General features: G+C 42.2%; 4 protein-coding genes across 4 annotated transcripts in view; 1 reads left to right on the plus strand and 3 right to left on the minus strand.

Annotated features, from left to right (window-relative positions):
* Positions 1-16,968, minus strand: part of anapc1 (anaphase promoting complex subunit 1) — a 39,947-nt gene extending 22,979 nt beyond the window's left edge. The window contains 17 exon segments of the mRNA XM_064930913.1: positions 1-132; positions 216-338; positions 446-506; positions 2,667-2,739; positions 7,026-7,113; positions 12,158-12,218; positions 12,818-12,901; positions 13,069-13,114; positions 13,966-14,169; positions 14,404-14,478; positions 14,915-14,985; positions 16,336-16,370; positions 16,373-16,456; positions 16,685-16,704; positions 16,706-16,750; positions 16,873-16,910; positions 16,912-16,968. The exon segment at positions 1-132 is cut by the window's left edge and continues 91 nt beyond it. Coding sequence (XP_064786985.1) covers positions 1-132; positions 216-338; positions 446-506; positions 2,667-2,739; positions 7,026-7,113; positions 12,158-12,218; positions 12,818-12,901; positions 13,069-13,114; positions 13,966-14,169; positions 14,404-14,478; positions 14,915-14,985; positions 16,336-16,370; positions 16,373-16,456; positions 16,685-16,704; positions 16,706-16,750; positions 16,873-16,910; positions 16,912-16,968 — 1,297 coding nt within the window.
* Positions 16,969-28,874: 11,906 nt separating this feature from the next.
* On the plus strand, positions 28,875-32,168 carry vip (vasoactive intestinal peptide). Its single transcript, XM_064930844.1, has 6 exons — positions 28,875-29,027; positions 29,603-29,707; positions 30,263-30,367; positions 30,831-30,962; positions 31,225-31,327; positions 31,709-32,168. Coding segments are annotated over exons 1-6 (456 nt in total). The 5' UTR covers positions 28,875-29,025; the 3' UTR covers positions 31,718-32,168.
* An 11,803-nt stretch (positions 32,169-43,971) lies between these two features.
* fbxo5 (F-box protein 5) lies at positions 43,972-47,424 on the minus strand. Its single transcript, XM_064930845.1, has 5 exons — positions 47,300-47,424; positions 45,892-46,570; positions 45,236-45,326; positions 44,786-44,983; positions 43,972-44,599 (listed from the first exon to the last, which is right to left on the minus strand). Exons 2-5 carry the CDS (start codon positions 46,533-46,535, stop codon positions 44,342-44,344), a joined length of 1,191 nt encoding a protein of 396 aa, XP_064786917.1. The 5' UTR covers positions 46,536-46,570; positions 47,300-47,424; the 3' UTR covers positions 43,972-44,341.
* A 579-nt stretch (positions 47,425-48,003) lies between these two features.
* mtrf1l (mitochondrial translational release factor 1-like) lies at positions 48,004-54,813 on the minus strand. The gene is made up of 7 exons (XM_064932695.1): positions 54,062-54,813; positions 52,408-52,487; positions 52,060-52,243; positions 50,744-50,907; positions 50,500-50,617; positions 50,244-50,380; positions 48,004-48,253 (listed from the first exon to the last, which is right to left on the minus strand). The coding sequence occupies exons 1-7, from the start codon at positions 54,504-54,506 to the stop codon at positions 48,044-48,046; spliced, it is 1,338 nt and encodes a 445-aa protein (XP_064788767.1). The 5' UTR covers positions 54,507-54,813; the 3' UTR covers positions 48,004-48,043.
* Positions 54,814-58,568: the final 3,755 nt, after the last annotated feature.

Consider the following 58,568-nt stretch of genomic DNA (forward strand, 5'->3'; position numbering starts at 1 on the left):
CCTGGACATGCAGCTCCTGGCCCCAGATGAGACCAATCACATCCTGGTTCAGATCACTCATACCAACCTCCTTAACGTCTGCCTCTACGGTGGCTGGAGCCTCCAGCATCAGCCCCGGACCGCACACACACAAAACAGACAAACATTAACTACAAGTCCACAAGGTTGTAAAGATGAAGCCCAAACTATCCAATAACCCCCCAAACTCCCACGTACAGCTTTGCCTCTGGCCACGGTAACTTTGAGTGCTTTCTTGGTGAGGTCCTTTCACCCAATCAACAGGCAGATGGGCAGAGCCACACCAAAGAGCATGGATTCAAGGTCTTTCAATGTGAAACCTAAACACATAACATAAATGTAACAGAGTCTCACACTAGCAACGTGTCTTTAACATAGCAACATTAGACAGGCTGTGGGAGAGTCTTGGCCTAATGTAGAGTCTTACCTGCTGATGTTAGCCAAACAACAATCTTTTCAGCCAAACTTTCATTTGGAGCATCAGGCTGCTACTACTATGTCTGGAAAAGAAACAGGGATTGCAAATGTGTATAGTTGACAGTGAAAATGAAGTCTTAATTTGGATAAGCATGGTTAAAACCTTGGGACAAGAGTGTATTTCGTAGTTGTTACTATTACTAGTGGGACATAAAGCGAGTGAACCCTTCTTGTGCATTTATGGGGAATCAAGAGTCTAAGAAGGAACTGATTCAGGCTAAATGTGTTGCAGGTAAGTTTTTACCTCAAAGCTGCTGCAATTAGTTTTCTTCTGGCCTGTGAGAGCGAGATGAGAGATGCCACGTGAGGGCTGTGGGTCAGTTGTCACAGAACAGGAAGTGTGAAATGGGTCATCAGAGAAAACAGGGGAACGTCAAAAGAAGCCAAGAGGCCTTTCAGCCTCACAATCATCACCAGAATGCATACTTCTTTCCAAAATGCCAAATAATATTTATTTGGAGACTTAAAGGAAAGTTCCACCCAAAAATTATCTTTTGGTATTTGTTTCATTCGTCCATTGTTGATATTGTCCAAAAATGTTTTGCATGTCAGCAATCAAGTTTAAGATACATAACTTTCAAAATACAGAAATCATCATCGTATGATGCATTTTGTGTCACATGATGCTAAATACATCATAACAACGGCCAAATGAACTCGAGGAAGGAGACAACATGGTACAAACGCCTTTCAACCTCTTCAGTGACATGCATGTCGGAGGCATGTGGGCAATGTGTAAGGCATGTCACAGGGATGGTTGTTCGTCATCTTGGGGGCACACTGTTCATTAATCAGACACACAGAGAAACACACCTGGAAAGCTTGGCTAGATACTTCAAAACATCAACTGAAGTGCCATTGCCATTTTCATTCATGTACAGGGCGTAGCTCTGAGAGGGAGGGAGAGAAAGAGGCAGACAGAGAAACAAACGTCAGCGTCTGGTCTGTTGAGAGACACAGTCCGAGAGATGGGGAGTGAGAGGGAGAGAAAGTGAGAGACAGTGATGGGGTAAATAGATTCTGTAATTGCATGACAGGCTGTCAGTCTCTCAGCAGTGACATGAGTCACCTCACTTAGCCTGATGGGAGGAGACACACAAGGCCTGGTCATCAGCACAGTCTCCTCCACCCCACCCACCTGATTCAGCCCTCCATCCGACCAGGGCTTAATTATAGTGGAGTACACAGACACACACACACACACACACACACAAATACAAGCGTGCGCTTTCACACGTGCACACAGTCTTACTCACACATACATCCCTCTGTCTTTACACACAAGACAAATGTTTCCCTCTCTCCCTAGCATGAAGCGTTATATCATAGCCATTTGACATTTAAACAGAGCATGCGTGTCATTGCTTGATGACCCCTTTTAACAGGGAGATCCTATTAGAGCCTGACCTACCATTGGCTCCACTGGGACTAGGGACTGCCAACCAAGCCAGGGAGGATGATTTGATGTTGGTCACTCAAAATATCCAGAAACTTCTTATTGTCAAAACAGTATTTATGTACCATGTCAGTCAGATTGTGAGGTCCTCTTGCTGTGCTGTCGCTAACCAAGCCGAAGGTGATGTCTACTTTCCTCACACCAAGGAGGAAATCAGGATTCTCCAACTAGCAGCAATAAGAATGTATATATATTATTTTTTTGAACAACAGCAAATCAGCTCCAAGGGATTTTAATTTTGAAAATCTGTTAAAATGTTTTCCCACGCATAATACAGAGATATGTGATTGTATACAAATGTAAGCCAGGTCAATTTGCATTCTACAAATGATTAGTATTTATGTTTTGGCCCCCTGACCATCCGCTCAAGATAAACATAAAATAAATTGTCCCATGGCTGAACATAGTTGATGATCCCTGATGTAAAAGTTTATTCCCTTGCAGGGTTTTCAGTTGTCAGTGGCACCCCCTACTGGAGATGATGATATTGCAAGACAACTCTAAACTCACACATACATAATGTCTTGGGGGGGGGAAGTATATTCTACACATTTCCAGAGCGATATATATGGCTCCGTATATTTCCTTCCCTTGTCATCATGAGGCAAAGATGGACACAGTGTATGAGAATAAACAATGATGATGATGAAAGCATACCAGCACCAGTAGTTTGGCCCTCTCACAGATGCCGGGCAGGTAGGTGCTACCTCCTCACCATCCAGATAGCTGCTGAGCCAGCTGAACACACGGAGGTGCCGCCCTCAGGAAGCATGGGCGCAGCATCTGGGCTGCAGTAGAGGGAGGAACCACAGAGACAGTCATTCAAATGGTCACAACAGTCTCTGCGACTACAGACTGTGACCATGACAACAGACATCTGTCCTTATCACTCGGAGTCAGACCATCCTTTCAAAACCAATTTTTTTCAGTGTCCATCAGGGAGAGCAAAAGTACAGATTGATACTTCTTCAGCTGCAGATCCCCATTAATAAACAATAATTAGCAACACTTTTTATACCCAAGCAGCTCAATCCTCATCATGAACCACCTACACAGCCAGCTCAACAACATAGCAAGCCAGTATTTGACCGTTAATTAACATAAACATGTTTAGCATCTCCTGGCTTCCACACAGCCTACAAGCCACTGATGCAGACCTTTGGAACATCTACATTTTTAAAAGTCCAATATATCTATTTAATGTGGCATACACAATCACAATAAATCCTTTATTTTAGACGGGTCTAAAGAAACATGATAAAGAAAATGTAGTCTATTTCAGAAGAACAGAATAGCAATCTCTGAGTTGTCCTTATGTTAGGCCCTGATCTGGCGATGCCAAATGGCTGTGGGCTACACTAGTTCATTTAGCAGACAAGATTTGCTTATTATTCCATGGTGTTTTTACATTAGTTTATAGTATGAAGAATACAATTGAACATAGCTGAATAAAATAGAAAGGATATTTGCTCCAAACGATTTCCAAGTACGCACGCACAAGCACCTATTCTGTGCTAAGCGGTTAATAGAGAAACAGGTCCTCCTATATGCTTCATTTAGAGTTATTAATGCAACTTTAGTTGTTCTATGTTTTGATTTTGAATACATTCTAAGGCCCCATGATGCAACTCTAATCAGGATTTGAAAAAAGTTGTTTCTTGCCTTACTGCACATGTTGGGCATCATTTACAAGTGATAGTATTGTCACCCATCAGACTATTCTTAATTTAATGTTGTCTTTACATATACTAAATCAATTAGTTTTGATTAAGAATGGACATTTATCATGCACCTGTCTCAGAACAGGGGCACGGGGAAGAAACGTCATCTACTCACTTAAATAGCGAATGGAGAAGCGACTCCGGTGGTTTATTTTCATGCCAGCCAGGTAGGCTCCTGTTGTAAAGAGAAGCAATGTGCTTCAAATGAGGAAAAGTTGAGAAATAAACATAGTAGGCCGAGCCTATAGAAAGCTGATGGGATCCTTTTTAGAGAAGCCATTAAATCTTTCTCATGCAATTGCATAGCCTATAGAAATATCAATAAACATGGGTTCATGGGCTCTCATGAAGTGTTTGATTTGATTTTTCTAAAACATTTGCATTGATGTCAGAGTGATTAGAGGGACAATAGAGTGCTGAGTACCAGGCAGTTATCAAGTTTGGAAGGCTGGGTTAGCTGTTGTGACGTCATTGCCATACAGGCCTAGCCAGGTTTCCAGATTGGTTTGTGCTTTAGTTTAGCTACTGTAAGTCTTTATACAGTATGTATAGCAATGACAATGAAAAAAAATAAGGAATAGAGCCCCACAGTGGAGGGGTCATAAGAACCGGGGCGGCAGGGTAGCCTAGTGGTTAGAGTGGTGGTTCTAGTGGTTCAAACCCTAGTGGTGGTCCTAGTGGTTCAAACCCCCGAGCTGACAAGGTACAAATCTGTCGTTCTGCCCCTGAACAGGCAGTTAACCCACTGTTCCTAGGCCGTCATTGAAAATAAGAATTTATTCTTAACTGACTTGCCTAGTAAAATAAAGGTAAAATAATAATAAAAAAAGCCATAAAACTTAAGAGGTCAAACAGGGAAATGGTTCCAATCTTTTTTCCACCATTCTTTTTTCCTATAGGGGATTTTGGAAACACTTAAAATAAGGGCTGTGTTTTGTGTAGGTTTACCCTGGTGTGACGTTTTGATAACCATGTAAATCCCTCTACAAATCCCTGAAGGTCATCTCAAGTTGACACCTTTACCAACAGGTTGTGTCAATGTAAAACTTGCACAAGACAGTTCACAGAATTGTCCATTTAAAATAAATTTAGCAAATGTATCGATTACTACATTTTGCTAACATGAGTTAATCCTGAGATTCCAACCTTTGCATAAATTACGCACTCGTCCATAATCATCGTGGTATTTGTAGTTCTTTATGATAGCCACATTAGCAGCTAATTAGCATTTCGTTTTGGGGGGTATAATAAAATAAAAGTCACCTTGTCCTAGAGGGATTTACATGGTTATCAAAACGTCACACCAGGGTAAGCCTACACGAAACACAGCCCTTATTTTAAGTGTTTCTAAAATCCTCTATAGGAAAAATGAATGGTGGAAAAAGGTTTGGAACCATTTCCCTGTTATGGGTATAATGACTCATACTGTGGTACTATATCGACTGAAGCACTAACTGTTGTGTCGACCAGCCTGGTAACACTAGATGACCAGGACACTAAACAAGGCCCAAATAACGGCTAAGCAATTCAAGTGCCGGTTGATTCTACCACTTCAGCCCTTCTTTTAATATCAGTGGGACTGCTGACGAGGCCACTTGACATACTTGAAACCTTTTAATGCCATTTTTTAATCCTGTTAATACAAACGTTTTACGAGACCATATTCATTTTGTTTCATTGAGCAGTGATTCATCAGGCATACTTTTTTCATTTAAATGTTTAACACCTTTATGAAATTGTTGTGCTTGTTCTGAATTTAAAAGCTTTATTAAAACAGATGTACCTGTGACCTGCTTTAGATTGCGTCAGCCATTCAAAAGGTCATTTGAGAGTTTATCACTCGTGGACAGACACATGTAACAATGGGATGGTAATATGGTGTGTAAATATTTGTATGAACATAAGATTTAACAACTGAACAAGTTCCACAGAGATGTGACTAACATAAATTGAATAATGTGTCCCTGAACAAAGGGGGGGCCAAAATCAAAGGTAACAGTCAGTATCTGGTGTGGCCACCAGCTGTATTAAGTACTGCAGTACATCTCCTCCTCATGGACTGCACCAGGTTTACCAGTTCTTGCTGTGAGATGTTACCCCACTCTTCCACCAAGGCACCTGCAAGTTCCCGGACATTTCTGGGGGGAATGGCCCTAGCCCTCACCCTCCGATCCAACAGGTCCCAGATGTGCTCAATGAGATTGAGATCTGGGCTCTTCGCTGGCCATGGCAGAACACTGACATTCCTGTCTTACAGGAAATCACGCACAGAACGAGCAGTATGGCTGGTGGCATTGGCATTCTGGAGGGTCATGTCAGGATGAGCCTGCAGGAAGGGTACCACATGAGGGAGGAGGATGTCTTCCCTGTAACGCACAGAGTTGAGATTGCCTGCAATGACAACAAGCTCAGTCCGATGATGCTATGACCCTCCACCTCCAAATCGATCCCGCTCCAGAGTACAGGCCTCGGTGTAACGCTCATTCCTTCAACGATAAACGCGAATCCGACCATCACCCCTGGCGAGACAAAACCGCGACTCGTCAGTGAAAAGCATTTTTTGCCAGTCCTGTCTGGTCCAGCAACGGTGGGTTTGTACCCATAGGCGACGTTGTTGCCGGTGATGTCTGGTGAGGACCTGCCTTACAACAGGCTTACAAGCCCTCAGTCCAGCCTCTCTCAGCCAATTGCGGACAGTCTGAGCATTGATGGGGGGATTGTGCGTTCCTGGTGTAACTCGGGCAGTTGTTGTTGCTATCCTGTACAAGTCCAGCAAGTGTGATGTTCGGATGTACCGATCCTGTGCAGGTGTTTTTACACGTGGTCTGCCACTGCGAGGACAATCAGCTGTCTGTCCTGTCTCCCTGTAGCTCTGTCTTAGGCGTCTCACAGTACGGACATTGCAATTTATTGCCCTGGCCACATCTGCAGTCCTCATGCCTCCTTGCAGCATGCCTGAGGCACGTTTGCCCAGATGAGCAGGGACCCTGGGCATCTTTCTTTTGGTGTTTTTCAGAGTCAGTAGAAAGGCCTCTAGTGTCCTAAGTTGTCATAACTGGGACCTTAATTGCCTACCGTCTGTAATCTGTTAGTGTCTTAATGACCGTTCCACAGGTGCATGTTCATTAATTGTTTATGGTTCAATTAACAAGCATGGGGAAACAGTGTTTAAACGCTTTACAATGAAGATCTGTGAAGTTATTTGGATTTTTACGAATTATCTTTGGATCCTGAAAAAGGGGCGTTCCTTATTTTGCTGAGTTTACATCTCCACCCAGAACCTAATCGAACATCTGATGCAATTAAACAAGATTTCTGGGTTTCTGATTGTGAAGACACAGAACATCCAGTACCTGGCCAGCTGTTGCAGGAGGCCCAGCAGTGATCGTCGTTGTCTCCCCCCCCCCCCGCGCTCCTCGTCCATCTTCAGCACATACAGGGCTGGGATGTGGGGGGAAGAGCGGGGCAAAGGGGTCCAGCTGCAGGGCAGGGGTAGAAGAGGAAGACTGTTCACAACCAGAGGTTTCGGTAGACTTTAGACTCACAGCACCACACACACATTGCCGAACACCATCTGTCTTTGGTAGTCTGAGCACTGTCATCCCAGTCCTGGTGTATTATATTACACACACACACAAAAACGCACAAAAGGTGAAGGACCAATATTTCGGCCTGGTCTGAATCAACCATTTCCTGATGACCTCCACTTGCACTTCCTTTCTTATTAAGTAACAGCTCTCAGCCAGAGAGTGAACTCTACACAACTCCTCCCGATCTCAACTGCCCACTCCCGACCCTGGGCCATGACCCCTGCCAGGATTCCATGCTACAGTACAGCGTTACTTCACTTCAGCCCATGGCTTTCTTAACGCCACTCACATTCCACATGAATGGATAATGCACAGGACAAACAGATTTAAAAAAAAGAAGCACTATAGGTTATTTATCAACCTTAGTCATCTTCACTACGTCATTAGCTTTTTTTCTTTTTTTCTTCTTTATGTATACATCAATAAATAATTATCTGGCACTTGGAACATAATTTCAAATAAAAACATTAAGCAAAGTAGTGAACTACTGTTAACTGCCAAAATAAAGGAAACACCAACATAAAGTGTCTTATAGGGCATTGGGCCACCAGGAGGCCCCAGAACAGCTTCAATGTGCCTTGGCATAGATTCTACATGTGTCTGGAACTATTGGACGGATGCAACATCATACTTCCACAAGAAAATTACTAATTTTGTGTTTTGTTGATGGTGGTGGAAAACGCTATCTCAGGCACCACTCCAGGATCTCCCATAGGTGTTCAGTTGAGTTGAGATATGGTGACTGACAGACACACACACTTTAAATAAAGGTTAAATAAAATAAACAAAAAAATGAAACCCCTGTGCTCCTTTGAGATCCCTCTTTCAAAGTCACAGGTCTCATCTAGCCATGGTAGCTAAAATAATGGGCAACTGGGCATTTTATACATGACCCTAAGCATGATGGGATTTTTTAATTGCTTAATTACTTCGGGAACCACACCTGTGTGGAAGCACCTGCTTTCAATATACTTTGTAGCCCTCACTTACTCAAGTGTTTCCTTTATTTTGTAAGTTACCTGTGTTTACGAACTCAACATATTTCTGTAATCCTGTTTCGCATTACAGAAAGAGAAAAAATAATTCGCCCAGAAGTTGACCTCACCGCTACCTTCTTTTAGTCTGTCTGGATTCAGAGCTTGAAAGTCACAGGAACTGGTGGCATTAACGACTTCCACGTACAGCATGGCCTACGGGGTGTTTTCCTTTACATTTTTCACAAATTGACCTACAACTCCAGCACCTGCAAATAATAAATCTATATTTATTGTGTGTAATTGAAGTTCCATTGACATCAAATTACCCAAAGTCTGCACAGTTAAGCATGATAATCTCAAATTAGGATTCAGGCATTATTGAATATGTGTTGTAAGAAGTGTTGCCAACTTCTTACAGAATTCACACACATACTGTTGGAATCGAGGGCTCCAGACCCCACAGTGAATTCTCACACACAGGAATCGAGGGCTCCAGACCCCACAGTGAATTCACACACATACTGTTGGATGAGGGCTACAGACCCCACAGTGAATTCACACATAGGAATCGAAGGCTCCAGACCCCACAGTGATTAGTGTCCGTGCCATCTCCCAGGTCCACCCAATCAGACAGGTAATTAACTCCACCGTAATCTTTAATTGGACATCAAACTCCAAAAGGTCATGGCAGAGAAGGAGAAATGCCATTTCATTACACTGAGAAGTCCCGGCATTGGGATCAATTAGGCACTAATGAACAACACTATGCGGTAATTGGTAATGGCTTCACAACACAAAAGATGAGAGGACCAAAGACTAGGAGGTTCACGTCTAAACGAAGCCAAATACCTTTAAAAAACCACACAAAAAGCCAATTAGGGTTGAAAGGCAAATACCACTACACCCCGGGTGCTCCATTTCCTCAATTACAGTGTAAAATGATAGGCCATTAAGCTTGAATACAGCTGGGTAGAAAGATGACCCATAGCATGTTTTACAGTACATGCATGTTCTGGTGGATAACGCTGCATCAGCAGAGGCTCAGAAGTCACCACTGGAAAAGTGTGTGAATCAGTCACTGTTTCAGTATAGGTTGTCATAGACACAAAGTAAATTACCAAACAAAAATGACCCATCCTTAGACACCCTTTTTGTCACCCTTTTTGTCACCCTTTTAGTGCATTTAACCCCATTACTAGATGGAGTAAAGACGTCAACCAGGAAGGAACCAAGGTTAATATAAACCACCGACTGACAAATGGTCTTACGTTATAGCAATAACATACCTGAACACTGACTTCCATTATATACCAGCACTACAGTCATTATGCCACTGAAAACAAGGATAGAAACAGAGCAGAATCATCTCTCCATCATCTATACCCCAATACCTCCTTTCCAACCTCATCAACATCATGTTCCAGGGCATCCCTTGTCCCCCCAACTGAGCTGGATAATCCACGCTCCAGTGACTAATCACAAGTTTTAGGCTAAATTAAGGCATGGAAATGCCGCAATAACAAACAGCACCCAGAACTGCTTGGCGTGGAGAAGCTGCTGTGGTGATGTCCTCGTAATGCCTTATCCAGAGAGTGGAATGTGTGTGCATGCATGCTTTGTGCGTGCGTGATTTGTGTGCATGCTTTGTGTGTGTTCGTATGTATGCTTTGTGAATGCGCGTGCGCATGAGGATATGTGTGCGGATGCATTGTGTGAGCGCGCGCATGTTTTGTGTGTGCGCATGCTTGTGTGTGTATATGCTTTGTGTGTGTGTGTGTATGCTTTGTATGCTTTGTGTGTGTATGCTTGTGTGCTTTGTTTTTGTGTGTGTATGCTTGTGTGTGTATGCTTGTGTGCTTTGTTTTTGTGTGTGTGTGTGCGTGCACATGAGTGTATGCGTGCGGGTGTGTGTATGCATTGTGTGAGCGCACGCACATGCTTTGTGTGTGTGCACGTGAGTGTATGCTCTGTGTGTGTGTATGCTTGTGTGCGTATGCTTGTGTGTGCATGCGTGTGTGGGTGTGCATTCCTTTGTGTGTGTGTGTGTGTGTGTATGCTTGTATGTGTGTATGCTTTGTATGCTTTGTTTTTGTGTATGCTTTGTATGCTCTGTTTTTGTGTATGCTTTGTTTCTGTGTGCGTGTGTATGCTTTGTTTTTGTGTGTGTGCGTGTGTGTGTGTGTGTATGCTTGTGTGTGTGTGAGTGTATGCTTGTATTTTTTATTTTTTATTTTACTAGGCAAGTCAGTTAAGAACAAATTCTTATTTTCAATGACGGCCTAGGAACAGTGGGTTAACTGCCTGTTCAGGGGCAGAACGACAGATTTGTACCTTGTCAGCTTGGGGATTTGAACTTGCAACCTTTCGCTTACTAGTCCAACGCTCTAACCACTAGGCTACCCTGCTAACCACTAGGCTACCCTGTGTATGCGTGTGTGTGTATGCTTGTATGCGTGTGTGTGTATGCTTGTATGTGTATGCGTGTATGCATGCTTGTATGCGTGTGTATGTATCCTTGTGTGCGTATATGCTGTGTGTGTGTGTTTGTATGTGTGTGCATGCTTGTGTGTGTGTGTGTGCATGCTTGTGTGTGTGGATGCTTGTGAGTGTGTGTGTATGCTTTGTTTGTGTGTGTGTGTGTGTGTGTGAGTGTGTATGCTTGGTGTGTGTGTGTGTATGCTTTGCGTGTGTGTATATGCTTTGTGTGTGTGTATGCTTTGTGTGTATGCTTTGTTTTTGTGTGTGTGTGAGTGTGCTTGGTGTGTCAGTATGCTTGGTGTGTGTGTATGCTTTGTGTGTGTGTGTGTATGTATGCTTTGTGTGTGTGAGTGTGCTTGGTGTGTGAGTATGCTTGGTGTGTGAGTATGCGTATGCTTGGTGTGTGCGTATGCTTGGTGTGTGCGTATGCTTGGTGTGTGAGTATGCTTGGTGTGTGAGTATGCTTGGTGTGTGAGTGTATGCTTGGTGTGTATATGTTTGGTTTGTGTGTGTGTGTGTGTGTGTGTGTGTGTGTGTGTGTGTGTGTGTGTGTGTGTGTGTGTGTGTGTGTATGCTTTGTGTGTGTGTGTTTGGTGTGTGAGTATGCTTGGTGTGTGAGTATGCTTGGTGTGTGTGTGTGTATGCGTATGCTTGGTGTGTGCGTATGCTTGGTGTGTGCGTATGCTTGGTGTGTGTGTGTGTGTTTTGCGTGTGTTTTGTGTGTGTGCGTGCATGCGTGTGTTTGGTGTGTGTGCGTGCATGCGTGTGCTTGGTGTGCAAGTATGCTTGGTGTGTGAGTATGCTTGGTGTGTGTGTGTGTTTGTATATGTTTGTATGTTTGGTGTGTGTGTGTTTGTATGCTTGTGTGTGTGTGTGTGTATGCTTGTGTGTGTGTGTGTGTGTGTGTGTGTATGCTTGTGTGTGTGTGTGTGTGTGTGTGTGTGTATGCTTGTGTGTGTGTGTGTATGCTTGTGTGTGTGTGTGTGTGTGTGTATGCTTGTGTGTGTGTGTGTGTGTGTGTGTGTGTGTGTGTGTGTGTGTGTGTGTGTGTGTGTGTGTGTGTATGCTTGTGTGTGTGTGTGTGCTTGTGTGTGTGTGTGTGTGTATGCTTGTGTGTGTGTGTGTGTGCCATGTGGCGAGCCAGGAGATATGACACTGTGTGGGGTAGGGATGCCAATAGACATTTGGGTAGAGGGGGCTAAATAACAAATTAGAATATAAAAATGAGGGGTTCTGAGTTTAAGAGAAAGTGAGTGTGTAGGTACGAGCGAGGAATGGTGGGATCCCCTTAGGTTTACGTCAATGTGACAGCAGGAGGTTGGGAGCACTTAAACCCAATTTTCAGGCCATCAACGCTGGATGACTCAGCTGTGTGACATCGAAGCCAATGCCCAATCTCGCCACACACATTGGTTTTGCACATTGTCGTGTTAACCTTACCCAGCCCCGAGGTAGCAATTTCAGGGCTAGTTGTCCTCAGCATTGTGCCATTGCTTAGCTCCTACAAAAAAAAACTAAACAGACAAACAGAGATATGGATCATTTGAGATCTACATGTCATTCAACATGTCATTCAACACTCAACACTCTATTTCTGAATAATTGTACATATATTAAGATATCAGGGGATAAATATCTAATCAATATGACATGTTTTAGAACCTACTCAATTGGACTTTGATATTTACAAATCTTTTCAAAAACATCTGTTAAAAGTGGTTTGCTCAGAAGGGCATGGAAATGACTGACAGGTCTGGGAGAGAAGTTCACTTGGCTGAATGGCATGTCTTCACCGGTCTTGACAAAACTACCCCTTGCAGGTAACAATGTCGACCTAGAGAGCTGTGACCTTATTAGACCCAGTAAACATACCAACATGCCTCTGGTGCGCAGTTCTGTTCTATACACAAGCAGAGCTTTTCTATGTTACAATACATAAAAATGTATTAATTAGCGTCCATTCAAGAAACATTTACCCCTTGAGGTCCACACTCACACACTCATTATACCCTCCCCCTTTCACACATATCAATACACGCACACACCAGGGTGACACTGCTGCTGAAGGGGTCTCCGAGGGCGTGGATGTAGGGAACAGACTTGGAAGATGTAGTCACCCAGACAGGAGGGCTCGTGGTGCTTGGTGGAGTCTCTCAGCTCTGATACAGGGGAGATCACTGCCACCTGGCCAACAGAAAGGGAGGAGGGACAAACAGAACATTTATATCAGCTACCCAGGATGTATAGACACAATCAAGATGATAAGTGCCAAGTTGGAGGAACTCAACCATTTCAGCTCTACATTCTAGAGCAATTCAGGACACAGAAAGCTACAGGACAAAGAAAGCTACAGGACACAGAAAGCTGAACACCTTGGAGGCCTGGTAGCTCAGCTCCCTGCAGAAGCAGAGTGTTGTTAACCCATCTCACAGACGTAGACCATAACTACAGCAGCCAGATATTTACTGTAGAAGCCAGATATTTACTGTACAAGCCAGATATTTACTGTATATTTTATACATCTATGGCATTTTTCAATGCTTTTAAATCTTCCCGATGTCAATGGGTATTTACTGTGTGTATATACACATGTATTTTCATGAAGTGGCCTACAGGGACAACAAAGATCTATTTCATTGAATTCTCCTACACATTTCACAGTATGCCCTACAATGGCTTCCATGGAAATGATATTACAATATGTTCAGGACATACTAATTATTTATCACAACTAATACAAATATTTTCAGCATTTAAAAACATATTGTTAACACAAGCTATATTTCCAACAACTTGGCAAGAGATTGTTTGTTGACATTTAGAAAATTTGCACAGAAAAAAAATGGGAAAATTGCATACTGTGGTGTTTCCATTTAACTTTCTTGTGTCGATAAAAACAGCTGAACATTGTTAGATTTTTTTCCCGCGCATAACTTCAAAATGATTTGTCAAATGATCAAAAAAGTTTCCATCATTTGTCACAACATGGAAAGTTTTACAAAACAAAAATCCACCATTGAATGGATAAAAATTGTAGATCTTTTGAAAATATCACTTATAATCTGCTGTTACCATTAAACATATTGCAATAAAAATAAATGGGACATTGACCCAGGTTTATTAGACAAAAGCAATGTAGACATGTCTACAGTAACATCTAACAAGAGTGGGTCAGCCAACTAGACCACAGAGCAGGATCCATGACACCACTGTAGCCAGCGGTGCAGAGGTGAATATCAGACACTGGCCTGTGGGAGGAGGCCATCTCACTCCACAGCTGCTCAGTGCATAGATCAGGCACCATGGGCTTCATCTCTGGAACAAGCACAGACTCGTTGGCAGTGCTGTTGGGCGAGGGCAGGAAGCTGTGCCCTCTGGGGGACATGAGTGGTATCACGTTAAACTGCGCCGTTGCCAAGGAAGGTGCCGCCATGCCAGGGGAGTGGAACCGGCTACAGACATGGGTCAGAAGACAGCAGAAAGGTGGCTAATTATGGTCAATGGTGTGGTTGTTGTAAATGAGACATAAGCTTTTGAGCATGAATGTTTGACTACAACTGTAAGATCCTGTGGGACAGCAGGCACCCCATTTATATCATATTAATAATCTATTTGGGTATCTGACTGAAATCCTGCGCTCTGTGGCACTCCAGGGACAGAACTGAAAACGCCTGGTATAAACTCACCTGAGTGCAGCCATGCTGAAGATGCTGGGTGAGTAAGTCCATGAGTGGAGGCCTGGTGATGAGGTCATCAGAAATCTGGGTGTCAAAATAAGCATAAGTGATATTTGGGTGTCTGTGAATCCAGAGACACTCCCCCAAAAAATCAAGGCAACATTATATAAACGAAGACATTGAAAAATCATTGTTTAGCCTGTTTAAGTTCACATCCTCTTGATGAAATTTGGACGCATTCTATGGCTACAAAGCGCAGGGAGGCAGGTGAGCCATGGTTGGCTTCTATACAGTGGCGTGCAATAGCATAGTCCGTGTTTATATTACGAATAGCAGCCTTATGTTCGGCGATGCGGAGTTTCAATGCTCATTTAGTTTGACCAATAGAAGCAGCCCACAGAAGCGTGAGCATGTATATGATATTTGTGGTGCTACAATTAATGAAGCTTTGGATTTTGTATAATTTACCTGTTGTCGGGTGGAAAAGTACTGTAGTATTGGTCATGTTGTCACAATGTACATAGTGGCCACACGGGCCTGGGGCCAAGAGTCATGCTTCTTGGGCAGCTGCATGCTTTGCATAACAATCTGCTAAAACCAATGAGAGGGGGCAATGTTGTGAACACTGGTAGACTTGGGTCACTTTTGTTTCAATACAATGGATTTGACGAGACCGCACTCTGTGGAAAAACACTGACGTGGGGGCATTTTGTCCTGGTTTCTATTAGTGCCATTGAGTAGGCTTCCACGTTCAGTCTCTAGCACAGGTATAGCCCTGTTCAATGGCACTATAATCATACCCACATTGCAGGAGCCTGGTGCGCATATCAATGGCTTTGTGCTCAGTTACATCCAGGTCTTAGGAATTGACCCATCGATATGTTCCGCTTAAGGTGTCCTGAGTGGTTACGGTCTGCACGTAAAAGTGTACTCCTACTCTGCAGCTTGCAGAAGATAGTAGTCTCCCACTTGTTTTCTTTATTTTTGTTGACTTTAAGATCCAAGAAGTCTATTTTTTCTCAACTTCTCTCTGCTGTGAATTCTAGATAAGGGTCAGATAAGAAATGAACTCGGAGAAGAGCGTCATTACCGTTCCATACCTGAAGGATGTTCTCTATGTATCGTTTTCAGGTGACATTCTAGAAATATAGGCCCCAACTCGGAAAGCCCGAACCCAAGAACAAACTAGCAATTTATATCAGTCCAATGTGGACCGATGGCACTCAAACAAAAAGAGGCAACGTCCGTTTGCTATAGTTCGGATCAGGGTTCGATTATTTGTTACATGGGTAGTGTCCATGTCTGTCTTGCCTACTACTTACTAAAACGACATACTAATCGTAATACATAATACTTAGACATACTGTTTATTAAAAACAAATACAGTATGCAACAAATATCAACATACTAGGCTCACCCATGCTGAGAATGCGTCATCCCATGGAATCCCATTCAAATCATGGTACCAATATTAATCATTATTGCACATGATATTCAAATCATCTTTAAGGGCCCTTGTTGGGCGTCACAATCAATTTGACATAGTTTTGGATGATTTGGACATGATGAATGAATAATGCTAATATCAGTACCATGACCTGAATGGGATTTGTGCCACAAATTCTAAAACGTTAGCATTTGAAAACAGTGCCAGGGAAATAAAACCAAAGCATAGATTGCTGTGATACCTTGTCAATAGACTGCTTACAGGGTAAGAAAACCAATGTTTCATTTTGTAAAACTATCCCTGGCCCTGGTCAGACCAACTTAAGTCCAATCTAAGGGATTGTAGCTCGGCTTTGAGTCATCACTAATGCCATGAGAATTCTATTCTTAAATTCCATTTATGCCATGAATAATCCATTTTTTTACCACTGAAAAATCATGAAGGAAACATTAAACATTATTAACACAAGGGGTTGTTCTTGCATGTTATCTTACATCTGGAGTGACTGAGTGTATGCCCTGCAGTGTCATATAACTATGGAGGGCTTGCAGTTGAAGAAGACGATTTTCATGGTGCTGTCAGAGACGTATTGCACACAGGCAGCCTCGAACAGACCTGCCAGAGACACAGGAGATGAGCAATTAACAAGCCATAATGGGGCTAGCAATTAAGGTACCGGCAGCCAGCTAACAGAGCAGTCAAGGAGCGCAAGAGGACCAACAGTATGTAGCTCCAACATTCAGGTTTCAACATCCATTATAGTTTATTTATATGGTGCTTTCCATCATTCTCTTTGCCACAATTTGTTTCACATTTGTGTTGACTATTTCTAATGAGTCTCACCTGTAGGTATGCACACCACTCTCATCCAGAAGGTGCAGCATACTGAATACAGTAGGAAGAGGTTCCCTGAGAACACAGACACAAACAGTGGCATGTTCAAAACACTCCTTACACACTAGCATCGACCAAAAGGGATCAGAAACAGCAGGGAGTGGGTATTATGGGTTTTTGCTGTGTACTGTATGTACCCGGGAGGACTTGGAGGAGCCTCGGGTGCAGTGCTTTTTGCGTTCCAACAGCAGACCAAATTTAGTGGGCCACACATTGAAGACCTTTAATTTCATGAAATCCTATTCAAGGTGATGTTGGAGAAAAAAAGTTTGATAATCTTGTGAATCATGACTCTAGTCACTAAAGAAACAGACAGTCTGCATTCTCATAGTATCTTTTGTTGGGGATCAAGACATGTCCCTATTTACCATGATTGTAGAATGGTGGAGTCTTACAGTCTTGTCTTATCAACTACAACTGGTTAAAAAAATTCTGGTCTATAAATGTGGACCCAATCAACATGAGCTAAATTCACCCCCAAGAAACCACCGTCATTTCCCCTGTACGTCACAACGTAGGCCTAGGTTTACTCAGTGTTTCCCGTAACTCACCAGGAAAAAAATACAAAAATTAAATCATGTCAAGTGGATTTTGATGTGAAAAATAATGACACATACATGCCAAGGCCGTTAATTGCATGATGCCGTTTTTCATTGTAATCTGAAGCCTCTCGTCAGCTGTCAGTGAGCCAAATCACTCATTACCATTGGTTAAGAAGACAATGGACTGGTCCTGGGGAATATCAATAACTGTGTAAAACAAACATAATTACTGTCCATATCTGCTGGTTCTACTTAAGGGATTCTAATGAGAAAATTAGATGGCCAGGACTGGAAGACATGACAAAATGTTCAAAAAAGGATCTCTCTAACCAATGTTGACAGTACATCACAATTCAAGAAGTCATCACAAGGTAGTACATCACAAAATTCAGCACACCATAAACACATCAAATGGTTGCTCGCACACATTTTAGACATCGCGCTGTTACATCAGATCTAGGGGTCTGTAGATGTGGGGGTTTTATGACCCCTCACGCCACTGGTAAATCTCAGGCCACAAACAAATTCCTTTGTCCAGTTACTATGGAGAACCAGCCTCAGAACATTAAACATGAAAGAAAGGGACTTTGGAACAATGGTTTCCGTCAGCCACATTGGTGGTCATGACAATAGATGGAATATGAAAATGTATGTCATTTTTGTTTTGTTATTAAATGTTAATAGATGACGTTATTACGAAAACATTGTAACGTGAAGAGTTTTCCTAGTATATGTTTGATGTTTATACATTGTACGTTGTGTGGAAAATGTCCAAATCAAAGGGAATGTTTTGGTAAAGGTGAAATGTGAAGTTAGTCGTCTAAAATTGGATTTGAGTAAAATCTAGACCTTGCCCTTAACTTGGTACACCCAGAGAATTGCCCTAAAGGCGGTTACGCCCACTTCTGACCCAAAGGTATGAAACCTGTGAGTAAAGAATTTACAAAGGAAGACTACGTGACCCAAGCTGCAGCAAAGGTCTAAAAAGTTTTTTTTTAAACAGAACACAACAAGTTTGAAGACAAAGAAATATTTTTCTACCCACGCTACGGATGAGTAGCTGTGTCTAAGCAGGTGAATTCAAGCCGGACCCCCTAGCATCCAATCCCAGCGAATTATGGTATCTAAATGGTTTCATCCCTATGATGTGAGCTCTGAGCTACAGAGCTGTCTGTCCTCAGAAGACCCCTTCCAGAGAAAGGGTGAGGGAACAGACTTCTAAGCCAAAAGGACGCTGACATCGTGAGGACGACCAGAAAGGTGCACCGGGGAAGTGCGTCATCGAGCAGCCTGAATGGTCCACACAGAGAATCCTTGGAGGTCTTCCCCACGTAATTATATCATTATATTCTGACCCATAAGAGTGGCAGTTTGGGGCAAGGCTCGGGTTAGAATAGCATTGCTGACAAATTCACCCAAATGTATATTTCTCTCGTGTACTTTCTTTTTTCTCTCTCTCTTTGAAATCACCATTTTAGGTAACACGCGCCATAGTGATGGCCCGTTATACTAAGTTCTAATCAATAGCCTATAATGTGTTTTGTCTATGTGTATCTTTTATCATCATTTTAGCTTTTTAGTAAATAAATATTCAACTAAGATTAGTGTGCTACAAACTCATTGGCGAGACCCGGGTCCATGCAGATTCACGGACTAATCGACGTTCAGAACGAGATTGTAGAAGTAACTGGTTAATTAGCGGCTGTTAATTATTAATGAGTTACTAATTGCTTGATTCAGTTAATCACGCAATTAGAAACTTTTAACCATTCGATGAACAACACTCGTCACATTAACTAACACAACGTCACAACATCATTATAGACTACAAATGGAAGCAGGGCCGATTGACACGAGCCTACTTGACAAGCTAAATTACTTCTACGCTCGCTTTGAGGCAAATAACACTGAAACATGCATGAGAGCACCAGCTATACCAGATGATTGTGTGATCACGCTCTCCGCAGCCAATGTGAGTAAGACCTTTAGACAGGTCAACATTCACAAGGCCACGGGGCCAGATGGATTATCAGGATGTGTACTACGAGCATGCGCTGACCAACTGGCAAGTGTCTTCACTGACATTCCTCAACCTCTCCCTGTCCGAGTCCGTAATACCAACATGTTTTAAGCAGACCACCATAGTGCCTGTTCCCAGAACACTAAGGTAACCTGCCTAAATGACTACCGACCAGTAGCACTCACATCTGTAGCCATGATGTGCTTTGAAAGGCTGGGCATCAACACCATCATCCCAGAAACCCTAGACCCTCTCCAATTTGCATACTGTCCCAATAGATCCACAGATGATGCAGTCTCTATTGCACTCCACACTGCCCTTTCCCACCTGTACAAAAGGCACACCCATGTGAGAATGCTATTCATCGTCTCATCTGCATTCTTCGTAGCTGTTTACATACCATCTCAGCGTTCAACATCATAGAGCCCTCAAAGCTCATCAATAAGCTAAGGACCCTGGGACTAAACACCCTCTGCAACTGGATTCTGGAATTCCTGACGGACCACCCCCAGGTGGTAAGGGTAGGTAACAACACATCCTCCACACTGATCCTCGACACAGGGGCCCCTCGGGGGTTCGTGCTCAGCCCCCTCCTGTATTCCCTGTTCACTCATGACTGCACGGTCAGGCAGGACTCCAATACCATCATTAGATTTGCCGATGACAACTGTGGTAGGCCTGATCACCGACAACAATGAGACAGCCTGTAGGGAGGAGGTCAGAGACACGGCCATGTGGTGCCAGGACAACGACCTCTCCCTCAACGTGATCAAGATAAAACAGGTGATTGTGGACTACAGGAAAATGAGGACCGGGCATGCCCCCATTCTCATCGACAGGGTTGAAGTGGAGAAAGTTGAGTATTGGTGTCCACATCACCAACAAACTAACCTATTCCCCCTCAGGAGACTGAAAAGATTTGGCATGGGTCCTCAGATCCTCAAAAGGTTCTACAACTTCACCATCGAGAGCATCCTGCCTGACTGGTTGCATCACTGCCTGGTATGGCAACTGCTCGGCCTCGACCGCAAGGCACTACAGAGGGTACTGTGAACGGCCCAGTACATAAGCTTCCTGCCATCCAGGACCTCTATACCAGGCGGTGTCAGAGGAAGGCTCTAAAGATTGTCAAAGACTCCAGCCACCCAAGTCATAGACTGTTCTCTCGGCTACCGCATGGCAAGCGTTACCTGAGCACCAAGTCTAGGTCCAAGAGGCTTCTACCCCAAGCCATAATACTCCTGAACATCTAATCAAATGGCTACCCAGACTATTTGCATTGCCCCCTAACCGCCACTCTCTTGTCATCTATGCATAGTAACTTTAAGAACTCTACCTACATGTACATACTACCTCAACTAACCGGTGCCCCCGCACATTGACTCTGTACCGGCACCCCCTGTATATATTCTTATTTTTTTTACTGCTGCTCTTTAGTTTTAGCATTTCACTGTAATGTCTACACAAAATGAAATCAACACCTGTTGTATTCGGCACGTGACTAATAAAATTTGATTTGAACTCAATAGTAGGAAGGTGTTCCTAATGTTTTGTAAACTGTGTATGCTCAATATGACATGTTTAGTTCAATTACCTGTAGTACTGGACTGCCCACAGTGAAAGCCTTGTAAACATGGGAAGCTTGACTCTTGCTTCCTATGACCATGTTTCCTGCTGCATAGAGCTCCTCCTCATTCTCATCACTGTCCACACTGGAACCCTTTCTCAGCAACCAACACTCCTGTAAACATCCACACAATAGTGTCTTACCCTCACCGTCTGCGGTAGTGACATCCTGGAGGAGACCATGTGTCTGAGGTCCTGAGCTTAGAGGCTTGCAGCTGCAGGTTTACATCGTTCGGGTGGTTAATGTACTGAATACGCCAAACGGGACAAATTACTGCAATTCCACTGCGGCTATCATTGTGGCTCGCTCTTCATAGTCGTTCGACATGAGTTTCACATATCAGAATTATTTCTGAGCGACGCAGGAGAGAATATCTGACAGTATATTTCACTTAGAGATATCCTGTTAAACTTCACATAAAATGCTGTGAAATACCTAGAAAATACAATGAGACCAGTGACTTAGTGTTCAAAATTAAATAACACAACATGCTAGCCCCGCAGATCATTGAGAGTTGCTTATAGTGCAGCCAAATAAACTGCTAGCTAGGTAGAACATGCCGAACGGCAGACAAGTAACTAGCTGTCTAGTTAGCCAGCTATAACAGCTAATGATAGCTAACTACACAGCTAGCCGTTGGCTTGAACTAATAGTAACTTAACAGTAGCGACTTTAGCTAGCAAAGTTACTGTCTGACTGTGGTCATCATCATAATTTAGCCAGCCAACCTGTTAGCTACTAGGAGCTTGTTAATATGATCTGGATACATTTCGTAATCTTCAAATACACATAGCGTTTAGTGTTGCATGTTTGTGTCTGGCTAACTATCTAGCAATCATGTTTAGATTAGCATACTGTCATGCACTGTCTCGATAGCTAGCTGGCATGCCGCAGTGGCACAGGCGCGAACCTAAAAAATAAGTCATTTTTTGTCCCTTGTCTCGGAATCATTGTGTTTTCTTTATATGACTCTTACTTGGGTACCACGTATTCAGCATTGTCAACATAAAAACAACTTAAAGCAACCCCTAAAATAAGAATACACATCCGTTTTTTGCAAGTGCTCTGACATCTTGCTGTCCTCAGGATCTTCACCTCACTTGATCAACCAATCAAGTAGGAAGTTGGAAAGCACACGTGTAAATTGGTAATATTTACATATTCATATTTTCAGTAATAAGATACATTGTAGACAGAGAGAATGGGAAAGTTATATGAAACCTCTTTTGCTGGACAATAAGTAGGCCTATTTATTATAAGAAATTGCAATGCAAAAAGTATTAATCGCCGAATGATTGACTGTATGGGATGCAATAGGACAAAGCCAGGTGTAAACATGCAGAACTCTTTGATATAGGCCATGTCCAGATTTTCTTCCATTTTTCTAAATTTTTCATTGTCATTGCTGTTCATGAATCCAGGTGACATAGGGACTAGAGATGGATGTGTCAAAACAATATGAGTTTAATAGAGGTATTTAGGGGACTATTTCATCCCCCAGTGTGCCCGCTAAACTAGGTTTTTCTCTCTGCCAATAATCCTGTTTGTCCCGAGGTACATCACAAAACAGAGTGTGCCTTCACACCTGTTATTGAACTTGATAATTTTTTATATTGTAGTACTCACTCACCTCTGACTGCTGTCAAGATGTCTGTCTAGGGCAGGGCAAAATTGACACCTTAAGAAAGCATTTTTACAAAAATATTTGTGAAATATCTCTCAACATCTGTGATAAGAATTCCTTCCCCATAAGTACTTCCTCTGAATGCAACTGTTCTTGTGTAGCAGTAAAATCTGTCATGTGTATCTGGAACAACCAGCAAATATATTCATATTAAATTCTACTGTACAATTCTTTTGACAAAGGCATGAAATAATTTTACCTGTGAACACTCTCCTGGTCTCTGACTGTCACAGATAGACAATATCCAGAGAACCAACTCCTCAGAGAGTTGAATGACATGCCTTAAATACACTATTTATCTTGTTAGTATCGAAGGAAATGCAAAACATGGCTCTACCTCTGAGATCAGCCCAGAAAGACAAAGATGTAATGTGATTGGATCTGATGACTTAAGGTCCCAGGGGCGTTGTAGGGTGGTTTGTGCCTTTGATTACTGGACTAATGAAGCACTGAGACCATTACTGGGCATTAATGTCTTCCATGTGGCTTGAGACACAAATGTATTTACAGAATTAGTTAGGATGCTATGAAGAGCTGTTTGCTTAATTGATCCATTACAGGGATTTCAACCTACAACAGGACTGTGATTACAGGTCCCCCAGGGACCCAAAATAAGGTGTACTCTCAGCCTACAGTGTGTGTTGTATTTGGGCCCATTTGGAAACCTAAGATCAAAGTTATGGTTTTGTATTGCCTAAATTCAATATTTTTCCATATCAGTAGCTTATCAAAGTGGAGATCTTGAATGAAATGGGGATTGTTTCTTTAAATAAAACAAAGTACATAATTTAGAACATACCTATGATCTATATTTGTAAATGTTCAATTTCCATGTTCAATTTGCCCTTGGTGTCACGATCGTTGTAAGGATCGGACCAAGGTGCAGCATGAGTAGAGTTCCACATAATTTTAAGGAATCGAAACTCACTGAACAAAACAACAAACAACCAAATGAAACGTGAAGCTACTGATGTGCACTAAGGCAACTATCCTGTATACATAGACAAGATCCCACAACACAAATGAGGAAATTGGCTACCTAAATATGATCCCCAATCAGAGACAACGATAAACAGCTGTCTCTGATTGGGGACCATATCAGGCCAAAATAGACATACAAAAACTAGAGTAACCACCCTAGTCACACCCTGACCTAACCAAAATATATAGAAAAACAGAGATATCTAAGGTCAGGGCGTGACAGTACCCCCCCCCCCAAAGGTGCGGACTCCCGGCCCGACCTATAGGGGAGGGTCCGGGTGGGCATCTACCCTCGGGGGAGGCTCCGGTTCTGGACACAGCCCCCCTCCTTACACTGATCCCTCCGCTTTTGTGGAACCAGACCGTGGATCATCGCTGGAGTGTCTGGACTGCAGCTCGTCGCTGAAGACCCCGGACTGGGGACCATTGCTGGAGGTTCCGGACTGTGGACCGTCGTATCAGGTTCCGGACTGTGGACCATCGTTGGAGGTTCCGGACTGTGGACTGTCGTTGGAGGTTCTGGACTGAAAACTGTCGCCGGAAGCTCTGAACTGGGAACTGTCGCCGGAAGCTCTGGACTGGGAACTGTCGCCGGAAGCTCTGGACTGGGAACTGTCGCCGGAAGCTCTGGACTGTGGAGGTGCACTGGAGGCCTGATGCGTTGGACCGGTACAGGTGGCACCGGGCTGATGACACACACCTCAGGGCGAGTGCGGGGAGGAGGCACAGGACGTACTGGACTGTGGAGGCGCACTGGAGGCCTGATGAGTGGGACAGGCACTGGTGGTACTGGCCTGGTGACACGCATCTTAGGGCGAGTGCGAGGAAAAGGTACAGGACGTACTGGACTGTGGAGGCGCACTGGAGGTCTGGAGCGTAGAGCTGGCACAATGCGTCCTGGCTGGATGCTCACTTTAGCTCAATAAGTGCGAGACGCTGGCACAGGACGCACTGGGCTGTGAAGACACACTGGGGATACAGCGCGTAAAGCCGGCGCAGGATATCCTGGTCTGAAGAGGTGTACTGGAGACCAGGAGCGCTGAGCCGGCACAACCCGTCCTGGCTGGATGCCCACTCTAGCACGGCAAATGCGGGGAGCTGGAATAGAGCGCACCGGGCTATGAATCCACACTGGAGACACCGTGCGAATCACTTCATAACACGGTGCCTGACCAGTCACACGCTCCCCACAGTAAGCACGGGGAGTTGGCTCAGGTCTAAACCCTGACTCTGCCAATCTCCCTGTGTGCCCCCCCAAAAAATGTTTTTGGAGCTGCCTCATATTGTCGCTGTTCCTCTTTCGCTGCCTCCTCCTGCTTCCATGGCAGGGTCTTGTCCCCTGCCATTACCTCATCCCAGGTCTACGATGTCCTCCACTCACTTTTCTCCCGGGCCCAGGATCCCTGCTCCTTTTGAACACGCTGCTTGGACCGTTGGTGGTGAGATCTTCTGTCACGATTGTCGTAAGGATCGGACCAAGGCGCAGTGTGAGTAGAGTTCCACATCATTTAAATAAATCGAAACTCACTGAACAAAACAACAAACAACCAAACGAAACATGAAGCTACTGATGTGCACTAAGGCAACTATACATAGACAAGATCCCACAACACAAATTAGGAAAATGGCTACCTAAATATGATCCCCAATCAGAGACAACGATAAACAGCTGTCTCTGATTGGGAACTATATCAGGCCAACATAGACATACAAAAAACCCTAGACATACAAAAACTAGAGTACCCACCCTGACCTAACCAAAATATATAGAAAAACAGAGATATCTAAGGTCAGGGCATGACACTTGGTTTGCCAGTGAAAGGGAAGATGACACTTACTGACACTCATGGTCTCCACTCTGAAGAAAATAATCTCCCTCAGTTTTGATTTATTGGACCAAGTTTTGCCATCTAATTTCCTCTATAACCCTCAAACTCAACTCTGGACCTCGAAGCCAGTTCCACTGCAATTTTTCATTGTTCCCCTCTAATCAAGGACTGATTTAGACCTGGGACTCCAGGTGTGTGCATTTCATTGTCAGGTAGAACAGAAAACCAGCAGGCTCCAGACCTCATAGGGTAAGAGTTGAGTACCCCTGCCCTATAAGATGATCCAATACTCATAAGATCCAGGTGGACCTTTAACCTGGTGAGGGAACCCCATGAGACTGGTGATAAGGTCATCAACTGGGTCGTGAGTTCCTCAAGCAAACTACATAAAACTGACTCACCATGAAGGCCATGTCTGTCATATTAGACCCTGGCCCGTAAATCAGTCTGTCAGTGCCAATTTGGCAACAAACACATCTCCAGTGTTCAGTGGACAGATAATCTAAACTGCAATAGGCTCTAACAAGCTGGGGTATTCCCCAGCATCCGACTCGGGCCAGGTATTTTCTGTTGCGTATTCTGTCCATTAGGTATTGAAGCGTGATGGAGGATTAACTTATTGCTTGCATAATGTATAATGGTATTCAAGTTTCCATTTCAAGTTTCAAGTTTTAATGTCACATGCACAAGTACAGTGAAATGCTTTTCTTGCAAGCTCTAACCCCAACAATGCAGTAATCAATAACAATGTAATACTAAAAATAACAAGGTTGAACAAAAACAACACGATATGAAGCTCTGGATAAGAGCGTCTGCTAAATGACTTAAATGTAAATGTAAATGAAAATAAGAAATAAGAAGAGCACAATACAGGGTCAGTTCCAGTACCATATTTTCCGTGTGTAGGGATACTGGAGTGATAGAGGTAGATATGTATAGGGGTAAGGTGGCTAGGCATCAGGATATACAGTATGATAAACAGAGTAGCAGCAGTGTATATTTTGATTGTATTTGAGTGTATGTGTGTGTGTGTGTGTGTGTGTGTGTGTGTGTGTGTGTGTGTGTGTGTGTGTGTGTGTGTGTGTGTGTGTGTGTGTGTGTGTGTGTGTGTGTGTGTGTGTGTGTAGATTCAGTATAACACACACTGACAATACAACACATGTACAAACACTCACTCCATCATTTAATCACACACACACATAATATTATTAAATTATGGACTATTATGGATTATTAGTGTTTGCATGTGGGTTGCAGTGTCAGTGTGTGTGTTAGGGCCCTGTGAGTGTGCATAAAGACAGTGCAAAAATAAGAATAAAATACAACGGTCAACTCAGGTAGTCCATGTAGCCAAAATGTTACCTATTTAGTTAACTATTTAGTAGTGTTATGGCATGGGGATAGAAGCTGTTCCGGAGCCTGATGGTGTCAGACTAGATGTACCGGTACCGTTTGCCTTGCGGAAGCAGAGAGAACAGTCTTTGGCCTGGGTGGCTGGAGTATCTAACGGTTTTCCGGGCCTTCCTCTCACACCTGATGGCAGGGAGCTCTGTCCCAGTGATGTACTGTCTGCACCACCCTCTGTAGTGTCATGCGATCGAGGGCGGTACTATTGCCATACCAAGCAGTGATTTCACCCCCCCGATGGTGTTGGAGAGGACTAAGCACACACCCCTGTGGGGCCCCCGTGTTGAGGGTTCGCGTGGCGAAGGTGAGGTTGCCTACCTTCATCACCTGGGGTCAGCCTGTAAGGAAGTCCAGGATCCAGTTCCAGAGGGAGGTGTTCAGTCCCAGGGTCATAAGCATGTGACGTGATGCTGACTGGCGTTATTGCTGAATGGCTGAGAGTTAACTTCTAATCTAGAGGAATTTAAAAGGCTGTGCATCATAACATCAAAATTATGGTTTCATCAATGTTGTAGGTTTCTGTGGATCTTTTAACTGGCTCATACATAAAAACTTGTCAATTCTGCACATTCCTTCAAAATACATACATTTCCTGTATAAGGAGTCCTTACCAGACTCTGTTTCAAATCATCGCTGTCAATTAAATGAGCATGTTTCCCAGTCCTTTGTCCCTAATCAACTTTATGTTTCGCATGATTACATTACAATTGTGATTAGGTTTCCAGAGGCTCCTGGTTGAGATAGGGCTATTACAACCACCCAGTCTTGGAGATATGAGATGCATTCAATGAGACCCAACGCTGAGAATCAGTACAGCTGAATTAGAGTCCAATGATGATACTGAATCCAGATGCTGAAATACAACAATGTGGCTCAATCCTGAAGCATATCACTCAAATTAACCAGTGTCAAACAAATGATGGATTATGAAAACACATTGGTCAGTACTTGAGTCTTGAGATGTGTTCTACATGGATTGATCTATTTTCCCATGGAACCACCAACATTCCAGCACAACAGCCATCCAGTCTTGCATCTACCAGACTAACAATAAGATCCAAAATCTATAATATTCATTCTCTCTGGGAACAACTCTGTTCAACAACTCTGCACTCTCTAAAATCTGAACATCTGTGTGAATCTTTATCTAGTTAAACCTTATGAGGAGATGATGGGACTTGTATGTGATTTGTTCTGGTGAAATGGAAGTGGGCCTATACTCACACACGTGTATATTCCATGAGAGCGTCTGACATCTGTATCAACTGTGCCTTTCATCTGCATTGAGTAAGGGAATGTCAACGTTTAATGTCCTTATATTGTGGGAGACAATAGGTAGCGGTGGGACTAAGGGTGGTTAGGAGAGGGATAGAGTGATATAGAGAAAAAATATGATGAGATGGGAGAGGTGGAGAGAGGATGTGGAAGAGGAGAAAGGGAAGGAGCTATTGGTGCTGAAACTGATAAGAGGATTTATGGTTTCATGTACTGTAGTTTGTTTTTCTTCATGTCTGTCATACAGACACTTTACAACCATTCAGAGGGAGTTATAGTCCAAGATGTCACATTGTGTATAATATTATATTTACTTTGCTTACTAAATAGAAAAATATATATATTTTAACTGTTTATTTCTCTTAGGCTGCTACACAGGCAGCCAAATTCGGATCTTTTTTCACTAATTGGTCTTTTGACCAATCAGATCAGCTCTGAAAAATATCTGATGTGAGTGGTCGAAAGACCAATTAGTTTAACAAATATCAGAATTGGGCTGCCTGTGTTTACCCCTATTAGGCCTACCAATGTGGTGGTACAGCATCTAGGGATAACATAAGTTGAGTCAACACCTATGATATGCAATAAGTCATTTTTTGTATGAGCAAAATCACGTTTTACCATAGTGCTGGTTCGACTGAGCATGCGAACAAGCCAATGACGAACGTTATCAATCCCAATGGGACTTTTATGACGTAACAACCTTGATCACATCTGACTGCCTTCCTGCTTGACGAAAAGTATTCAGAAGTATAAAACGAGGGAAGGGTTGAAGGTATAGTACGAGACGCTGACAGTTGAAGAAGCAACTGAGGTTTTGAACAGTGTTCCGTGACTTCTCCAGGAGATACAGCCACAAAGCGTTTCAAGACCTTGGACAGCACCCGGTCGGTACCCGAAGCAGAACAGCGGATCATTTTGGCAAATGTAAGACTTTTTTCCAATTATGCTATTTGTTTGAGATAATTATTCTATTTGTTTGATATTATTTTCAGTTAGGCTTCACATCATATTCTAATTGCATAGGCTACAATGTGTTTTTACCTCTGCAATCAAGCATAAACATATTTGGATTCATTAGAAGTCATTGTGTCATTGTGTCCATCTTCTAGCATAACTTGAAAGAGTTATGGATTCCAAATATAAGATTGATTTGTGATTGGCAATTGTATTTGAGGACATAAACAAATGATCATACAAAGGTTGAAACCAAGTCCTAACTAACTGGATACATGCGCAATTGCGCATTTGTCTTCATTCTCAGCGTAATTTTGTTCTGGTAGCACTGGCTAGCAAAATCTGCAAACTTGTTTACTCGTGTGGTTTACTCTTATTCCTTCACAATACAATGAAAAGAGAAGGTCTTGAGGAAACTTTTTTCCTGTGCGTAAAGTGGTACCGAATAACGAGGCAAGCGGGATTTTGAGAAATGTTGTTTTAATATAAGAATGTAGGCTATGTGAAAGCAACAGTAGTGAATAAAACCATATCTCCCTTTACAGGTATAAAGCGATGTTACAAAGGAACGGCTCCCAGCTCCTTTTTCTAATAGCCCTGTGCAGTGTGCTATATTCCCGGACTCAGTGTTTGCCATATGCATCTATGAGGTAGGAATAATACCGCTATTACTCATTTAAAGATGTATTATTTATGTGCAAGAGGACATGACTAAAATAGCATCAATAGTTACTTTCGCCAAAGAGTTCAAGAACTACAACGATAATACTAACTTATATAATGTTCAAGTGTTCTAATGAATAAACACGATGATAAAAAAAATATTAATTAATCGACTATATCCTAGTACAGCACGACTTTCTAACAATAATATTTAAGTCCTGAGAAATCATGTTTTATGTTCTGTCATCTAGGCTACTTTCATGTAGGCCTAAGTGGATATTATGTTGAAAGCCATGAATAATCAGTGGAACGTGGTAATTTCTTCCAATATAATCTTGGATGTTAGCATACCCAGAGAGGATACAAAAACGAATTTAAAAGTGTCTGTCCGTCTCATGACAACAAATTGTATTTTTGTATTGTCTAAGAGTAATTGACATAGGCACATTTTTTTTACCCTAATATAGCCTTTTGGAACACAAACCCCCGTTTCAGATTTTTGCTCCACACAGTGAATAATAACTGTTTTAATCTGTTGGCAGACCTACGAGACACGCAGACGGTCTCTTTACTAGTGGATACAGCAAACTTCTTGGACAGCTATCGGCGCGGCGGTACCTGGAATCCTTGATCGGAAAACGAGTCAGGTAGGCTCTATTTAATGCTTTTCGTTCAGATCATCGCGCGGAGTTTGGTTTCCTTATTTACCGCGAATAGAGCGCCTTTCAAAGTCAAACAATTTTAACAGTATGATAACTTTGATATTAACATATTTTCTGAAGCATTCAGGTTTATTGAAAACATTTATAGAGTCAGGAATGACAGCATGACAGAAATATCTATTCCATAAAATTGTCTTCCTGTAACCTATCTCTGTGATTTTAGTCTCAGTGAAAACCTTTTGATATATCCCTAACAATGTTTTATTAGCATATCTGCCTTGAAAACTGTTAATAACCTAATTTGTTGTAATTGTAAGAGATTTGTCATCTAAATTGTGATCTACTTATGGTTTAAATAACCCTATTGGATAGGTTGAGTTTGTCATAACAAGGTAAGCAAAAGTCTCAAAATGATGGACTAAAATGTGTTGTGGTTAATTTGTCACAGTGATGACATGATGGAGGACCAGGTACCAGTGAAGCGCCACTCAGATGCCATATTCACAGACAACTACAGTCGCTTCCGCAAACAGATGGCTGTGAAGAAATATCTGAACTCGGTTCTGACAGGAAAGAGAAGGTGGGAACAAGCACAATAATAGATTGTGTGTGTGTGTGTGTGTGTGTGTGTGTGTGTGTGTGTGTGTGTGTGTGTGTGTGTGTGTGTGTGTGTGTGTGTGTGTGTGTGTGTGTGTGTGTGTGTGTGTGTGTGGTGTGTTTGCGAGTGTGCATGTCAGGATATGCATGTTCGCAGGGTCTTTCCCCAGTATGACAGAAGTACAATGTACCCTTCTTTTGCTGTCAGGATTTTCAGTCAAGAAGACCCCTTCTTCTCTTTTCAGTCAAGAAGACCCTCCGATGCAAGAAGAATCCAGAAGTGAGCCCTCGTTTCAAGAGAGCTATGATGACGTCAACGTAGATCACCTCCTCAATAACTTCCAATTGGTAGGTTCAGTCTCACTCCTCCTCCTCCATTCAGGTCCCCCCCATTGCGTAAACAGGGTATTCAACACGGTGTGGTTGCACTGCTACCATAGAGACAGCAAGACCTGATATCTGTATAGTGGAGTTTAGCGGACAAACATAGCTGCATCTATTTTGCATGGCTGACAACATACTGTGTATATACCCATAGGAATACTTACGTTTTACAACAGGAGCTCAGCTAATGAAAGCTTATGGGCAATACAGTATAATGTTTTTACTAAATGAATGCCCTCATCACGTCTTCTCATGATCTGAAACTCTGTATTCTGATCAATACTCAAATATCTCTCCCTCCCTCTCGCCCTCCGTCTTTCCCTCTCCTTCAACTGTCTTTTTCAGCCACTCTGAAGAAGACCCACTGGTGCGACGACCTCAATCGTCAACCTCATCGATCTGCCATTCAAAACAATATTTAAGTTCTTCAACAACGGGCTAAAAGTCATGTGTGGTTATCTCTACAGTATAAAGTGAATGTTTACATTGTATATAAGTTAAACTAAAACAAAAAATATTGGTCTAAAGATGTAGGCCACAGTAAATATTATACATGTCCACCTGGGATTAGATAGATTTGCTTTGTCCAGGACTCTGTAAATGGTAGTTCAATAAATGCATTCTAAACAAGCTTTATACTGCTATAGAGTACCATCAGCTTAAACAGAAGAGGACCACATTTAGAGCGGCTATGATGCATATAATCACTTTATATCCATGTGGAACAACGCTATACCTTGTGCAAAAACTTACCTAGAGCATTTAGTTCTGTGAAACTGTCCACCAAATAAAATATGTCCATTTATTTTTCAAAGCTGAGTAATTTTGTAAGTAAATATTGATGTTGACTACTTATTTTCATGTAAAAAACAAACTTGTTGGGAAAAAAGGTATTGTTAAGTTGCTTACAAATTACGTTGCAAACTTATAGTTGCACTCAAAACGTGCTTTGATGACCTGCTCAGCTGAATGAAGATGGGAAACAAAGACTATTACATTTGATTTTATGAATATCAACTTCATAGCATTTGAAATGAATTGATCAGTTTCATGTCAATGTGACAAATTAGCATGTTATTTGCTATCAAATCAGCACAACAGAGAAGAACTTACCTTCTCAGTCTCAGAAAGCAATTACCTTCTCAGTCTGAGTTACACAGTGGAAATATTCAAACTAGATAATGGCAGGGATCTCCTTTAAAAATATATATTATTCCCTTCAAAGACACGAGACAAAGCATAGAATAGCAGATAAACATTAACATGAATGTATGTCAACAGACATACTGTAGATAAGTCATATACTGAATTTTAATCATGACAGTTATGAGAGGACTGTGACAAAGATAACTGAGAAATTGTTTCCACATAATTATTGGGACATTTTCTGAACGAATGTAACTTTGAATATATTCAGTGAATAAAATGACATATACTTGTGCAATTGTTTTTATGTATGATTGCCATTACTGAAGGATTGAACTGGCATAATGAATAACAAAGAATAGCCTTGATTTTACATCTACATTTAGCTTTCAGCTAGAGCAACTTATAACAAAAGGGACCTGAACAGACATGACATTCGTGTACACCTCTATTCTCACCAATACACTTACAATTTCAATTTCAATGGCCATATTCAATTTGCATTGTGAAGCATTGATATATTTAGTTAAAAATCTGGTTATTATTTACAGTTACATAGTAAGCATATTGATCGTAGTCAAATTGTTTTTGTAATATGCATGGGCCTCAGACTGACTGTATACAGTAGAATGTAGGTTACATATGACACAGGAGTGTGTTCACCTCACTGTAGGTTCACCTCTGTTCAATCCCTCTTGTAATCAGTGCCAGGGCTAATTTGATGGGCTCCTTGGCCCCCTAACAAGCTAAGTGTAATAATCAGAGTGAAAAGGACTGTGTCAAGCCATGTCATTGACTTTACTGTATTGTACATTTCACTTAGTTCACTGTATAGTTTCTGGCACTATATAAGAGATCTAATATCGTTCCTCCTTAAATAGATTGTGCTCTCTTCTTCGACAAGTAAAAACGCGTGGTAACACTTCACTTGACACCCAGTGTCATAACACATTATAACACGCTCATAACATGTCATAATATGGTCATAACAGTGTTTACACCTGTTGTGACATATATCGTGTTATTTTATGGCTGGTTATGACACCAACATATGTGTGTCAAAACACACATTTATTCAAATGAAATTTTCCCTGTCAAGAAGTTTACTTTTGTTTGAAAGTGAGTTCTTAAATCCTTTGTTGTTGTAATGAATTCTTTACAGTGATATTTTTTTCAGAATACTTTAAATAACTTGTAAAAAATACATTTTATGACACTGTCATGAAGCATTATGACCATCGTGTGTCACTTTACTTGGCCAAGAAAATAAACTTTGTGGCACTATCAAGAAGCATTATGACAATCTTGTCACTGTACTTGGACTAAGAAAATACAATTTATGATGCTGTCAAGAAGCATTATGACCATCATAATTGTATAAGCAAGATAGGCCTATCACGTCCATGCACTTACGTCATTCATCAGTCAGATAAGAGGGTGTCTTGTCCTGCTCCTGAAATCTGCTCCTGCATTCATCCCAGTCATCAGCAAAAGAGCATTGTGTTTGGTTCATGTCTGACATCAATGTGTGCGCAATTATGATGATAATTTAAATGGGTTCATTTTAGACATACTGTTGACAAGTAGGCTATGGTGTAATGAAATGTTTTGCCTTCTGTGGTAGGTTTTGTGGGCTTTGTCACTCTTATATAGGTGTCAGAATCAGTCATAAAATAACTACTGTGGTAGGTTTTGTGGGTTTTTAAACTTTTATGAGGGGGCCCTAACCAGCAATAAAATGATACAATATATGTCACAACAAGTCTAAATATATGTGTCATGACAGTGTTATGACCATATTATAACAGGTTAAGACAAGTTATGTCAGCTGTTATGACATGGTTATGACCGTGTCATAACATGTTATGATGCTGGGTGTCAAGTAAAGTGTTACCAAAATTGTTCACTGACTCCCTTACATGGTGATGTTATGGTCATAACTAATATGAACAGAAAACACTGTCACATTTTCGACATCATGTTGAGATGAATGCTCACTATGTTGGAAACAGTAAGCCAGTGTGAAAACGTGCCACAAAAGTCATGACTCAGTATGTTTACAAGTGTCGAAATGGCACAAGATATTTGACTCATAAATGTCATAAGCAATGTGCTGGGAGGGGGAGTCCAAATTAAATTATATTATTATTAGCCAAGACTTATGTGGGATCCCAACTTTAAAAATAAATCCAAATCACTGTCAACTTGCATCTATGTCAAAGCTTTTAATGACCAGGAAACAGCAACTCCAACAATAAGTATAGCTAAATCAAATGCAGAAGTGCTGTGCAGAATCCTAAAACCTGTTTTACATCATCTTTTCAGTGTCACCAACAACCACCTTCTCTGAAGGCAGGGCAAATAGAAATATTTGAGGAGACAGGATGCTGATAAAGTTTGTGCTCAGCCCCATGCATCTCAATTTGTCACATCACATTCTCATCATTGCTAAGGTGCTTTGGGCAAGGCAAATCACCATGGCGGTGACTAAGGACAGCAAACAAATACACAAAAACTTTCAGTTGAATAAAGTGGTTAACCATACACTCTTAGAAAAAATGTGCTATCTAGAACTTGAAATGGTTCTTCGGTGTCTCCATAAGAGAACTCTTTGAATAACCCTTTTTGGTTCCAGGTAGAACCATTTTGGTTGAACCCCTTTTGGGTTCAATGTAGGACCCTTTCATGTAACCCAAAAGGGTTCTATGTGGAAGAAAAAAGGGTTATCCTATGCCTAGAACCCTTTTGGAACCCGTTTATCTCAGAGTGTAGGGGCCTATTCAATCAATCCCCAATAAGTAAAACATGTGTGTATGTGGTGTGTGTGTGCGCATTTGTGTGTGTGTCCACTCCCCATTGTAAAGCAAATTACATGTGATTATTCCCTGCATTGTGGAGAGGCCACACTCATTAACTGTCATTACTGTTGATCTTAATGGTCCTGCAGGCCCTCTGAGAGTAAAAACTCTGAGACTCTGAGAGTCTCAAGGATGGTCAGGTCCAGCCTTATTCCAAAATTGATTAAATATGTTTTTCCCTCATCAATCTACACACAATACCCCATAATGACAAAGTGAAAACAGGTTTTTAGATATTTTTGCAATTTTATGAAAAGTAAAAAAACAGAAAAACCTTATTTACATACTGTAAGTATTCAGACCCTAGAATTTGAGCTCAGGTGCATCCTGTTTCCATTGATCATCCTTGAGATGTCTCTACAACTTGATTGGAGTCCAGCTGTGGTAAATTCAGTTGATTGAACATGATTTGGAAAGGCACACACCTGTCTATATAAGGTCCCACAGTTGACAATGCATGTCAGAGCAAAAACCAAGCCATGATGGCAAAGGAATTGTCCGTAGAGGTCTGAGACAGGATTGTGTCGAGGAACAGATCTGGGGAAGGGTACCAAATCATTTCTGCAGCATTGAAGGTCCCCAAGAACACAGTGACCTCCATTATTCTTAAGTGGAAGAAGTTGGGAACCACCAAGACTCTTCCTAGAGCTGGCCGCCCGGCCAAACTGAGCAATCGAGGGAGAAAGACCTTGGTCAGGAAGGTGACCAAGAACACGATGGTCACTCTGACTGAGCTCTAGAGTTTCTCTGTAGAGATGGGAGAACCTTCCAGAAGGACAACCATCTCTGCAGCACTGCAACAATCAGGCCTTTATGGTATAGTGCCCAGACTAAAGCCACTCCTCAGTAAAAGGCACATGACACCCTGCTTGGAGTTTGCCAAGAGGCACCTAAACGACTCTGACCATGAGAAATAAGATTATCTGGCCTGATGAATCCAAGATTGAACTCTTTGGCCTGAATGCTAAGCGTCACGTCTGTAGGAAACCTGGCACCATCCCTATGGTGAAGCATGGTGGTGGCAGCATCATGCTGTGGGGATGTTTTTCAGCGGCAGGGACTGGGAGACTCGTAAGGATCGAGGGAAAGATGAACGGAGCAAAGTACCGAGAGATCCTTGATGAAAACCTGCTCCAGAGCGCTCAGGACCTCAGACTGGGGCGAAGGCTCACCTTCCAACAGGACAACGACTCTAAGCACACAGCTAAGACAATGCAGCAGTGGCTTCGGGAGAAATCTCTGAATGTCCTTGAGTGGCCATCCAGAGCCCGGATATCTCTGGAGAGACCTGAAAATAGCTGTGCAACAACGCTCCCCATCCAACCTGACAGAGCTTGAGAGGATCTGCAGAGAAGAATGGGAGAAACTCCCAAAGGTGCTTCAACAAAGTACTGAGTAAAGGGTCTGAATACTTATGCAAATGTGATTTTTTAAATTTGTAATAAATTTGCAAACATTTCTAAAAACCTGTTTTTGCTTTGTCATTATGGGTTATTGTGGGTAGATTGATTAGGGAAAAAAAACATTTAATCCATTTTAGAATAATGCTGTAACATAACAAAATATGAAAAAATTCAAGCGGTCTGAATACTTTCCAAATGCCTTTCCACCCAGCTCTCCATTCTCACTTTCTTCTCAATGCAGGGAAATATTGTTCTTGTCAAGTGGAAACATCTAGGAGCAGCAACGGCTCAGTCACGAAGTGGTAGGCCACACAAGCTCACAGAACGGGACCGCAGTCTTCTGTTGCAACACTCACTACCGAGTTTCAAACTGCCTCTGGAAGCAATGTCAGCACAAGAACTGTTCGTCGGGAGCCTCATGAAATGGGTTTCCATGGCCGATCAGCCACACACAAGCCTAAGATCACCATGCGCAATGCGAAGTGTCGGCTGGAATGGTGTAAAGCTTGCCGCCATTGGACCCTGGAGCAGTGGAAACGCGTTCTCTGGAGTGATTAATGACGCTTCACCGTCTGTTAATCCGATGGGCGAATCTGGGTTTGGGGGATGTGCTACCTGCCCTGGAGCTGTTTTTCATGGTTCGGACTAGGTCCCTTAGTTCCAGTGAAGGGAAATCTAAACACTACAGCATACAATGACACTCTAGACAGTTCTGTGATTCCAACTTTGTGGCAACAGTTTGGGGAAGGCCCTTTCCTGTTTCAATATGACAATGCCCACAAAGTGAGGTCAATACAGAAATGGTTTGTTGAAATAAAACTTGACTGGCCTGCACAGAGCCCTTACCAGAGGAGTGGAGGTTATTATAGCAGCAAAGGGGGGACCAACTCCAAATGTAATGCCCATGATTTTGGAATGATATGTTTGACGAGCAGGTGTCCACATACTTATAGCCATGTAGTGTATCTTGGTAATGACTTAGAGTGTTGGTCCACTCTTCCTAGACCAGTTTTATACTCTAAAGATAATGTTAGTGTGGTGATTCAGTCTTGACTCTCAAGGGATCGGAGAGTTTGGTAAGGGAAGGGGGGGCTGCTGATTTCAGGGGGGAATAGTGCTGTTTCCTGCCCCCCCCACTCCTGTTTCCTGTAACATAATGTTTGTGAGAGCATGGGGTCAACCTGTGGCTGGGCGACAGGTGCCAGTCACTCCTTATCAGTGTCACATGGTCCAGAGCTTCGTCCTACACCAACCCACAGGTTGTGTCTGGACATGTGCATCAACCACTGTTTGTGATATATGATGTGTGTGTGTGTGTGTGTGTGTGTGTGTGTGTGTGTGTGTGTGTGTGTGTGTGTGTGTGTGTGTGTGTGTGTGTGTGTGTGTGTGTGTGTGTGTGTGTGTGTGTGTGTGTGTGTGTGTGTGTGTCACCATCACATACTGAGGGATATGAGGTCAAGAGAGAAGCAGAGAAGAGAGAATGGTAGCGAAATGGTTGCCTGGTGAGAAAGTGTGGGGCATTGTACAAAACAAAGTCATAATCAATCAGAGTATAAAGCCAGTGATGTGGTTTATGATTAGTGTTGGCCCAACCAGTCAGATTCTGGGACCAATCAGAATGGACATAATGTGTTCGCCACAAGACGTCGGAGAGGAAAGCAAATCCAGACTCTTGGTGGATAAGAAACAATAGTGGGCATGGCGTTGGGCCGACGCCATGGTGGGTGGGTAGTCAGGCTAGCAAAATGGCTCTTTGATGGGAAAATTACCCAATCAAAGAGACAGCATTACCAATGTTCTAGTAGAGTAGAAGATCTGTAGGTCACAATGCCCCCTCAGCCATCCTACAGAGGCATATGTTCAGAATTCCTCTGGGACTCATGAAACTGTCCTTCAGACTCATTGGCTGCTGGGTTTCAGTGTCTAACTGCTCTATAAGTCCATGGCAGACTTGAAAGTCACGACCTTAATGAATGATAGAGGCAAAAGGCTGTGTTAGCATGAGCAGTGGCATTGAGGGCTTCCACTATTTTAATGTAGTCGACTTGGTTTGACTTCCAGCTTCATTGGCTGATCCTTCCTGGTGACTCTGTTAGAGTCATGTCCAACCGAGCCATCAGGAGGGATCAGCCAATCGTGAAAAAGAAAATGTCCTACTTCAAAATGGAGATAGCCTCAATGCTGTCACAGACGCTATAATGGCACAGATACAAAGATGGTCACAATACATACATTATATTTACCTCTGCATCTTTGTGGACGCATGGAAGGTATTGCTGTTATGTGGTACAGAAGACGCTCCCTGCAGATGTTGACAAACACAATTGTGGAACTTGCCTGATTTGTCATGGCAAAATAAATGGTGACTATCTGAAAATTGTCAGAATCAGATCAATTAAAGCAAGTTACTGTAGTATACCTTGTATGACTCCACTGTTGACTTAAACAGGGTAAACACCTGAATGTGTGAAAGTCTGATGACTTCATTTGTGAGGTTTCATTTGGAGAACTGTCCCAGTTTTGCTGGAGTTCAATAAATCAGATTAATTAATGACCCATGTGAATATCTGTCATGGAAAGGGCAGCTAAGAGATGTATCATCTGGTGTGCTTAGAGCACAAATGGCATCTGACACATACTCACAGTCAAAGGCTGTCTCCTTTCAACTTACAGTCATTCCTGTCCATTTGCTGGTTTCATGGAATTTCAACCCTTTTTAATACCCTGAAGTCACAAGATGCACTGAGAAAATTAAAGATTTGAAAGATTTTGGAAAATGTTAAAATTCAGAATGGGCGATACACTACTCACTAAATCTCTACAACTGACTTTATGACAAGGACCTATCAGGAACACATCAGAAGAAGGGTCATACTCAAAATGCCACATAATGTCAGAACTATTTTTGGCCAAATAAGTCAAAAAACTGTTCACAACTTGCTTGGGCCAAGAAACACGAGCAATGGACATTTGACCGGTGGAAATCTGTCCTTTGATCTGATGAGTCCAACTTTGAGATTTTTGGTTCCAACCGCTGTGTCTTTGTGAGACAGAGTAGTTGAACGGATGATCTCAGCATGTGTGGTTCCCACCGTGAAGCATAGAGGAGGAGGTGTGATGGTGTGGGGGTGCTTTGCTGGTAACACTGTCAGCGATTTATTTAGAATTTAAGGCATACTCAACCATCATGGCTACAACAGCATTATGCAGCGATACGCAATCCCATCTGGTTTGAGCTTATTTTTTTTATTTTTTTATTTTACCTTTATTTAACCAGGCAAGTCAGTTAAGAACAAATTCTTATTTTCAATGACGGCCTGGGAACAGTGGGTTAACTGCCTGTTCAGGGGCAGAACGACAGATTTGTACCTTGTTAGCTCGGGGGTTTGAACTTGCAACCTTCCGGTTACTAGTCCACCACTCTAACCACTAGGCTACCCTGGGACAATCACTTGTTTTTTTAACAGGACAAAGACCCAACACACCTTCAGGCTGTGTTAGGGCTATTTGACCAAGAAGAAGAGTGATGGAGTGCTGCATCAGATGACCTGGCCTCCACAAGCACCCAACCTCAACCCAATTGAGATGGTTTGGTATGAGTTGGACCGCAGAGTGAAGGAAAAGCTCATATGTGGAAACTCCTTCAAGACTGTTCGAAAATAATTCCAGGTGAAGATGGTTGAGAGAATGCCAAGCGTGTACAAAGCTGTAATCAAGGCAAATGGTGGCAACTTTGAAGAATCAAAAATATATTTTGATTTGTTTAACACTTTGTTGGTTACTACATGACTCCATATGTGTTATTTAATAGTTTTGATGTCTTCACTATTATTCTACAATGTAGAAAATAGTAAAAATAAAGAAAAACCCTTGAATGAGTATGTGTGTCCAAACTTTTGACTGGTACTGTTTATGAATTATATTTTTCTCCTTTATACTATTAGTGGAAGAAAGGGGGAGGAAAAGTGTTACACTTACACTGAACAAAAATATAAACGCAACATTCAACAATTTAAAATATTTGACTGAGGTACAATTCATATACGGAAATCAGTCCATTTAAATACATTAATTAGGCCCTAATCTACGGATTTCACATGACTAGGAATACAGATATGCATCTGTTAGTCACAGATACCTTAAAAAAAGTAAGGGTGTGGATCAGAAAACAGTCAGTATCTGGTGTGACCACCATTTGCCTCATGTAGCGCAACATCTCCTTCGCATAGAGTTGATCAGGTTGTTGATTGTGGCCTGTGGAATGTTGTTCCACTCCTCTTCAATGGCTGTGTGAAGTTGCTGGACATTGGTGGGAACTGGAACGCGCTGTTGTACACGTCGATCCAGAGCATCCCAAACATGCTCGATGGGTGACATGTCTGGTGAGTATGCAGGCCATGGAAGAACTGGGACATTTTCAGCTTCTTGGAATTGTGTTCAGATCCTTGCGACATGGGGCTGTGCATAATCATGCTAAAACATGAGGTGAATGGCACGACAATGAGCCTCAGAATCTAGTCACGGTATCTCTGTGCATTAAAGTTTCCCTTGATAAAATGAAATTGTGTTCATTTAGTTTATACCTGCCCATACCATAACCCCAACGCCACCATGGGGCACTCTGATCACAAGGTTGACATCAGCAAACCTTCCTCCCACACAACGCCATACACGCTGCCATCTGTCCTGTACAGTTGAAACCAGGATTCATCTGCGAAGAGCACACTTCTCCAGCATACCAGTGGCCATCAAAGGTGAGCATTTGCCTACTGAACTGGAGATGAGCTTCCCTGAGACAGTTTCTGACAGTTTGTTCAGAAATTCTTCGGAAGTCATGGGTGAACAGGGAGTACAGGAGGGGGCTGAGGACGCATCCTTGTGGGGCCCCTCTGTTGAGGATCAGCGAAGTAGAGTTGTTTGCTAACTTCACCACCTGGGGGGTGGCCCGTCAGGAAGTACAAGACCAAATTGCACAGTGCGGGGTTCAGACCCAGGGTCCCGACCTTAATGATGAGCTATGTTGTTGAAGGATGAGCTAGTCAATTAACAGCATTCTTACATAGGTATTGTTCTTGTGTGCAGAGCGATGGCAATTGCATCGTCTGTGGATCTATTGGGGCGGTATGCAAATTGAAGTGGGTTTAGGGTGTCAGGTAAGGTAGAGGTGATATGATCCTTAGGTAGCATCTTAAAGCACTTCATGACAACAGAGATGAGGGCTACAGGGTGATAGTCATTGAGTTCAATTACATTCGCTTTCTTGGGTACAAGGACAATGGTGGACATATTGAAGCAAGTGGGGACCTCCGACTGGGATAAGGAGAGATTTAATATGTCTGTTAACACTCCAGCCAGCTGGTCGGCGCATGCTCTGAGGACACAGCTTGGTATGCCGTCTGGGCTGGCAGCCTTGCAAGGGTTAACACACAAATGTTTTACGGCGGCCATGGAGAACGAGAACCTAGTCCTTGGGAGCGTGCCTCTTCGGTGGCACTGTATTATCCTCAAAGCGGGCGAAGGTGTTTAGCTTGTCCAGGAGCAAGACGTTGGTGTCCGAGACATGGCTGGTTTTCCCTTTATAATCCGTGATTGTCTGTAGACCCTGCCACATACGTCTCGTGTCTTTTCCGTTGAACTACAACTTCAGTCTCTCTATTGACGTTTTGCCTGTTTGATAGCTCATTAAAGATGGGACCAACACTTTACATGTTGCGTTTATATTTTTGTTCATTGTAGTTCCATCACCGAGGGTGTTGCCCAGAGCGCAAGGGGAGTCACAAAAATGGCTACTTCTTGTCACCATGGCTGACAGGACACATGCCGGAACGGTCGACTGCACATTGACATTTTGTGTAGCAGGCAGCTAGAGAGCACAGAGGGAGCTGTGGCCAGACACCAATGGACAGGGAGGACGCACGCTGAGTGGAAGGCTAACTGGAAAAAACACTGATGTATTGGGTGTACATCTATTTTGAGTGACAGCAAATTCTTTTAATGCACAGAGCATGATGTTTCACTATTGAAAAATACAATTGTGAAATAAGTTGGCCCGTTGCTTTACCATAGACACCGACCAAGCACCACTTATTTCAGGCACCAGATAAGGCCTATGAAATCAATTTTAGTCAGACGGGAGAAATTGTGTTTGTATTACTCAGAGACTTTATAATTGAACATACATTTCTCAATTATGAAATGCCCCCAATGTGTATAACACAGGAACTTTTCAGATAAGCTTACACATCCAATTTGATTTTATTGGAGAATACCGGTAATTGTTTTTGAGGTGAATCAGCTTTTTCTCAGCATATAAAAATTTGGGCAGAAAATGTATCATGGATCTCATTGTTTGAGTTGTTTTTAGACAGGTATGATTTGGCTCCACTCTGTGCAGCCAACAAATTGCACCTCATTCCAAACCATTAGAATGAGTCTGTTGTTAGTCAGATAAAGCACATTATCAAACCCTTAGTCATTTACTGAGCCAGCTACCCTGAGCAATGTACTGATTATATTTTCATTGACAAATGATTATGACCATGAAGAGAGTGTGAATGACTGGTGTACAGCCTTCAACTACTTAAGGTTAACAATGCATCTTTCCAGGTAATGAGGATTTTAGCACAGCATAGGTATCCCTGTGCAGTATGTGAGAGAAGTACAAGAGGAAAGGGAGAGAGCCATTGTTGAGGTTAACCATTTGCAGCTTGGTAGAAATTCATTTGGAATTACAAAGTAGTGCATTTTTATTAATTCATTGGCATCATTACTCCTTTATAAAGAGGTGAGATGTTGAGGCCGAACTTTGTTAAAGTCACAAGATTTGACTGCCAATTCAATTGGAAAATACATTGAACTATGGCACAAATGGATGAACGGCTTAGTTTCACCAGTTGTCAGCGCTTTTGAAGCAAGTGGTATTGTAACATGCTCCGCTTGCAACCTTTATTTAAGAAGGCAAAGAAGGCAATGACGGCCTACCCCAGCCAACGCTGGGCCAATTGCACGTCACCTTGTGGGACTCCCAATCACAGCCGGTTATGATACAGCCTGGAATCTAACCAGGGTCTGTAGCCTCTAGCACAGGTGCAGTGCCTTAAGCCCAGAGTGACGCATTGGTCTGATTACATTTTGAAAATAAGTTTGTGCATGTACACGTTTCCTGGTGGTATGTAGCTTTGAAAAATACACTTGGAGGAAATTTTTTCTCTCCCAAAGATACATTTTATTTCAACAATATAAATATTTACATCTCACATATAAAATATATATTTACAGACAGATATTCCATTAAGAAATATTAAATTAATGTACAATTCAGGTAAAATGTTATTTTTTGGCTTCCAGTAAGATTGTCGCTTTCTGACGACTAATGCCGGACAACTGACATCACGGGATTGTCACAGAATACAGTGTGTCCTAACAGAGTATTCCAATAGCCCGAGATCCTTTTGGCCTGAGAGGGGGCAGTGTATTAAAAGGTCCATGACTAAAACTAATAAATAAGATTTGAAATTTTGTTGGTTTTAAAAAGGTTAATGATTGAGTCTTCATCCAGGGCTGCATTGATCTCACAGGCGTCTGACGTTCCTCTTGCTGCGAGCGCTGCCGATGAGGATAGGGTTAGCCCTGGAGCTGCTAGGCCCCCGGGCCAGCCCTGTCTGGCAGGCTGAGGAGCCATGAAAAGGGCCCTGGCACAGGGTGCAGAAGTCAAATCCACAGCTGAGGCGGGTACAGGTGGCCCTCATGGCGGCTGCATTGTGCTTGGCAGGAGAGCCGCAGCGTTTACAGGGTTTCAACGACTCGTGCTGCTTCAGCAAACTGGCAGCCTAGAGAACAAAACCAAAGAAGTTAAAGGCTACAGAGCATATCTCACTCATTCTATTTGTAACATGAACATGTCAATGACTTTCTTGGAACTGATTGAAGGGTGACACCCACTCAATAAGTACACACACTGAGCACCATCATGTCCTCTGAACCGTTACAAGCAAAGTGGATAGCACAACCCTCACCTCTTGGTATTCTCTGAAGCGAGATTGCTGGGAGCAGTACAGCGTCTGTGTACCTTCTCTCTGGGAGCGTGTCCTATAGGTAGACTTCTGGATAGGGGTTGAAGCTACTCTCTGCATACAGGACATCACAACCCGGGACAGCGCCGCATCTCGCGTCAAAGAGCCCACATTCTCCAGTCGTGCAGAAGTTCTTGGGTCCTACAACAAAAATGGACCTTGTCATTTATCAAACAATATTTATACAGTGGATTACCCTATGGTTAGGTCATTATCATTGTTAAGTACTGGAAGGGGCCCCTGTAAATGAATCCAGATAAACAACATATCAGCATAAGGGATTAGCAAAGTTGGGAGCCGCTGCAAGCTAAAAAACAAACCATCAATATGGTTCAGAACTATTGCCACCCGATAAAGGGTATACAATGACTACAGTTAAATGTAAGCGCTTACCCTGAGTCGCTCTTTAGCCTGGTCGCATCTACAGAGTGCAGACTTGTCTTGGCAGATTACTTTTCTCCAGGTCTTGCTCACTTTTCTACAGCTGTGAAGAAAACAAAACCACCCCGAATGAACAGCGGTGTAAAGTACTTAAGAACAAATTCTTATTTTCAATGACGGCCTAGGAACAGTGTAACTGCCTCGTTCAGGGGGAGAACGACAGATTTTTTCCTTGTTAGCTCGGGGATTCGATCTTGCAACCTTTCGATTACTAGTACAACACTAATCACTAGGCTACCTGCTGTCCCACATCCCTGGTCATCCCTACTGCCCCTGATCTGGCGAACTGACTGAACACATGCTTCGTTTGTAAATCACGTCTGTGTTTTGGATTGAGCACTTGGCTGTCCGTAACTTTAATAAGAAAATGGAGCAGTCTGGTTTGCCTAACATAAGGAATTTGAAATGATTTACACGCTTACTTTTGATACTTAAGAATATTTAAAACAAAATACTTTGACCTTGAGCAATTTTCTATTAAGGCAACTGTATTACTTAAGTATGACAATTGAGTACTTTTCAAACCACTCAATGAATACACAAGAGTATAAAGGCATTTCCAAGTTGAAAAACCTCTGTCATAGGACCAGTAAAGATCACATGTTTACCTTATTAAGTCTACATCTCCTAGCAGAAGCAGGATCCTTGTGAGGATGTGCTTCATGTCCCTCTCTAGCAGTGCTTTTAAAACGTCCATACATTCAAGGCCCACGTGCCCACCAATAACCCTTTCAAGGCCAGAGTCCTCTGCTAGCCTGCTAATGACAGACCAGTCATAGCTTTGGGTCCTCTTGAAACTGTTGGCGAGTTCTTGGCATACAGCGTGTTGAAACTTCAGTATGGGGAGTTGAGAGGCAGTATGCTTAGCCTTGTTGTGATAATCAGAAACTGGAGTATTTGGGGAGAATATATGCTGTCCTGGAGACTTCTCTAGTTCCTTTATGTTGTCAAAATCCTCTATCTGGCTGTTCTGTAAAGACAGGAAACCGCTGTCCTCGAATGCTTCACAGCCTAGGTTCACCCCGTCAAGGTCCACATTATGTTGGTTATTCTCCTTATTGTGAACACCTTTCACATCATCCTTGAGGCAAAAGTTTGCAGCTGTGGTGACACATGGTGAGAGCTGTGATTTGGCTACTACTTGGACGCATTCCTTTAGTGGTGAGGTTCTCAGGCCAGACTCCTTGTATGTGACATGTTTCTCCATGTCGCATGGAAATCGGGGTTCCTCGTAGTTGGACGGATATTTCATTTTTTTAAATGACTGATTGTGTTCAAATTGTAACCCTGAGGTAGAGAAGATAAAAAGTTGCATTAGCCAGTTTCATCTCAATCAAACCGCGCCAAACTGGATAGCTAGTCAGAACTACAACACGTTGTGCATCAAACCACAGTGGATTGCCCACTTATAGAGTTTGTTATATTCTCTAAAATGTAACATTAGCTAGATATTGTTTTGGTTGATCAAAAAGTATAAAGACAACGTAGAACTGCAATCTCTCCAAAGTGCGCACTCCTAGTTCCCCCCAATTTAGCTTGTAACATAGCTAGCTAACTGGCTAGACAATTGAGTAAAATACTGTAGTTAACTACTAAAAGAACATCGTTAACGCTAGTCGTTTGCAGCATCAGATCTTTCCAGTAACGTTAACCTTCGTTATATTAAAGATAATGTTGACTGTGGTTATTATAATCATAGGATAACCAAGGCTAGCTAACCTCTAATTTTACGCGCGTACGTTTAGCGCTTAAAAACGAAACTGTAATATTGATATTAACGTCATTGCAAAATGTATAGTTACAAAGCAGTTTAACTAACTACCGAACGTTAAATGAATATTAAACTTCATAGCTAGTTAGCTAAGCCAGATAGTTATGGCTAGTCAAATTGGTTATAATTTACTAACGTTGCAAACTAACCAGCCTGCATCAAATGAAATGCGACATATCATAGCTGAACACAAGTTAGCTAGCTATAATAGCAAACTTGAGGTAACGTAACAAAATGTTTCATACCTGTAACTTAGATGACTTCTTGATTTCCACCTATTTTTGCTGTTAAACTTTTGCTAACGACATTAGCTCGCTAAGCAGGGTTTCACAAACTTGAGGACAATATGAAAATGCGCCTGTTTCCTAGCTACACATTTGAAACCCGTGTCCAAAAGGCGCACACCAATGAGGACCAAGCAGGGCAGTTACCTTTAAACCGGGAAACCAATGGGAGTAGAGGAAAGCGCACGCTGACGTTATACGTCAGAGCGCAATAGACCGCTGCATTTTCCCCCCAGTATTTCAAACAAATACCATTTTTTATTTTCCGTTTAAAAACCTTTAATGGAAAATACAGTAGAAAATATGTCGAGGTGTACGTGATTCGTTTAAATATTCGTGCAATTATTTTTTTTCTTATTCTTTTAAAAATGTGTTTGAAATATGGGAAAAGAAAAGGGCAGTCAACACATCATGAATGAAGTAATAGGCAGTCACTGACAAATACCTGTCATGTCATACACAAATATAATTCATTGGGCAATACTTTGTCTCTGCTGGGGGGAGGGGTACTGATGTATTTTGAAGTTTTACTGCTAAAAGAGAAAAAAAGCAGTTTGAGAACTGGCAGTTCACACCCATGGGCGGAGTGTGTAAAGTGGGCTCTTAAACTAAAACCAGGAAGGCAAACAAGCAACAAACACACAGATCTTGCAAAAGACAACATGCATAGCTTCATAGATTTAATGTAAACTACCACATAGACTATTATTGATCAGAGTTATTTTCTCCAAGGATGTCCATGAGAATCTCCTGGTTAGAGAACTCCTCTAGTGCCAAATTCATTTCCTCTAGAAGCTCTTCGCCCACAAGAAACTCCCTGACATCATGCACTGTTTTCCAAATCCGATGATCTGTGATTCGGTCCTGGGGAAAGTTGTAGGTCCTGATTTTCTCAGATCTACCTTTGGTACCAATCTAAAAAAAGGATAGATTAAAAATAGTCAATAAAGAAAATGTGCTATACAGACCAACACTTAGTGTAAAAGCTTTGTAACCAACAGACAGCCAGCAACTATTTGAGTGCCCGCTCCCCTAAGCCCATCTCAGCTTCCACTTTCAAGGCAGTAAATCTTCCAACAGACAACTTTCTCACCTATGTCAGTCATGTCGATTCTATCATTGCAAACCATATTAACTTTTGCCCATTGCTGTCCATTGTCTTTCTACAACACTGTCTTTTTGAAAGTTCAAGTCTGGGTTTTGTAAATTACTTTGTAGTAAACATACAGTGCATTTGGAAAGTATTCATACCCCTTGACTTTTTCCACATTTTGTTACATTACGGCCTTATTCTAAAATGTATTAAATTATTCCCCCCCCCCCCCCCCTCAATCTACACACCAGATAATGACAAAGCAAAAACTGTTTAGAAATGTTTGCTAATTAATAAAAAATAAAAAAAATATCACATTTACATAAGTATTCAGATCCTTTACTCAGTACGTTTATGAAGCACCTTCGGCAGCGATTATAGCCTTGAGTCTTAGGCATGACGCTACAAGCTTGGCAAAGCTGTATTTGGGGAGTTTTTCCCTATTGGTCTTTGCAGATCCTCTCAAGCTGTCAGGTTGGATGGGGATCGTCGCTGCACAGCTATTTTCAGGTCTCTCCAGAGATGTTCGATCGGGTTCATGTCCGTGCTCTGGCTGGGCCACTCAAGGACATTCAGAGACTTGTCCCGAAGAAACTCCTGCATTGTCTTGGCAGTGTGCTTAGGGTTGCTGTCCTGTTGGAAGGTGAACCTTTGCCCCAGTCTGAGGTCCTGAGTGCTCTGGAGCAGGTTTTCATCAAGGATCTCTCTGTACTTCACGCTGTTCATCCTTCCCTCGATCCTGACTAGTCTCCCCGTCCCTGAAAAACATCCGCAGAGCCTGATGCTGACACCACGCTTCACCATAGGGACGGTGCCAGGTTTCCTCCAGATGTGATGCTTGGCATTCAGGCCAAAGAGTTAAATCTTGGTTTCAACAGACCAGAGAATCTTGTTTTTCATTGTCTGAAAGTCTTTAGGTACCTTTTGGCAAACTCCAAGCGGACTGTCATGTGCCTTTTTCTGAGGAGTGGCTTCTGTCTGGCCACTCCACCATAAAGGCCTGATTGGAGGAGTGCTGCAGAGATGGTTGTCTTTCTGGAAGTTTCTTATATCCCCACAGAGGAACTTTGACTGAGCTCCAGAGTTACCATTGGGTTCTTGGTCACCTCCCTGGCCAAGGCCCTTCTCCACCGATTGCTCAGTTTGGCCAGGCAGCCAGCTCAAGGAAGAGTGTTGGTGGTTCCAAACTTCTTCCATTCAAGAATGATAGAAGACACTGTGTTCTTGAGGACCTTCAATGCTGCAGAAATGTTTTGGTACCCTTCCCCAGATCTGTGTCTCGACACAATCCTGTCACAGAGCTCTACGGACAATTCCTTCAACCTCATGGTTTGGTTTTTGCTATGACATCCACTGTCAGCTGTGGGACCTTATAGACAGGTGTGTGCCTTTCCAAATCATGTCCAATCAATTTAATTTACCACAGGTGAACTCCAATCAAGTTGTAGAAACATCTCAAGGATGATCAATGGAAACACTATGCACCTGAGCTCAATTTCAAGTCACATAGCAAAGGGTCTGAATACTTATGTAAATAAGGTATTTCAGTTGTTGTTTTTTTAAACATTTGCAAAAAATAAAACTTTTCACTTTGTCATTATGGGGTATTGTGTGTAGATTGATGAGGAAATGTTTTTATTTAATCCATTTTAGAATAAGGCTTTAACGTAACAAGATGTGGAAAATTTCAAGGGAGCTGAATACCTTCCAAATGCACTGTATGTAAAACTTTGAACTGGATTTTGATATCCATTCCTTATATAACAATTTTGACCAGGAACAATCTTGTATGTGTGCAGTTCAGATTCGTACCTGGACTTTCCGTGCAGTATATCGCTTACTGGTCTCTTCTTCCAGCCTCATACTATAGAGTTTGGCACGTAAAACCTTCATGGCCTTCTCCTTATTTTTCAGCTGGGATCTTTCCTGCTGGCATTCTGATACCACACCTATGACCCCAAAACAGAGATAAAACTCCATTGGTTTCAAATCAAATCAAAATTATATAAGAATAGGAGTTTCATACTCCACTGTCTGATCCTTGCGGAATTGTATTGGCTGAGATTACCTGTCGGTAGATGAACTATTCGCACTGCACTGTCTGTGGTGTTGACATGCTGGCCCCCGGCTCCACTCGCCCTCTTGGTTTCAATCCTCAAGTCCTTTGCATTAATTGTGAAAGTGATCTGAAAAAGAAATAATGAATTGAGCACTTAGCAAAATAAGTCTGTACTTAATCTGTGGTAACAGTGGTAATGTTACCAAAGAAAGAAGGTAAGTACAAGGGCCAAATGCCTCAGGAAAGGTCTCACCTCTGTAGGCTGGGGTAGTACTGCCACGGTCATGGTGCTGGTGTGCATTCGGCCTTGTTTCTCAGTCTTAGGGACTCTCTGCACGCGATGCACACCTGCCTCAAACTTCATCCTCTTGTAGCTCTTAGGACCACTGACACTGGCTGATGCATGACGTAACCCACCTGCAGACAGTTGACATTCACACACACAAAGTTACCATTCATAAAATGTCAGTTGACGTTTGGGTAAACACTAGCAACAGGAATGGTTTGACAACAACAAACCTGTTAACTTCTTCGATATAGGGGGCGCTCTTTTAATTTTTGGATAAAAAAACGTTCCCGTTTTAAACAAGATATTTTGTCACGAAAAGATGCTCGACTATGCATATAATTGACAGCTTTGGAATGAAAACACTCTGACGTTTCCAAAACTGAAAAGATATTGTCTGTGAGTGCCACAGAACTAATGCTACAGGCGAAACCCAGATTAAATTTTATACAGGAAGTGCCCCAGATTTTGAATGCGCTGTGTTCCAATGTCTCCTTATATGGCTGTGAATGCGCCAGGAATGAGCCTACACTTTCTGTCGTTTCCCCAAGGTGTCTGCAGCATTGTGACGTATTTGTAGGCATATCATTGGAAGATTGACCATAAGAGACTACATTTACCAGGTGTCCGCTTGGTGTCCTCCATCGAAATTATTGCGCAATCTCCAGCTGCGTGCATTTTTCCATTTGGTTCAGAGGAGAAAGGCAACTCCCACAAATGATTTATCATCGAATAGATATGTGAAAAACACCTTGAGGATTGATTCTAAACAACGTTTGCCTTGTTTCTGTCGATATTATGGAGTTAATTTGGAAAAAAGTTTGGCGTTGTAATGACTGAATTTTTGTTTTTTTTCTTAGCCAAACGTGATGAACAAAACGGAGCGATTTCTCCTACACAAATAATTTTTTGGGAAAAACTGAACATTTGCTATCTAACTGAGAGTCTCCTCATTGAAAACATCCAAAGTTCTTCAAAGGTAAATGATTTTATTTGAATGCTTTTCTTGTTTTTGTGAAAATGTTGCCTGCTGAATGCTAGTCTTAATGCTATGCTAGCTATCAATACTCTTACACAAATGGTTGAAAAGCATATTTTGAAAATCTGAGATGACAGTGTTGTTAACAAAAGGCTAAGCTTATGAGCCAATATATTTATTTCATTTAATTTGCGATTTTCATGAATAGTTAACGTTGCGTTATGCTAATGAGCTTGAGGCTATGATTACGCTCCCGGATACGAGATTGCTCGACACAAGAAGTTAATGAATGAATGTGACTGACCTATTTCACTTTTCATGTACTCCAGGATGTCAAACCCCCAGCCCTGGTGTGCTGCAAAGCTCTGGTACATGTCAAAGACCTCTGCAGTGAAGAGCATGGCCTCCTGACCTCCGATCCCTGCAGTGACCTCCAGGACCAGGTCACTCATGTCTGACTCCTCCTCAGGGATCAACAGGGACAGGATCTGAAGGAATGTAGAAGAATCAGACATGACAGTTTAGTAATTTTCTCAAACTATGTTTTCCATACTGATTGGAGTGATTCGATTTCCTTTCGTCATCCTAAACGTGCTTTAATCAGTGTCATCTTATTCCGACTGTAGGGGGAACGTAAAATGCAGGTGTGTACCTTTTGTCTAACATCTTGAATCGCTTTCTGACAAGCCTCCCTCTCAAGGACTGCCAGGTCACGCATGTCTGGGTCGTCATCTTAGAAAGGAAAAACAATGTTTCTTATTTCACTGAATTTATTATCAGTGAAAGATCCATTTATACCGAACAGAAATATAAATGCAAGTGTTGGTCCCATGTTTCAATACGCACAAAAAGCTTATTTCTCTCACATTTTTTTGCACAAATTTGTTAACATGTCTATTAGTTAGTTAACATTCTTTGCCAAGATAATCCATCTACCTGACAGGTGTGGCATATCAAGAAGCTGATTAAACAGCATGATCATTACACAGGTGCTGGGGACAATAAAAGGCCACTAAAATTTGCAGTTTTGTCACACAACACAATGCCACAGATGTCACAGGTTTTGAGGGAGCGTGCAATTGGTATACTGACAGGAGGAATGTCCAATAGAACTGTTTACAGAGAATTTCATTTTCACTTTTCTACCATAAGCCACCACCGTCATTTTCAAGAATTTGGCAGCCGGCTTCACCACGGCAGACCAGGGCCTCCACATCAGGCTTCTTCACCTTCGGGATCGTCTGAGAACAGCCACACAGACAGCTGATGACACAAACTGTCAGAAAAAGTCTCAGGGAAGCTCATCTGAGTGCTCATCGTCCTCACTTGGGTCTCGACCTGACTGCAGTTCGGTGTCGTAACCGAATTCAGTGGGCAAATGCTCACCTTCGATGGCCACTGACACACTGGAGAAGTGCTCTTCACGGATGACTTCGGTTTCAACTGTCCCGGGCAGATGGCAGACAGTTTGTATGGTGTCGTGTTGGCGAGCGGTTTGTTGATGTCAACATTGTGAAGACTGCCCCATAGTGGCTTTGGAATGGGCAGGCATACGCTACGGACAACGAAGACCACATTTTATTGAGGGCAATTTGAATGTACAGAGATACCATGACAAGATCCTGAGGCCCATTATCGAGCCATTCATCCGCCGCCATCACCTCATGTTTCAGCATGATATTGCACAGCCCCATGTCACAAGGATCTGTACACAATTCCTGGAAGCTGAAAATGTCCCAGTTCATCCATGGCCTGCATACTAAAGAGACATGTCACCCATCAAGCATGTTTGGGATACTCTGAATCGACGTGTATGGCAGCATGTTCAAATTCCCGCCAATATCCAGCGACTTTGCACAGCCATTGAAGAGGAGTGGGATGACATTTCACAGGCCACAATCAACAGTCAGATCAACTCTATTCAAAGGTGTCGTCACGCTGCATGAGGCAAATGGTGGTCACACCAGATACTGACTGGTTTTCTGATCCATGCCCTGACCTTTAAAAAAAAAGGTATCTGTGACCAACAGATGCATATCTGTATTCCCAGTCATGTGAAATCCATAGATTTGGGCCAATTAAATGTATTTCAATTGACTGATTTCAAATATGAACTGTAAATCTTAGAAATTGTTGCATTTATATTTTTGTTCAGCGGTAGATACAAGATGCATACATTATACACAGTCACCTGATGTAGGAACAGGTACCGTTTGTTACAATGTCAAACTCACAAGCTGCTGATACCTATTGGCTATGAGATGCCCTTCTGTTGATAGAACATCACACATTAGGTTTGGCCTCACCTTTCAGTAATGTTTCAGTTTCAGCAAATTCCTGCTGTTTTGTCTGAAGCTCTCTGGTGTACTGGATTAGTGGGGCTAGTACAGAAACTCTTGTTCTCTTCACTCTCAATTCCTCTTCACCGTCCTGCTGTCCCTCTGTCATGTTGACAACTGTCAGACTATCTCTGTACTCTGTCTCCATCTTCTTGATGTAATCCTGTAGTGATCTTCTGGCAAAGATCTCGTCCACTGACAGTAACTTTGTAATCATCAATGGCCGAGTTGCATGCATAGCTCTACTATTTGGGCAAAGCTTTTGGGACGAATTTTGACATCTACCGCATAGAACCGCTCCGTAATCTCTTTGTCTTTGGGACATGACAGTAGACCCCCTCTGGTAAGAGGACATCCAGGACCGACCACACACGTTCCCTACGTGCATTTTGACAGCTTGAGTAAAAGCCATACTAAACTATGGTTCGCATAAAAGGCTCAATACAACAGTGGAACAATATTACTCTTTATAATTTGTTGATTTGTTTTGCATATTATCTAGTTAGCTAGCTGTTTTGTTTTGCACTACACAACGACAGCTAATTGAAGTGATATGACGTTCTGAAGGGTTTTGGATAGTGTGTACAGTTGTATCGACCATAACGACTATTTTCCATAAATCATTTTTTTCTGGATGTTCATTTATCGTAGCTTGCTAACCATCACCAAAGCCAGAGAAGTGCAGCTCAAGGGCGCTGACATGTTGGGTTTTGCACATAGGTAGTTGCGCACTATTTCGATTCTCATATACCGTAAGTATGGAAATAAACACGTAAATTACCGTAAGTAAACAAATACATGTAGCCAAAACATTAAGATTTATTTGTAGTAGTAGCTACAGTATATAATAAACCGGATAGTTTGGCTCCTGGTGCTGATTTGCAAAAAAATATATATTTCTTTACTGCTATAATTACCTTGGTAACCCGTTTATAATAGCAATAAGGCACATTGAGGGTTTGTGGTATATGGCCAATATACAACCGCTAAGGATTGTATCCAGGCACTCCGCGTTGAGTCTGCTTTGAGTCGTACATAAGAACAGGCCTTAGCCTTGGTATACTGGCCATATACCACAACCTCTCGTGCCTTATTCCCTAAGTATCGCAAAATAACAATGTTGTATAAAACTTCACCAAAGCATTCAAATGTCAAAACATGAATGTGTCACTGCACGGGACTGTCTTAATGACCACTTTGACTGTTGTGTTTACTGTTTATGGAAACAACCCAGGGAACAACCATCCCATGTTCCACCAGCAGATGGGAGGCAACATCCATCCAAATTTGCAGTTCACTGAATAGTCAATTTACAGATTGTGTAATGTGTAACTAACTACCAATGATATATATGTAACTACCCACTATATATGTCACTAAAAACTGGTTGAATCAATGTCGTTTCCACGTAATTTCAACCCCCCAAATATATGTGATGAGGTTGAATCAACATGGAAAACTGATTATATATATATATTATATATTTTTACCCAACTTTTAACCTAAATCAAAACTAGACGTTGAACAGTGGGTAGACGTCTGTGCCCAGTGGGTAGAAACTAGACGTCTGTGCCCAGTGGGTAGAAATTAGGTAATGGTTTCATTACAGTACTGTATGTGTATGATGTTGGTAGGTTATTGCTTGCAGCTGTGCACCATCATACGATTGGCAGCTCATAAAGCAAATCAAGTTCAAGAAGAGTATTGCCAAATTTGGTTTTCCTTGGAATTTGCCTTGGGCAGGATAAAACATATTATATTTAACCAGATTTGGCTGTTGCTCAGCATTTTTGGTTCCTTGGAAAATGAGGATTTCCCAGCTGTGATTCATATTTTCTTTGCCCATGAGATAGATAGGATGGAATGCAAGGAACACACACAGTTTCCAGTAGTAATCAGGTTGAGATTTTTACTACTTGATGCTGGTAGTAAATAAGTAGTCACAACACTACAACCAGACTACACCAGCTTTTCGCGACTGCAGAAGAAGACAAAACAGGAAGTAGTTGGTTGTTGTTAGCTAGCTACTGTTTTTGACCATCCTGAATGTAATCATCTTCCATCCTTCGTCTGCCTGTCTTTCATGGCCCTTATGCTCAAATCAATCTTTAAATGCTTGTTTGATTTGATTTAGTCCTATTGATTTGATTTAGTCCTTTAACTTTGAGTTTTGGTTGAGATGGAGATGTGAATCCAACACATAAATGTTTTATTTGAAGACAAACTGGAATTAAAGCCAGACTAAGTCAGTGGCACAGAAGGAACTATCCAAGCAGTAAATGCATTTCCATCTAATGTTGATATTTGGTTGCGTTGACAACGAAACACAATTAATTCAACCAGAGCTTGAAATCCTAGGGCTATTGTATTGTCTATTTTTAGTTTACTTCTGTGTTGAATTGAAGCAATAGCTGTTGATGACTTTATAAATGCTATGTAGGCCTAAATAGCATCATTGATGAATGATAAATTACAGTCACATTTCATTTGCTCTGTTAAACCTACCCTTTGGAATGACTTCGATAGCAGCATTGAATCTATATTTAGTTTTTAAGTGGAGATCTCTCAACAATCATTCTCATGATAGCACATTGATAACAGTCAGTGACAAGTATCATATCTAAGCTGGGCTTGTTTAAAATGCTGGATAGGAGACCAAAATAATAGCTTTAGATCAATTCTCCAGTAAGAAATTCTCTAAAATGACTTTGGAGGCAACTTATGGTAGAGAAATGAACATTAAATGATCTGGCAACAGCTCTGGTGGACATTCCTGCAGTCAGCATGACAAGTGCACGTTCCCTCAAAAACTTGAGATATCTGTGGCATTGTGTTGTGAGGACAAAACTGCACATTTTAGAGTGACCTTTAATTGTCCCCAGCACAAGGTGCACCTGTGTAATGATCATGCTGTTTAATCAGCTTCTTGATATGCCACACCTGTCAGGTGGATGGATTATTTTTGCAAAGGATAAATGCCCCCGAGCAGGCATGTAAACAAATGTATGCACAACATTGCGAGAGAAATAATCTTTTTGTACGTATGGAACATTTCTGGGATCTTTTAGTTTAGCTCATGAAACATGGGACCAACACTTTACATGTTGCGTTTTATTTTTGTTCAGTATATTTTATACAAGGTTTGTCTATGTTGGTTACCATGATGACATAATCCTGTGGTTGAAACATCACTCTCAAAACAATAATTTTGATGACTTTTCCAAATCCAATGTATATTCCACGTAGATTCCATGTCACAATACGTTGACATTGTGTTGAAAGAATGTTGATTTAACCAGTTTGTGCCCAGTGGGGTCGATTCCCTGTGAGGGATACAAGCCCAGAGTGCCAATTATAGGGTTTAGCCTTGGTGCCGCTGCCAATATAATGAAATCACTATCTCTTGATCTAAAGTAACTACAAAAATCCCCCCAAAGACACAATGACCACCCCTGTAGATGTGGAAATTAACTTGGATTACATTGTGCTGGATGAATGGGTCGCTTCAAAGAGTAGACAGTGTTATCACAAGAAATATCAGACAATTAGACACACTGGTTTAAATCATCTTTCACAATCTACCCCCCAGTTTGCTCAAATTCTCCATACAAGACTCGGGTGATCCTATGGATGAATAACTTCTGGCTGCAGGACTTCCATCAGACTTTTTGGGCAGGCTGCCCCATATAATTCCTAAAAAAAGGTTAATCTCCTGCAAAGTTATGCTTCGTTCTAATTATTTAAGGGAATTAGAAGGATTTTCTTAATATGGTTCAGGCCAGCGACTGTGCTGTGTCACCATAGATTACAGGACCTGGGGGGCTGTCAGGGGTGTATGGCACCTACACAACCAGAGTAAAAAACATCTGGCACCGCACACTATTTCAGCAATCCAACTTAAATCCACATGGGAGTTGGATGCAATTACACTTGTAATATTCTAAGGAAGTAATGAATAAAGTTTGGGCGATCACACCAATGTTCACACCCATGTTGGGGGATTTTCAGTCGGAGGTGAGGGAGGTAGACAAAGGAAGCAGACAGCTGCAAAACAAGACAAGTACTGTTTTAAATGTGTATTTCAAACAAAGAGTGACTTGTTGAATGAGGTAGGATTGTGGTATACATATTAGGAACTTCCCCATTCCTCCTCGTCAGACCCCTCCGCTAGTCATGTCTCACCCTGCACTCGTCAAACGTCACTCCTCACCTTCAACACTTACCCCTGATTTGCTCAGGTGTCACCCTCTGCCTCACCTCTCTCACCCATGCATCAGTCACATCTCACCTAATAGGGTGAGGGTTGAGGAGGAAGGGGGATGCTTGACTAATGCAGGGTTGAGACATGACTAAGGGAGGTATCAGTTCTGAGGAGGAAGGGTTACAATCTGACTTCTGAGGAGGAAGCTCTGATGATGGAGGAAGGTCTTACTGACATGGAGGGAGTTCCTAATATGTATTCCGTTCTTGGGTG

This window comes from Oncorhynchus masou, chromosome 23 (genome assembly GCF_036934945.1).
Source record: "Oncorhynchus masou masou isolate Uvic2021 chromosome 23, UVic_Omas_1.1, whole genome shotgun sequence".
Classification (NCBI taxonomy): Eukaryota; Metazoa; Chordata; class Actinopteri; order Salmoniformes; family Salmonidae; genus Oncorhynchus; species Oncorhynchus masou.

Coding starts and splice junctions, on each gene's coding strand:
- vip (XM_064930844.1), top strand. Junction 29,708..30,262: donor TTGCCATATGCATCTATGAG/GTAGGAATAATA, acceptor ATCTGTTGGCAG/ACCTACGAGACACGCAGACG. Junction 30,963..31,224: donor GTTCTGACAGGAAAGAGAAG/GTGGGAACAAGC, acceptor TTCTCTTTTCAG/TCAAGAAGACCCTCCGATGC.
- mtrf1l (XM_064932695.1), bottom strand. CDS start 54,506: ATGGCTTTTACTCAAGCTGTCAAAATGCACGTAGGGAACGTGTGTGGT. Junction 50,618..50,743: donor TACTACCCCAGCCTACAGAG/GTGAGACCTTTC, acceptor TTTCTTTTTCAG/ATCACTTTCACAATTAATGC. Junction 50,381..50,499: donor AATAGTTCATCTACCGACAG/GTAATCTCAGCC, acceptor TTGGGGTCATAG/GTGTGGTATCAGAATGCCAG.
- fbxo5 (XM_064930845.1), bottom strand. CDS start 46,535: ATGAAATATCCGTCCAACTACGAGGAACCCCGATTTCCATGCGACATG. Junction 45,327..45,891: donor GGAGATGTAGACTTAATAAG/GTAAACATGTGA, acceptor TTTTCTTCACAG/CTGTAGAAAAGTGAGCAAGA. Junction 44,984..45,235: donor AGGCTAAAGAGCGACTCAGG/GTAAGCGCTTAC, acceptor TTTTTGTTGTAG/GACCCAAGAACTTCTGCACG.